Source organism: Loxodonta africana, chromosome X (genome assembly GCF_030014295.1).
Source record: "Loxodonta africana isolate mLoxAfr1 chromosome X, mLoxAfr1.hap2, whole genome shotgun sequence".
Classification (NCBI taxonomy): domain Eukaryota; kingdom Metazoa; phylum Chordata; class Mammalia; order Proboscidea; family Elephantidae; genus Loxodonta; species Loxodonta africana.
Genome location: NC_087369.1, coordinates 128,262,085 through 128,334,173, shown reverse-complemented (window position 1 = coordinate 128,334,173; position 72,089 = coordinate 128,262,085). Strand labels below are relative to the sequence as shown.

At 41.2% G+C, this 72,089-nt stretch overlaps 1 protein-coding gene across 1 annotated transcript; it reads right to left on the bottom strand.

Moving 5' to 3' along the window:
* Positions 1 to 35,445: 35,445 nt before the first annotated feature.
* PRPS1 (phosphoribosyl pyrophosphate synthetase 1) lies at positions 35,446 to 63,257 on the bottom strand. The gene is made up of 7 exons (XM_003414812.4): positions 62,986 to 63,257; positions 52,628 to 52,811; positions 51,415 to 51,513; positions 49,852 to 49,976; positions 41,547 to 41,720; positions 37,456 to 37,615; positions 35,446 to 36,551 (listed from the first exon to the last, which is right to left on the bottom strand). Exons 1-7 carry the CDS (start codon positions 63,105 to 63,107, stop codon positions 36,459 to 36,461), a joined length of 957 nt encoding a protein of 318 aa, XP_003414860.1. The 5' UTR covers positions 63,108 to 63,257; the 3' UTR covers positions 35,446 to 36,458.
* Between the last annotated feature and the right edge of the window lie 8,832 nt (positions 63,258 to 72,089).

Below are 72,089 nucleotides of genomic sequence, written 5' to 3'. Positions count from 1 at the left end.
TTGGGTGCTAAGGGCTTTCACTTGCATTATTTCATTTAATTCATACAATAATCTTATGAGAGAAACTTATCTCATAGAAAATTAACTGTTCCCTTGGAGAAGTCACAGATGCTAAACAGTTTATTTTCTTCCTACAATTGATTTTTAAACAGGTGAGCAATTGGGAAGAAAACAAGCAGCTATGAGGAATTAAACAATTGTCAAAGGGGGAGTTACCGATGGACTAGAACCCACTCAGCTGGCGCTCTTAAAAATTCCCCATCTCTGCCTAGGCTTGGGGTGGTGACCATTGGTATTCAGACTGATAATCCTGGGGTATGCAAGATCTCAGTCAAAAAATCAAGGCTCATCCAAAACTAGGGATGCCAGATAAAAACTAGGATTCCCAGTTAAATTTGAATCTCAGAAAAATGAATAACATATTAGTGTATGTCCCAAATGTTGCATGGGACAAACTTATACTAAAAAATTATTCACTGTTGTTGCATAACTTGAAAAATGTAATCAATGTCACTGAACTGTATATGTAGAAATAATTGGTGTATGTTCCGCTGTATATATTCTCAGCAAAAATAAAATAAATTATAAAACAAAGGGAAAAATTATTCGCAGTGTGATGGTTAAGGTTATGTGTCAATTTGGCTAGGCCATGATTCTCAGTGGTTTGGCAGACATTATGTAATCATTTTCCATTTTGTGATCTAATCTGAGCAGCCAATCAGTTGAAAGGGGAGTTTCCTTTCGGGTGTAGCCTGCATCCAATATATATAGGTGTTCTGGCAAAGCTCACCATCCCTGGATCCTGCATCCAACTCATCATCCTCTGACCCCTGGTTCTTGGGATGTGAACTAGCAACCTGCCGTCTGACCTTCCAACTTTGGATTCATCAGCCCCTGCAACCACGTGAGTCAGGAGAAGCCTCAAACCTGATGTCTTATCCACGGATTTGGGACTTGCCAGCCTCCACAACTGTGTGAGCTATTTCCTTGAAATAAATCTCTTTTCATATATGTGTTGTTGTAAGGTGCCGTCGAGTCAGTTCCGACTCAGAGTGACCCTATGCACAACGGAACGAAGCACTGCCCGGTCCTGCGCCATCCTTACAATCGTTGTTATGCTTGAACTCATTGTTGCAGCCACTGTGTCAATCCACCTTGTTGAGGGTCTTCCTCTTTTCTACTGACCTGTACTCTGCCAAGCATGATGTCCTTCTCCAGGGACTGATCACTCCTGACAACATGTCCAAAGTATGTAAGATGCAGTCTTGCCATCCTTGCCTCTAAGGAGCATTCTGGCCGCAGTTCTTCCAAGACAGTTTTGTTCGTTTTTTGGCAGTCCATGGTATATTCAATATTCTTCACCAACACCACAATTCAAAGGCGTCAACTCTTCTTCGGTCTTCCTTATTCATTGTCCAGCTTTCACATGCATATGGTGTGACTGAAAAAACCATTGCTTGGGTCAGGCGCACCCTAGCCTTCAGGGTGACATCTTTGCTCTTCAACACTTTGAAGAGGTCCTTTGCAGCAGATTTGCCCAAGGCAATGCGTCTTTTGATTTCTTGACTGCTGCTTCCATGGGTGTTGATTGTGGATCCAAGTAAAATGAAATCTTCGACAACTTCAATCTTTTCTCCGTTTATAATGATGTTGCGCATTGGTCGAGTTGTGAGGATTTTTGTTTTCTCTATGTTGAGGTGTAATCCATACTGAAGGCTGTGGTCTTCGATCTTCATTAGTAAGTGCTTCAAGTCCTCTTCACTTTCAGCAAGCAAGGTTGTGTCATCTGCATAACGCAGGTTGTTAATGAGTCTTCCTCCAGTCCTGCAGCCCCGTTGTTCTTTATGTAGTCCAGCTTCTTGGATTATTAGCTCAGCGTACAGATTGAATAGGACAGTGGAATGTTACAACCCTGATGCACACCTTTCCTGACTTTTTTTTAGCAGCTGCTGCAGTCTGAAATTGATCGAACATGCAATCAAGATGCATTGATAATTACTGGCAACTGGACTGCAAAAGTTGGAAACAAAGAAGAAGGATCAGTAGTTGGAAAACATGGCCTTGGTGATAGAAACAATGCCAGAGATCGAATGATACAATTTTGCAAGACCAATGAATTCTTCATTGCAAATACCTTCTTTCACCAATATAACGGCGACTATACACATTTTTTTTATACACATGGACCTCGCCAGATGGAACACACAGAAATCAAATTGACTACAAATGTGGAAAGAGACAATGGAAAAGCTCAATATCATCAGTCAGAACAAGGCCAGGGGCCGACTGTGGAACGGACCATCAATTGCTCATATGCAAGTACAAGCTGAAACTGAAGAAAATCAGAGCAAGTCCACGAGAGCCAAAATATGACCTTGAGTACATCCAACCTGAATTTAGAGACCATCTCAAGAATAGATTTGACGCATCGAACACTAATGCTTTCTTCGTGGATGTTGTCTTTGATGTCATTCCACAACTCGTCTGATCGAAGACCAGACGAGTTGTGGAATGACATCAAAGACAACATCCACGAAGAAAGCAAGAGGTCACTGAAAAGACAGGAAAGAAAAAAAAGACCAAGATGAATGTCAGAGGAGACTCTGAAACTTGCTTTTGAGCGTCGAGCAGCTAAAGGAAAAGGAAGAATTGATGAAGTAAAAGAACTGAACAGAAGATTTCAAAGGGCATCTCGAGAAGACAAAGTATTATAATGACATGTGCAAAGAGCTGCAGATGGAAAACCAAAAGGGAGGAACACGCTCGGTGTTTCTCAAGGTGAAAGAACTGAAGGAAAAATTCAAGGCTCAAGTTGCAATAGTGAAGGATTCCATGGGGAAAATATTAAAGGACGTGGGAAGCATCGAAAGAAGATGGAAGGAATACACAGAGTCATTATACCAAAAAGAATTAGTCGATATTCAACCATTTCAAGAGGTGGCATATGATCAGGAACCCATTGTACTGAAGGAAGAAGTCCAAGCTGCTCTGAAGGCACTGGCGAAAAACAAGGCTCCAGGAACTGATGGAATATCAATTGAGATGTTTCAACAAACAGACGCAGCGGTGGAGGTGCTCACTCGTCTATGCCAAGAAATGTGGAAGACAGCTTCCTGGCCAACTGACTGGAAAAGATCCATATTTATGCCTGTTCCCAAGAAAGGTGATCCAACCGAATGTGGAAACTATAGAACAATATCATTAATATCACCCGCAAGCAAAATTTTGCTGAAGATCATTCAAAACGGCTGTAGCAGTATAACGACAGGGAACTGCCAGAAATTCAGGCTGGTTTCAGAAGAGCACGTGGAACCAGGGATATCATTGCTGATGTCAAATGGATCCTGGCTGAAGGCAGAGAATATCAGAAGGATGTTTACCTGTGTTTTATTGACTATGCAAAGGCATTCAACTGTGTGGATCATAACAAACTATGGATAACACTGCGAAGAATTGGAATTCCAGAACACTTAATTGTACTCATGAGGAACCTTTACATAGATCAAGAGGCAGTTGTTCGGACAGAACAAGTGGATCAGTCCATATATATATATTTCACTGATTTTGCTCCTCTAGAGAACCCAGCCTAAGACATTTGGTATCAAGAGTGGTTCTGGAGGAACAAAGTCATAAGGATGAGTTTTCTGAATTAGTTCTTGAGCCTGGTTAGTCTTAAAGGGACTGATGACTCTGCCTCCAGTAGTAAAGAGGGTACTGATAATCGATGAGGTGGCAACAGAAATACCCAAAATATCTCTGCCAATGGATCAAATATTTGTGAGAAACAAAGCTCTGGGTGATTGCATATTTGATACTTTTCTGCAATTTTGTCAGAATGAGATTATAGGGAGACTGATTGGTTGGTCCTGCTTTTGCTAGACAAAGTGGTGAAAGAAAGATGAGTTTGGGGCTTCTGAGTCACAGCTGGAGTGTCACATTAAGACCTGGAAGTTTCCACTTGTGCCCTGAAAGAAAGCCTTATTTCTTGTAGTAACAGAGCTGATATTGCCAAAAACCAAGCCCAGAGTCTTATTGTAAGAGTAGCTGAATTACAATGCCAACTGAATTCCCAACCTCAAATGGTGTCTGAAGTTAAAGTGAGGGCATTGATTGGGAAGAAATGGGTTCCTGAAACGTGGGATGGGGACGTGTGGGCAGATAATCAAGAAGCTGGGGACATTGAGCCCCTAATGTTAAATCACTCTTGCCAATAGAACCAGCCTTCTTACTCCTATCTGAAGAGATTACTCCATCTTTGTCTACTAAGCCACCCTCCTCAGTAAAACCATATCCCTTCCACTCCCATCTGGTGAGATTAACCCAGCTGTTCCTGAAGAGTCTTTGAGCTATCACTTGGGACAGCACCTGAGGCAGATGCCTTACAAGACATTGTGAAATGCAACCAGGATCCATGCCCACCACTCACTTTTGCTTCTAGACCCATAACTATACTTAAGTTCCAGAGAGCCCCAAGAGGTGAAGTACAAATCATGACCCAGGAAGGGATACGCTACCCTCCAAAAGAACTAACTGCTTGATTTTTCTAATATATATAGACAGAAACCTGGGAAATACATGTGGGAGTGGCTATTAATGGTGTGAGATAATGGTGCAAGGAACATAAACTTGGATCAGTCTGAGTTGATCGATATGGGCCCACTAAGCACAGATGCTTCATTCAATGTTTCAGCTCGAGAGATTAGGAAAGAATCTAATAGTTTATTTGGTTAGTTCACTGAAGCATGGATTAAGCGGTGGCCTACACTAAACCAAGTTGAAATGACAGACCTGCTTTGGTATATTGTAGAAGGTATCCAAAGGCTTGGTAAATTTGGCATGTTAGAGTAGATTTATCAGGTTGGGCTGACAGACACACCCATGGAATGCCTAAAAGACACATCTTTTACTACAACGGTGAGGAACAAATTTGTGAAGGGAGACGCAGCATCCTTGAAGACCACTGTGATTGTTTTTTATGTAAATCTGGTTTGACAGTGGGAACTGCCCTAACTGAATTAAGACACCTAATTAGAATGGGTCTGATTGGACCCTGTGCTGGTAGAAGCCAAGTGGCGGCACTTAATTGACAAAGACTAGGTGGGCGTTCCATAATGGACAGCAGAGTCAAAGCAGTAATCGGAATAGTCTGACTGCTATGAAGACTTATGAAGTTGGTTACTTAGTCATGGTGTCCCTAGGAGTGAAATAGATGGGAAATCTGCTAAATATTTACTTGATCTATACAAGCGAAAGAATTCTAGGTCAAGTGAACAACAGTCTAATTTGATTCACGGGAATAAAGAGTCATGGTCCCTCAATCAATTCCCAGACTTAAGTGAGTTTAAAGACCACAACCCCTTGAATTAAGGGGAGGCTGGGTTCCCTTGAGGAAGGACCCCACTCAATGCCAAAAATTTATACTGTTAATCTTTCTTCCAGGCTTCCCAAAATGGATCCACAGCCTTTTATGAGAGTAACTGTTCATTGGGGAAAAGGAAATAATCAGACTTTTTGGGGATTACTGGACGTTGGCTCTGAACTGACACTAATTCCAAGAGATCAAAAACATCACTGTGGCCCACCATTCAGAGTAGTGGTGTATGGGGATCAGGTTATTAATGGAGTCTTAGCTCAGTCCACCTTACAGTAGGTCCAATGATTTCCCCAGTTCCAGAATGTATAGTTGAAATAGACGTACTCAGCACCCTGTAGTGATTTCCCCAGTTCCAGAATGCATAATTGGAATAGACATACTCAGCAACTGGCAGAGCCCCCACATTGGATCTCTGACAAGTGGAATAAGGGCTATTATGGTAGGAAAAGCCAAATGGAAGCCATTAGAACTGCCTCTACCTAGGAAAATAGTAAAACAAAAGCAATACCGCATTCCTGGAGGGATTGCAGAGATTAGTGTCACCATCGAGGACTTGAAGAATACAGGCGTGGTGATTCCCACCACATTCCCATTCAACTTGCCTATTTGGCTTGTGCAAAAAACAGATGGATGTTGAAGAATGACAGTGGATTACAGTAAACTTAAAGTGGTGGTAACACCAATTGCAGCTGCTGTTCTAGATGCTGGTTCATTGCTTGAGCAAATTAATATATCTTCTGGTACCTGGTATGCAGCTATTGATCTGGCCAATGCCTTTTTCTCAATTCTGGTTTTCAAGGAAAAACAGAAGCAGTTTTCCTTTAGCTGGCAAGGCCAGAAATACACATTTACTCTCCTACCTCAGAGCTATATCAACTCTCTAACCCTATGTAATAATTTAGCCAATAGGGACCTTGATTGCCTTTCCCTTCCACAAGACGTCACACTGGTCCATTTCACTTATGACATTATGATGATTGGACCTGGTAAGGAAGAAGTATAAATGACTCTAGACTTATTGGTAAGACATCTGTATGCTAGATGATGGGAAATTAATCTGACAAAAATTCAGGCGTCTTCCACCTCAGTGAAATTTCTAGGGTTCCAGTGGTGTGGGGCATATCAAGATATTCCTTCTAAAGTAAAGAAATAGTTGTTACGTTGGCCTCTCTGACAACTAAAAAGGAGGCACAATGCCTGGTTATCCTCTTTGGATTTTGGAGGCAACATAGCCCTCATTTGTGTGTACTACTCTGGCCTATTTATCAAGTGACTTGAAAAGCTGCTAGTTTTGAATGGGGTCCAGAACAAAAGAAGGCTCTGCAACAGGTTCAGGCTGCCGTGCAAGCCACTCTTCCACTTGGGCCATGTCTTAGTTATCTAGTGCTATGATAACAGAAATACCACAAGTGGATGACTCTAACAAAGAGAAATTTATTCTCTCACAGTTTAGGAGGCTAGAAGTGCAAATTTAGTCCAAATCCAGGGTGCCAGCTCCAGGGGAAGGCTTTCTCTCTGTGTTGGCTCTGGGGGAAGGTCCTTGTTATCAATCTTCCCTGGTTGAGGAGCTTCTCAGTGCAGGGACCCTGGGTCCGAAGGATGCGCTATTCTCCTGGCTCTTGTTTCTTGGTGGTATGAGGTCCCCCATGTCTCTCTGCTCACTTCTCTTTTCTGTATCTCAAAAGAGGTTGGCTTAAGACACAACCTGATCTTGTAGATTAAGTCCTGCCTTATTAACCCTAACGGAAACCCTGGTGGCATAGTGGTTAAGTGCTATAGCTGCTAACCAAAAGGTCAGCAGTTCAAATCCGCCAGGCACTCCTTGGAAATTCTATGAGGCAGTTCTACCCTGTCCTATAGGGTCACTATGAGTCGGAATTGACTCGATGGCAGTGGGGGTTTGGGTTTTTATTAACATAACCGCCTCTTATCCTGCCTCATTAACATCATGGATGTAAGATTTACAACACATAGGATAATCACATCAGATGACAAAATGGTGGACAGTCACACAATACTGGGAATCACAGCCTAGCCAAGTTGATACACATTTTTGGGGACACAATTCAGTCCATGACAGGCCATATGATCCGGCTGATCCAATGGTTCTTAAGTGTCCGTGACAGATCGAGATGCTGTTTACACTTTTTGGCAGGCCCCTTCTGGTGAATCACAGTGCAGACCCTTATGATTTTGGAGCAAAGCTTTGCCACCCTTTGCAGATAACTACTCTCCTTTTGAGAAACAGCTTTTGGCTTGCTACTGGGACTTAGTAGAGACTGAAAGCTTAACCATAGGCCACCAAGTCACCATGTGGCCTGAGTTGGCCATTATGAAATGGGTATTGTCTGATCCACAGAGTCATAAAGTCAGATGTGCAGAGCAGCACTCCATTATTAAACAAAAATGGTATATATAAGATTGGGCTCGAGCAGGACCTGAACGTACAGTAAGTTACATGCGGAAGTGGCCTAAATGCTCATGGTCCCCATTACTGTTACATTACTTTCCTTCTCCCAGTCTGCATCTATGGCCTCATGTGGCGTTCCTTACAATTAGTTGACTGAGGAAGGGAAAACTTGTGCCTGGTTTACAGATGGTTCTGCACAATATACAGGCACCACTCAGAAGTGGATAGCAACAGCACCACAGCCCCTTTCTAAGACCTCCCTGAGGGACGGTGGTGAAGGGTAATCCTCCCAGTGGGCAGAGCTTCAAGCAGTGCACCTGGTTGTTCATTTTTCTTGGAAGGAGAGATGGCCAGGTGTGTGACTGTATGTGGATTCATGGGCTGTGGCCAATGGTTTGGCTTGATGGTCAGGGACTTGGAAGTAACATGATTGGAAAATTGTTGACAAGGAGGCATGGGGAAGAGGCATGTGGATAGATATCTCTGAATGAGCCAAAGAAGTGAAAATACTTGTGTCTCATGTGAATGCTCACCAAACGGTGACTTTGGCAAAGGAGGATTTTAACAATCAAGTGGGAATACCTTGCAGGATTGGGGCAACGTTCTCCAGGAGGCTGTATATGCTGTAAACCAGCATCCAATATATGGCGCTCTTTCTCCCATAGCCAGGATTCATGGGTCCAGGAATCAATGGGTGGAAATGGAACTGGCAACACTCACTATTACCACTAGCAATTTTTGCTTCCTGTCCCTGCCACCCTATGCTCTGCAGGTCTAGAGGTCTTAGTTTCAAAGGGAGGGATACTCCCACCAGGAGACACAACAGTGATTCCACTGAACTGGCAGTTAAGAATGCCACCTGGTCACTTTGGGCTCCTCATGCATCTGGATCGACAAGCAAAGAAGGGAGTTACCATATTGGCTGTTGTGAATGATCCTGATTACCAAAGGGAAATTGGATTGATATTGGATAGTGGAGGTAAAGATGGGTATGTCTGGAATACAGGAGATCTCTTAGGATGTCTCTTAGTACTACGATGCTTCCTGATTAAAGTCAATGGAAAACTATAGCAACCCTATTCTGACATGACTACTAATGGCCCAGACCCTTCAGGAGTGAAGGTTTGGGTCACCCCTGCCCCACACCCCAGGAAAAGAACCACAGCCAGCAGAGGTGCTTCCTGAGGGTAAAGTGAATACGGAATGGGTGGTGGAAGAAGGTAGTTCTAAATACCAGTTACAACCACATGACAAGTTGCAGAAATGAAGACTATAATTGCTATGAGTATTTCTTCCCTGTTTTATTATACGTGTATGTGTGCATATGTATACATGTTGCTGTTGTTGTTGTTAGGTGCTGTCAAGTCAGTTCCAACTCATAGCAACCCTATGTACAACAGAACAAAACACTGCTGGGTCCTGTGCAATCCACACATTGTTATGCTCGAGCCCATTTTTGCAGCCACTGTGTCAATCCATCTCCTTGAGGGTCTTCCTCTTTTTCGTTGACCCTGTACTTTACCAAGCATGATGTCCTTCTCCAGGGACTGATCCCGCCTGATAACATGTCCAAAGCACGTGGGAAGTAATATCGCCATCCTTGCTTCTAAGGAGCATTCTGGTTGCTCTTCCAAGACAGATTTGTTCATTCCTTTGGCAGTCCATGGTATATTCAATATTTTTTGACAATACCATAATTCGAAGGCATCAATTCTTCTTCGGTCTTCCTTATTCATCATCCAACTTTCATGTGCATAATAAGGTGATTGAAAACACCATGGCTTGGGTCAGGCGCACCTTAGTCTTCAAGGTGACGTCTTTGCTTTTCAACACTTTAAAGAGGTCCTTTGCAGCAGATTTACCCAATGCAATGCGTTGTTTGATTTCTTGACTGCTGCTTCCATGGCTGTTGATTGCGGATCCAAGTAAAATGAAATCCTTGACAACTTCAATCTTTTCTCCGTTTATCATGATGTTGCTTACTGGTCCAGTTGTGAGGATTTTTGTTTTCTTTATGTTGAGGTACAATCCATACTGAAGGCTGTGGTCTCTGATCTTCATTAGTAAGTGCTTCAAGTCCTCTTCACTTTCAGCAAGCAAAGTTGTGTCATCTGCATAATGCAGGTTGTTAATGATTCTTCCTCCAATCCTAATGCCCTGTCCTTCTTCATATAGTCCAGCTTCTCGTATTATTTGCTCAGCATACAGATTGAATAGGTATGATGAAAGGATACAACCCCGATGCACACCTTTCCTGACTTTAAACCAATCAGTACCCCCTTGTTGTGTTTGAATGACTGCTTCTTGGTCTGTGTACAGATTCCTCATGAGCACAATTAAGCGCTCTGGAATTCCCCTTCTTTGCAATGTAATTCATAATCTGTTATGATACACACGGTTGAATGCCTTTACAGAGTCAATAAAACAGAGGTAAACATCTTTCTGGTATTCTCTGCTTTCATCCAGGATCCATCTGACATCAGCAATATCACTCATTCCACATCCTGTTCTGAATCTGGCTTGAATTTCTGGTAGTTCGCTGTCAATATACTGCTGCAGTGGCTTTTGATCTTCAGGAAAATTTTACTTTCGTGTGATATTAATGATACTGTTCAATAATTTCTGCATTCAGTTAGATCACCTTTCTTGGAAATAGGCATAAATATGAATCTCTTCCAGTCAGTTGGCCAGGTAGCTGTCTTCCAAATTTCTTGGCATAGACGAGTGAGCACTTCCAGTGCTGCATCCCTTTGTTGAAACATCTCAATTGATATTTCATCAATTGCTGGAACCTTGTTTTTCACCAATCCCTTCAGTGCGGCTTGGACTTCTTCCTTCAGTACCATCAGTTCCTGATCATATGCTACCTCCTGAAATGGTTGAACGTCGACCAGTTCTTTTTGGTATAGCAACTCCGTGTATTCCTTTCATCTCCTTTTGATGCTTCCTGTGTTGTTTAATATTTTCTCCGTGGAATCCTTCACTATTGCAACTGGAGTCTTGAATTTTTTCTTCAGCTCTTTCAGCTTGAGAAATGCCAAGTGTGTTCTTCCCTTTTAGTTTTCTATCTGTATGTCTTTGCACATGTCATTATGACACTTTACTTTGTCTTCTCGAAATCTTCTGCTCTTTTACATCATCATTTCTTCCTTTTGCTTTAGCTGACTTTCAAGAATAAGTTTCAGAGTCTCTTCTGACATCCATTTTGGTCTTTTCTTTCTTTTCTGTCTTTTTAATAACCTCTTGCTTTCTTCATGTATGATATCCTTGAGGTCATTCCACAACTAGTCTGGTCTTTGGTCATTAGTATTCACCGCTTCAAATCTATTCTTGAGACGGTCTCTAAATTCAGGTGGGATATACTCAAGGTCATACTTTGGCTCTCATGGACTTGTTCTAATTTTCTTCAGTTTCAATTTGAACTTGCACATGAGCAATTGGTGGTCTGTTCCACAGTCAGCCCCTGGCCTTCTTCTGACTGATGATATTGAGCTTTCCATCATCTCTTTCCACAGATGTAGTTGATTTGACTTTTACGTATTCCCTTTGGCAAGGTCGATGTGTATAGATGCCATTTAAGTTGTTGAAAAAGGTATTTGTAATGAAAAGGTTGTTGGTCTTGCAAAATTCTGTCATGTGATTTTCAGCATTGTTTCTATTGCTAAGGCCATATTTTCCAATTATTGATCCTTCTTCTTTGTTTCCAATTTTTGCATTCCAATCACTAGTAATTATCAATGCATCCTGGTTGCATGTTCAATCAATTTCAGACTGCAGAAATTGGAAAAAATCTTCAATTTCTTCATTTTTGGCCTTAGTGGTTGGTGCGTAAATTTGAGTAATAGTTCTATTAACTGGTCTTCCTTGTAAGAGTATGGATATTATCCTTTCATTGACAGTGTTGTACTTCAGGATAGATCTTGAAATGTTCTTTTTGATGATGCATGTGATGTCATTCTTCTTCAATTTGTCATTCCTGGCATCGTAGGCCATATGATTGATTCAAAATGGCCCATACCAGTCCATTTCAGCTCACTAATGCTTAGATTATGGATGTTTATTTGTTCCATTTCATTTTTGATGATTTCCAATTTTCCTAGATTCATACTTTGTACATCTCACATTCCGTTTATTATTGGATATTTGCAGCGGTTTCTTCTTATTTTGTGTCATGCCACATCAGCAAATGAAGGTCCTGAAAGCTTGACTCCATCCACATCATTAAGGTCGCCTCTACTTTGAGGAGGCAGCTCTTCCCCAGTCATATTTTGAGTGCCTTCCAACCTGAGGGGCTCATCTTCCGGCACTATATCAGACAATGTTCTCATACTATTCATAAGGTTTTCACTGGCTAATTCTTTTCAGAAATAGTCCACCAGGCCATTTTTCCTAGTCTATTTTAGTCTGGAAGGTCAGCTGAAGCCTATCCACCATGGATGACCCTGCTGGTATCTGAATACTGGTGGCATAGCTTCCAGCATCACAGCAACACGCAAGCTCCCATGGTATGACAAACTAACAGATGTGTGGGGATATGTGTATATATATACATTACATATTTAGCAAATGTTTTTGTTTTCTTCTCACCCTTATCCCATCACTTATAAAATTTAAGATATAAACGAGGCTAGGCATTTTTGGCTGTATGCGTGCTAGTTGTATCCTGTTAGGTGCAAATACAACCTTATAATTATCTTTTATTTTGAGATTATGTATGGTTTAAGGAGTTGTGTACAGGTGCCAAGTTGACAAGGGGTGGACTGTGTCAACTTGGCTAGGCTAAGATTCTCAGTATGTGTAATCATCCTCCATTTTTGTGATATTATGTAATTATCCTCCATTTAGGTGTTGTAAATCCTTACCTGTATATGTTAATGAGGCAGGATTAGTGTAGGGTCACATCTTTTCTAGAGGGTGTGTCACACCTTTTCTGGAGGGTGTCGCACCTTTTCTAGAGGGTGTCACACCTTTTCAAGAGGGTGTGAGTCAAGTCAGAGCTTGTGTCACACCTTTTCTAGAGGGTGTGAGTCAAGTCAGACTCTTACTCAAGTCACACCCTTACTCAGGTATCTGATGTAAGGGGAGTTTTCTTGAGGGTGTGTTCTGTATCCAATATATATGGATGCTCTGGCAAAGCTCTCTCTCTCATTCTGAATCCTGCATCTGGCTCATTATTATCTGTCCTCCAGTTCTTGGGACTTGAGCCAGCAGCCTGCCATCTGACCTGCCAATTCTGGGATTCGCCAGTTTCTGCAGCCCTCTGAGCCAGCAGCCTGCCGTCTCTCCTGCTAATTCTAGGATTTGCCAGATACTGCAGCCCCGTGGGCTGCAACAATGGGCTCAAACATAGCAACAATTGTAAGAATGGTGCAGGACTGGGCAGCATTTTGTTTTGTTGTACATAAGGTTGATATGAGTTGGAGCCAACTTAGTGGCACCTAATGACAACAACAATATGGATAAAATATTGACTGATGTAGGAAGCATCAAAAGAAAATGGAAGAAATACACAGAGTCACGGTACCAAAAAGAATTGGTTGACATTCAACCATTTCAGGAAGCAGCAGATGATCAAGAACTGATAGTACTGAAGGAGAAAGTCTAAGCTGCACTGAAGGCTTTGGCAAAAAAAACAAGGCTTCAGGAATTGACGGAATACCAAGTGAGATGTTTCTACAAACGAATGCAGCACTGGAGGTGGTGCTCACTTGTCTATGCCAAGAAATTTGGAAGACAGCTACCTGGCCAACTGACTGGAAGATATCCATACTTGTGCCCATTCCTAAGAGAGGAGTTTCATCGGAATGCAGAAATTATTGAACAATATCATTAATGTCACACACAAGTAAAATTTTCCTGAGGATAATTCAAAAATGGTTGCAGCAATACATTGACAAGGAACTGCCAGAAACTCAAGCCAGATTCAGAAGAGGACATGGAATGAGGGATATCATTGCTGATGTCAGGTGGATCTTGGCTGAAAGCAGGCAATACCAGAAAGATGTTTACCTGTGTTTTATTGACTATGCAAAGGCATTCAACCATGTGGATCATAATAAATTATGAATTACATTGCAAAGAATGGGAATTCCGGAACACTTATTTGTGCTCATGAGGAACCTGTACATAGATCAAGAGGCAGTCATTTGAGCAGAACAAGGGGATCTGGATGATTTAAAATCAGGAATGGTATGCGTCGGGGTTGTGCCTTTTCACCATACGTGTTCAATCTGTATGCTGAGCAAATAATCTGAGAAGCTGGACTATGTGAAGAACGAGGCATCAAGGATTAGAGGCATTAACAACCTGCGTCATGCAGTTGACACAACCTTGCCTGCTGAAAGTGAAGAGGACTTGAAACAGTTACTGATGAAGATCAAAGACCACAGCCTTCAGTGTGGACTACACCTCAACATAAAGAAAACAAAAATCCTCACAACTGGACCAATAAGCAACATTACGATAAACAGAGAAAAGATTGAAATTGTCAAGGATTTCATTTTATGTGGATCCACAATCAACAGCCATGGAAGCAGCAGTCAAGAAATCAAAAGACCCATTGCATTGAGCAAATCTGCTGCAAAAGACCTCTTTAAAGTGCAAAAAAAACAGCAAAAATGCCTCTTTGAGGACTAAGGTGTGCCTGACCCAAGCCACGGTGTTTTTGATTGCCTCATATGCATGCAAAAGCTGGACAATGAATAAGGAAGACCAAATAATAATTGACACATTTAAATTACGATGTTGGCAAAAAATATTGAACATACCATGGACTGCCAAAAGAATGAACAAATCTGTCATGGAAGAAATACAACCAGAATGCTCCTTAGAAGCAAGTAGTTTGGACATGTTATAAGGAGGGACTGGTCCCTGAAGAAGGACATTATACTTGGTAAAGTAGAGGGTCAGTGAAAAAGAGGAAGACCCTCAGTGGGGTGGGTTGGTGCCGTGGCTGTAACAATGGGCTCAAACATAGCAATAATTGTGAGCATGGTGCAGGACCGGGCACTGTTTTGTTCTGTCGTGCATAGGGTCGCTATGAGTCAGAACCTACTCAACAGCACCTAACAACAATAACAAGAATACATATATGCTTCCCTGGTTTTGCTCCTCTAGACAGAATCCACCCTAAGGTACACTGTTTATCTGAAATTCAATTTTAACTGGGCATCAGTATTTTTTGCTATTCACTATTCTAATCTAATTGTTTTAATTGATGCATTTAGACTACATACATTTAATGTAAATTACTGATACATTAGAGATTAAGACTATCATCTTATTTCTCTGTGCTCCTTTTCTGTTTTGTTTCTCAGTGTTCCTTTTTGTAACTTCCTGTGGGTTACTTATATCATGTTAAGAATTCTATTTTGATTATCTGTTGTGTTTGGGGTTTATCTCTTTGTATAGTTTTTTTAGTGATTGTGCTAGGTACTACATTGTGTATACATAATTTATCACAGTCAATTGGTGTCGACATTTTACCAGTTTGAGTGAAGTATAGAAATCCTTACCTCTCTTTATGCCCCTTTACCCTCTTCCATTTATAATATATATATTTTTTATATTTCCTTTACATAAATTAAGAACCACGTCAGGCAGTGTTAAAATTTTTTGCTTCAACCGTCAGTCCAAATTTAGAAAACTGAAGAGAAGGAAAACCTATTTATCCATGTTTTTACCTTTTTTAATTGTTTTTTTCTTCCTTTTTGAGGTTCCAAGTTTCCTTCTTTTATCATTTTCTTTCAGTTTAGAGAGCTTCCTTTAGCCATTCTTTTAGGGTAGGGCTGCTGGTGACAAATTCTCATAGTTTTCCTTCATATGAGGGATAATATGGCTGGATATAGAATTTTGGGTTGACAGTTCCTTTCTTTCAGAGCTTAAAAAATGTCACATCAGGTGTCTGGGGTCTAAAATGCTGGCAAGCAGCCATCTAAGATGCATCAATTGGTCTCAACCCACCTGGATCAAAGGAGAATGAAGATCACCAAGGACACAGGCAATTATGAGCCCAAGAGACAGAAAGGGCCACATGAACCAGAGACTACATCATCCTGAGACCAGAAGAACTAGATGGTGCCCGGCTACAACTCATGACTGCCCTGACAGGGAACACAACAGAGAACCCCTGAGGGAGCAGGAGAGCAGTGGGATGCAGACCCCAAATTCTCATAAGACCAGACTTAATGGTCTGACTGAGACTGGAAGGACCCCAGTGGTCATGGCCCCCAGAGCTTCTGTTGGCCCAGGACAGGAACCATTCCCGAAGCCAACTCTTCAGACATGGATTGGACTGGACAATGGGTTGGAGAGCTTCTTGGATCAGGTGGACACTTGAGACTATGTTGGCATCTCCTGCCTGGAAGGGAGATGAGAGGGTGGAGGGGGTTAGAAGCTGGTGAAATGGACATGAAAAGAGAGAGTGGAGGGAGAGAGCTGGCTGTCTCATTGGGGGGAGAGTAATTGGGAGTGTGTAGCAAGGTGTATATGGGTTTTTGTGTGAGAGACTGACTTGATTTGTAAACTTTCACTTAAAGCACAATAAAAATTATATTAAAAAAAAATGTCACATCACTTCCTTCTGGCCTTCATGGTTTCTTGTGAAAAATCCACTGTCATTTGGATTGTTTTCCGTTTATAGGTAAGGTGTCATTTCTTTCTTGCTCTTGTTCAGACTTTGTCTTTAGTTTTCAGAAGTTTGACTGTGATGCATCTCGGTGTGAGTTTTATTTGGTTTTATCCTGTTTGGGGTTTGGTCAGCTTCTTGAATCTATAGGTTTATATCTTTTGCCAGATTTGGGATTTTTCTGCTGTTAATTCTTGAAGTACTTTTTTAGGCCCATCCTCTTTCTCCTCTCCTTCTGGGATTCTGAAGACATGAATGTTAGATATTTTTGTTATAGTCTCACAGATCCCTGAAGCTCTGTTTTTTATTTTCTCAGTCTACTTTTTCTCTATTGTTCCGAATGGGTGATGTCTATTGTTCTGTCTTCTAGTTCATTGATTCTTTCCTCTGTCCTCACCATTCTGCTATTGAGCTCAATCACTTATTTTTTTTTTATTTAGGCTATTGTATTTTTCATTACTAACATCTCCATTTGGTTCTTCTTTATATCTTCTCTTTGTTTGCTTAGACTTTCTATTTTTTCCTTTCTTTTAAGAGCGTTCATATGTGCTCATTGAAGCACTTTTATCATGGCTGCTTTAAAATCTTTGTTAGGTAGTCCTAATATCTGTGTCTTCTTGATGTTGGCATCTGTGATTGTTCTTTCTCATTCAAGTTGAGATTGAACTGATTCTTGTAATGACAAGTGATGTTTTATTCAAATCTAGGCATTTTGGATATTATGTTATGAGACTCCGGATCATACTTAATTTTTTTTTAACAGGTCTTCTCTGACACTGCACTGGTGGGAAAAGGGGGATGCAGGCTTCTAGCTGCCAAGTAAGTTAGAAGACTAGGTTCCTCACTCAGCCTCTGTTGACACACAGAGGGACTAAAGTCCTAGCTCCCTACTTGGTCTTCTCTGAAACCATCCCAGTGGGAGATTTGGGATACCTCATTACAGCCTGGTGAAGGTGGAAGTCTTAGCTCTTCAGTCAAGTCTTTACTGGCGTGGGTGGAGACGAGACCATAGTTTTTTTCCTGTGGTGTTTGGCTATAGCAGAGTGGTTATTTTCTAAAAGTTTTCTGTCTTGCTAGGCTGCCCCTTCCCTGGTCCTTTGACTAGAGAGAGCAGGCTTTTGTTAGGGCTTTTTTCTCTGTGCCTATTGCCATTTCCTGGTCATTAGCTTCTCCGGCACCCAGTCTGTGATATATGAGGCAATAAGAAAATCCAGGGAACTCACTGCACTGTTGTTCCTCAGGTCCTGAGTCCCTAAGTGGTCTGCTTTCTCTCCATCTTTCAGATTCTTGTTCTTGTTGTTAATATATATAATGTCCAGGGTTGTTACTTATGTCCTGTATTTTAATTTGCTAAATGTGACAACTCTCCCCAACAGGGCAGCAAAGACTACTTGGGAATTTTGGATGAGTTTCCAACTACAAGGAGTGGAACAATAAGAAGGTTCTTGACCACCTCTGTTAACTCAGAAAAATCCAATGTTTTTTTGAGGGAGTTGAGCTGAACAGACAATTTTCTTGTGCATTTCTGTTAATGAAAGTTTTGCTGTGCTTCTAGAACCTTGGCAAACTTTCCTTCCCATATATTTGCTAGTGATATTGAGTTTGTGCTAATGAGGCCCTCTGCTGTCTGCAGAGAGAAGGGCAAGTCTATAAATCTAGAGGCTGTAGCAAATTTCTCTGCAGTGGAACAAGGTAGAGGAGTTCATAAATTACATTCAACTATTAGAGCAGCTGATCTCCAAACATTTGGGGAGCTTAGCTCTTTTAACTTCAAGATACTCTTTCCTTCTCTCCTCACAGAAATGTGTAGTGGTATAGGTTGAAAAAGAAGGTTATTTAAAACTGCATTTTGGATATTTAGTGACAAGCTCTAAAGGATCTTTGGTGGTGCAATGGCTAAGTGTTTGGCTGCTAATTGAAAAGTTGGCAGTTCAAACCCACCCAGTGGCTCCATGGGAGAAAAGACCTGGTGATCTTCTCCTGTAAAGATTACAGCCCAGAAAACTCTATGGGGCAGTTCTACTCTGTCACATAGTGTCACTATGGGTCAAAATCAACTTGGCAGCACCTAACAACAGTGACAAGGTCTACCTTTTACCCCCAAAGTGGGATGCTGGGAGCCTGAGGCAGGCCTGGGCATGGCAGCCAGTACTATTTGCAAGTGAGAGGAGAGGACTCAAAGGGGCCAAGCCAAGACATGGAGCTATGATAGCCTGGGACACTCCAGGGCCTTTACTCCACCATTCGGAGAAGGGAATAGAATAGTGTTAGAGCTAGGGGGTCAGGCAGACCTCACCCTATGAACAGGGGCTGGCTTTCCATCAGCATTGACTTCTTCTCAATCCAGACCTCCACGGATAGAGTCTTCAGTAGAGTGATAAAGGGTGGCAGTGAGAGCTGACCTTGTTCCTGAGTCCGTGGTCCTGAAAAGGGGAGGAGAACCTGTCAAAAGGAAGCACATTGCGTACTCCCAGGAAGCACCGAAGACACAGGGCAGCTACTATTCCCACTGAAGCTTCTTCCTCCCTCCTGCCAACACACAAGGCCAAAATTACAACTAGTACTGACTCCGTATTACTCCCAGGCAGGGGGAAAGGAAAGTAACAGACACTTGCTGAGTGCCAGGAATTGTATCAGGTGTTTTACATAAGTTGCATCATTTCATATTTACAAAAGTGAATGGGAATACTTACCATTGATTGAGGGTTGGCTTATGTGCCAAGCATTGTTCCAAGCACTTCACATGAGTTATTCAGTTTAACCCTCACAACAATGCCATGAGGTAGATACTATTATTACCATTTTATAGATCACATAGCCAAGAAGTGGTAGAGCTGGGATTTGAACTCAGGTTTGACTCCAAAGCCTATGCTCTTAATCACTACACTGTACTTTTGGTAAATAATGGAACTCAAAGTCAAACCCAAGTCTGTGAAGAACTCTGAAACCTAAGGTGCCTAGGCAGGGAGGTTGGATTGATAGATGTTGTGTGCAGGAACCCACACACCTCTGCACACATGCACATGCACATACACATGCACACACACACCTAGAATCTGGAGAGGTCTAAGCCAGTCATAGGGGAGGGTCTCAAGCTATAGATACTCTTCTCCTAAGTCAGCCGTAAAATCCACAGAGATAGTGGTTCCTCTTGTGTGGAAAGTAGTGACAGAAAGCGGACAAGAGTGGCACTGCTGGGGTGCTGTTTTTTTATCTGAGTGCTGAGGTGTTCAAGAACGCTGGTGGTACAGTGGTTAAGAGCTCAGTTGCTAACCAAAAGGTCAGCAGGTAAACTCTACTAGTCACTCCTTGGAAACCCGACGGGGCAGTGCTACTCTATCCTATAGGGTTGCTATGAGTTGGAACCAACTCGACAGCAATAGGCTTGATTTGGTTTTGCTTCTAAGGATTCAATTTGTGACAGTTCATTGAATTACGTACTTATGAATCGTACACTTTCCTATATGTTATACATCAATAAAAAGTGTTTTTTTTTTTTTAAGGCACAGGGAGTTCTGGTAAGATGGAGTAGACATACTTTTGCCTATTCCTTCTGCTAAGTACAACTAAAAACTCTGGACATCATACATAAAACAAACATAAGAAGACTCTGAATGGTGAAGAAGAAGGAAGACCAACTAGGAACCTCAGGACTTAAGGAACGATGTGGTAGTGACCTCCCTGTGTTTTTTTTTGTTTGTTTGTTTTTTGCCAAGTGTATCCCAGACTTGAAGCCAAAGAAGTTGGCCTAAAAAAGTCAATATCCTTTATGAATATAGATGCAAAAATCCTTTTAAAATATAAGCAAATAGAACTCAGCAATATATAAAAGGATTGTATATCACAACAACTGGGGTTTATTCCAGAGATGCAAGAATAGCTCAGTATTGAAAAATCAACTAATGCAGCCCATCTCATTAATATGTTAAAAAAAGAAAACCCACATGATCATCTCAATAAATGCAAAAAATAATTTGATTAAATTTAATACCTATTCATGATTTTAAAAAAAAACTCTAAAAAAAAAAAGGAATAGAGGGAACTTCCTAAATTTGATAATGAACATTTGCAAAAACTTACAACTAACATTATTCTTAATGGTGAATGACTGAAAGCTTTCCCCTAAGATAAGGAACAAGCTAAGGATGTCCACTGTAATCACTCTTATTCAAAACAGGCTGGAAGTTCTAGCCAGTGTAACAAGGCAAGAAAGGAAACAAAAGGTATAGAGATCAGAAAGGGAGAAATAAAACTGCCCCATTTGCAGATGATATGATTGTCTATGTAGAAAATCCCAAGTAATGCACAAAGCAAAGCAAAACAAAACAAAACAAAAAGCTCCTATAAGTATAAGTGAGTAAGGGCAAGGTCACGGGATACAAGATAAACATACAAATGTCAATTGTATGCTGGAAACTACAAAACACTGAGGAAAGAAATCAAAGATCTAAATAAATGAAGAGACTTATTGTGTACATGGATTGGAAGGCTCAACATAGTAAAGATGTCAGTTGTCCCCAAACTGATACACAGGTTTAACACAGTCCTTATCAAAATCCTAATAAGATTTTTTAGATATAAATAAGATAAACCTAAAATTTATATGGAAAGGCAAACTAGAATAGCTAAAAAATTTTTGAAAAAGAAGAATAAAGGGAGCAATCAGTTTGCTTTATTTCAAGACTTATTATTTTGCTACAGTATAGACACAGAAATCAATGGAGCAGAAGACAGAATACAGAATATGCCTAGCCAATTTTTGATGAAAGCACAAGTCGAATTCAATGGAGATAGATTTTTCCAAAATGGTGCTGGAGAAACTGGATATCCATTGGTAAAAAATGAACCTTGACCTAAACCTCACACCTCATACAAAAATTAACTCAGAATAAATCACAGACTTAAATGGAAAACCACAAAACCTTTGGAGAAAACCATAGAAGAAAATATTAAGGATTTACTACTAGGAGAAGAATTCTTAGACTTGATACCAAAAGTACACTACATAAAAAGAAAACTTGATAAATTGGACTTCATCAAAATTAGAGTACCAGAACCAGTTGCCATTGAGTCTATTCTGACGCATGGCTAACGCATGTGTTTCAGAGTAGAACTGTGCTCCATAGGGTTTTCAATAGCTGATTTTTCAGAAGTAGATCATCAGGCCTTTCTTCTGAGGTGCCTCTGGGTGGACATGAACCTACAACCTTTTTGTTAGCAGCTGGGTATGTTAACTATGCACCACCTATGGACTCCAATCAAAATTAAAAGCTCTGGAAAACACCCTGTTAGGATGAAATGAGTAGGAGACTGGGAGAAAATATTTGCAAACCCCATATCTGATGAAGGACTCATATCTAGAATATAAAAAGAACTCTTAAAACTCAACAGTTAACAACAAATAAACAAAAAAAAATCTGATTAGAAAATAGGTGAAAGACATGAACAGACATTTCATCAAAGAGGATGTGTACATGAAAAATGAACACATGAAAAGAATTTCAAAATCATTAGCCATTAGGGAAATACAAATTAAACCACGATGATAGGAAGGTACAAATGCATATAGATGTATATATAGACGTATGTATATACATGTTTATGTGTGCTGCATATATATTCATATATAAAATAAAACACATAGGGGGCACAATTATGGATACTTCCTACACATGACCAAACACCTTGTGCGATTGACTTACTGGGTTTGAGGGTTTAGGACCATAGTCTCATGGGGCAACTCAGTCAATTGCCACAACACAGTTCATGAAGATAATAGTCTGCATTTGAGTAAGGTGAGTAGCACATGGGGTCTTAAAAGCTTTCAAGCAGCCATCTAAGATACAACTTTTGGTCTCTAATCTTCCGGAACAAAAGAGAAAGAAGGAAACCAAAGACTCAAAGAAGAAACTAGTCTTCAGGACTAATAGTCTACATGAACCACAGCCTCACCTACCTTAAACCCAAAAGAACTAGATGGCGCCCAGCTACCACCACCAACCATTCTGACCAGGGACACGATAGATGGTCCCAGATAGAATGAGAGAAAAATGTAGAACAAAACTCAATTTGCTAAAAAAAAAAAAAAAAAAAAAGACAGTCTTACTGGACCAGTAGAGACTAGAGCAACCCCCAAAACTATTGCCCTGGGATACCCTTTAAACTTGGAACCCAAAACACTCCCAGAGGTCACCTTTCAGCCAAATGACAGATTGGCTCATAAAATAAATATCACCCATGAGTACTGTGCTCCCCTAAATAATCATTTATATGAAACCAAACAGTGAAAATATACCCTAGACCAAAGATGAGAAGGTAAGGTGGGTGGGGCAGTGAAGCTAGATAAATGGAAACTGATCAACCAGAACGGAAATAATGAGAATGCTGACACACTGTAAAAAATGTGAACGAATGTCACTGAACAATATGTATAAGAAATTGTTAAATGAGAACCTAATTTGCTGTGTAAACTTTCACCAAAAACACAATAAAATGTTTAAAAAAAAATACCATCAGAACTGGGCTAAACCAAAAACAAAGAATTTCCTGAATAAACCGAACGCTTTGAAGGCCAGCATAGCAGGGGTGGGGTTTGAGGATCATGGTTTCAGGGGACATTTAGGTCAATTGGCATAATAAAATATATTAAGAAAACATTCTGCATCCCACTTTGGAGAGTGGTGTCTGGGGTCTTAAATGCTAGCAAGTGGCCATCTAAGATGCATCAATGAGTCTCAACCCACCTGGATCAAAGGAGAATGAAGAACACCAAGGACACAAGGTGATTAAGAGCCCATGAGACAGAAAGGACCACAGGAACCAGCAAGTACATCAACCTGAGACCAGAAGAACTAGATGGTGCCCGGCTACAACTCATGACTGCCCTGACAGGGAACACAACAGAGAACCCCTGAGGGAGCAGGAGAGCAGTGGGATGCAGACCCCAAATTCTCATAAAACCAGACTTAATGGTCTGACTGAGACTAGAAGGACCCCGGTGGTCATGTCCCCCAGAGCTTCTGTTGGCCCAGGACAGGAACCATTCCTGAAGCCAACTCTTCAGACATGGATTGGACTGGACAGTGGGTTGGAGAGGGATGCTGGTGAGGAGTGAGCTTCTTGGATTAGATGGACACTTGTGACTATGTTGGCATCTCCTGCCTGGAGGGGAGATGAGAGGGTGGAGGGGGTTAGAAGCTGGCGAAATGGACACGAAAAGAGAGAGTGGAGGGAGAGAGTGGGCTGTCTCATTAGGGGGAGAGTAATTGGGAGTGTGTAGCAAGGTGTATATGGGTTTTTGTGTGAGAGACTGACTTGATTTGTAAACTTTCACTTAAAAACATAAAAAGCACAATACAAATTAAAAAGAAATACTGTCGAGCATGCTGAGAAACTGGATCATTCATACATTGCTGGTGGGAATGTAAAATGTATAAAACCAATAGCCACACTAAAAAACAGTTTGATGGTTTCTTACAAAACTTAAACATACAAGTATCATACAACTGAGCAGCTGTATTCCTGGGCATTTATCCTAGAGAAATGCAAACTTATGTTCACACAAAAACTTGTACACAAATTTCATAGCAGCTTTTTTCTTCATAGTAAAAACCTGGAAATGACCTAGATGTCTTTCAGTAGGTGAAAGGTTAGACAAACTGTGGAACATCCATACATGGAATTCTACTCAGCAGTAAAAAGGAACAAACTATTGACACAGAAAACAACCTGGATAAATCTTGAGAATATTAAGATGAGTGAAAAAAAAACAATCTCAAGAGGTTACATACTGTATGATTCAATTTATGACGATATTGATTAGCTGTTGCCAGGGGTTAAGGAAGTGGTAGGAGTGGGAGGGATCCTTGTGATGATGGAAATGTTCTTTATCTTGACTGTATCCGTGTCAATATTCTGGTTGTGATATAGTATCATAATTTTGCAACACGTTACCATTGGGAGAAACTCTGTATTTTTTACAACTGCATATGAACCTACGATTGTATCAAAATAAAAAGTTTAATTTAAAAAAGGTGAACCAAAGACCAAAACCAAACCTGTTGCTGTTGAGTCACTTCTGACTCATAGCAACCCCATGTGACAGAGTAGAACTGCTCCATAACGTTTTTTTCTCAGCTGTTATCTTTACAGAAGCAGATCTCCAGGCTTTTCTTCCACTGTGCTTCTGGGTGGGTTTGAACCGTCAATCTTTAGATTAGCTGCCTTTTTTTTTCCCGCATATTTCCTATAGATTTCTTTCTTCCTTCCTTCCTTTTTTTTTGTTTATCTTTATTATTGCTGTAAAAAAATATATATAACGTGACATTTGTGAAATCAACACTTGGGACTTACTTTCTTTTCAGCAAGGACACGGATCTGAGGCCCTTGTCTCCCTTGTTAATGAGTCCTTGTTTGCCATTCCCTATTTGGGTTTCTGATTGTAGTTTTCTAAGTCCAGTCTTTGACTCTGTGAAACTGTTATCTTAGATTTTCTTTAGTTAACCTTTTGATGATTCCCTTGCTTCAATCATGCATACAAATACACCCAAAAAATAATCATCATTGTGATGGGAAGGCATGTTATGGGCAAGGATTTTTACACGTTTTCCTAATTTTCTGTAATGCTGTTGTAAAATGTCCATAAATTTAAGAAGACCACATTTCTTTCCTTTAGAGGCTTCTTGGTTGGCTTCTGCTATTTATCTTTTGCCTTTTAATTATGCCATAACATAACCCAAATTTTTATCTTAGGCGCTTAAAACTCGTTTACCCTTTCTTCATTGTTTCCTTGATTTCCTCCCATTCCAGAACCTCCCCCACTTTTTCTCCTCCTTTTGGGACAAACAACTCTCTTGCCTCAAATCAGGATACTTAAGGCTGGCCTAGTTTACAGCCCTGTGGCTCCATGACCACCTGGAGAGGGCATTTGAGCAAAAATGTATAGACGACCATAGTCTCCCGAGAGCTGCAATGGCTATCTTGGAGTCCTCCTGGTGAAGTCCCTCTGGCACCCTAAACTTAACCCACCGAGAAAAAATCCCTAAACCAAACTAAGGAGACCCTGGGTAGTGCAAACAGTTAAAGCACTTAACTGGTAATGGTAAAAGTTGCAGGTTCAAGTCCACCCAGAAGCACTTTGGAAGAAAGGTCTGGTGATCTACTTCTGAAAGTCAGTCATTGAAAACCCTATGGAGCACAGTTCTACTCTGACACACGTGGGGTCCCCATGAGTTGAAATCGATTCCACAGTAACTGGAAAACAAAATGAAACAAAACTTCAGTGTTGTGTCCCCTACTCCACCGTACCAGCATCCACTTAGTCACTCTGGCAAGCAACCTGGAAATTGTCCTTTACGCCTCCATCTCCCTCAATCTCTGTATCAAAACAATCACTAAGTTCTGTTGATTTTTCCTTGAAATACATCCCAAATTGGTCTTCTATTTCCACCAGTACTTCTCATGTCTAGGCCTCCTTTATCTCACACTTGCACAGCCACACGTCTTCCTGACTGATCTCCCTTCTTCACTCTTGCCCCCACCCAATCCATTCTTCACATTGCTGCTAGTCTATTTTAAAAATGTGAATCGGACCAGGTCAGTACCCTGCTTAAAATCCTCAGTGACTCCTCTTTGCCCCCACAGTAAAGTTCAAACTCCTTAGTATGTCTTACAAGTAGAGTTACCATAAATTTATCATCCAAATGAGGACACTTTAGAGAGTGAGGAGCCCTGGTGGCACAGTGGTTAAGAGCTACAGCTACTAACCAAAAAAGCAGCAGTTCGAATCCACTAATCACTCCTTGGAAACCCTATGGGGAAGTTCTACTCTGTCCTATAAGATTGCTATGAGTTGGAATAGACTCCACAGCAATGGGTTTGGTTTTTAGTTTTTGAGAGTGAAAGGTGGTGCTATTAATAAATATGCTGGTTCTTTAAAAAATTATCTATATGAGACCAAATGGTGAAAAATTACTTTCTAAAGCAAAGATGAGAAGTTAAGGGAACAGGGAAAATAGAGTACTGGAAATGGTACAACCAGAACGGAATGAATGAGAATGATGACACATTGTGAAAAACATAACCAATATCACGGAATAATTTGTGTAGAAATTGTTAAATGGGAACCTAATTTGCTGTGTGAACTATCACCTTACACACAATAAAATACTATTTAAAAAAACAACAATTGAGGGGCATTCTACAAAACACTCAGCCAAAAACCAAGAAAGCCACACCCATTGTCGTCAAGTTGATTCCGACTCATAGTACCCCTTAAAACTCTCAAAGACATCACAAACAAAGTGTGGGAAAATGTCACAGTCCAGAGGAGTCTAAGGAGGCAGGATGACAAAACGTGATGTGGTGTCCTGGGTGGGACCCTGGAACAGAAAAAGGCCATTAAGTACAAAGTAAGGAAATCTGAATAAAATATGGACTTTAGTTAATAATAATGTGTCAATATTGCTTCATTAATGGTAAAAAATGTGCCACACTAATGCAAGATGTTAATAGTAGTGGAGACTCGGGCGAGGTGTATGAGAGGTCTCTATTATTTTCACAATTTTTCTATAAATCTAAAACTTTCAAAAGTAAAGTTTATTCAAAAAATAATTCAAGTAATAGTAAAAAAATAAAAATCAATGAGTATGCTGGGACAAGAGGCGTATCGTCACTCTACTCATGTTTCATGCTAGGGTTTGACCAGCCCCACCTCTCATCACAGTCCCCCATATTCTTTTGGGTGTCCAGGTGAGCATGTGCTATTCTTTCTGCCTGAAATACTCTACTCCCCACTCCCTCTTCTGCAAACTTCTATCAACGACTTCTTTAAGAGTAAAAACAATTTTCTCCAGGAACTTTCCCTGATTCCAACACTGGCTTGGATGCTCCCTCCTGTGGTCCCATACACAGGACCTGTTCTTCCTTCCTAGTAATACTTATCACACCAAATTGTAAATACCTGTTTCCTTGTAATTTCCCTTTCTACCCCTCTAGAGTGAGAGCATCTTCAGGTCAAGGTTCTATTTGTTTTCGTGTTCCTAGCATCAGTGAAAATTCATTGAACTACATACTCATGAAAGGAGTCTTGGTGGTGCAGTGTTTAAGCGCTCAGCTGCTAACCAAAAGGTCAGTGATTTGAACCTACCAGCTGCTCTGCAGGAGAAAAGATCTGGCACTCTCTTCCCATAAAGATTACAGACTAGGAAATCTTATGGGGCAGTTCTATTTTGTCCTAATAAAACAAACAAAAAAATGGGTATATATTCATGATTTGTGCACTTCCTGTTTGCTGAATGAGCATGAATTGGGTACTGTGTTGTTACCCTGGCTGCTGGGGACACAAACGGGAAAAAAGTACCTGGAGGACTGACAGGTGCTCAGGCTACAGCTCATTCTACTACTAGAGCCTGTCAGTCCAAGGTTCCCGAGCCATTTTCCCCAGGTATATTTTTATCCCTTCTAACTTCTGCTTGGTTCCCCCTAGTGGCAGCTGGACAGCAGTGACCAATCCTGTGTGCCAGGTGGTGGCTGCAGGAAAGGGATGGGAGGGGGACTGCCTTCAGTCAGGGGCAGCTCGGCAGCCAGTCCCAGGAATGAAGGGGCTTCAACTGCCAGCTCAGCCCTCTCCTCACTGTGCTCTCCGTTGCCTCCCTGCAGCCCCTCTCGTACCACAAAGTCCCTATGCATTGTGGGGGATGATTAAAATTGGGTGGTGCGGTTCTGGACTGACTTACACATTGCAGGTAGAAACCCTCTGTTCAGTGTACGGCCCAGGCGAACTGGTCAGGTCTGGCTCTGATATTTTGTTTTATAGTCAGATCTTGAAATAAAAATACAAGATGTGAGTTCATGACAACTATTGGGTGGAGCAACAACAAAAAAGTGGGGCTGAGGGGAATGGAAGTATGGCCTAATGTCACTTTGCAAGGCTTCTGTTATTTTTGCTTCAAAATGAGCTTCCTTCTCCCCCTATTTTTCATGTTCCAGTTGGTAGTTGAGCTATTGGTGGAATATATTGGAGAAAAGAGCTCCGGACAGAGAAAAGATGGAGACAAGGGTCTGACTCTGTTGCCTGGTGAAGATTCTCTGGTCTCCTGCAGGATATTGGGGGGGTGGGTGGGCAGTAGGCCATCATGGAGGGTTATACAATAGCCCATCTGAAAAGAGGACCTATTCAAGAGAAGCACACCAACAAGGACTATGTAGGAGCAGAGGAGCCAGCCAGGTTTCTGAGTCTCTGGTGCTCAGAGGTTACCAAGGGATGGGATGGAGAAAGCTACCCTGCCCCATTTACTGTCCTTCCTATTAACTCTGTAAGTAAAAAAATAAGGGAATCTTCTTAACAACCTGTATGCTCTCTGTCTGCATTGCACATGCAGTCAGGCTGTGCCTCAAACTTCCAGCCAGCCATAAGACCGATCGGAATGAGGCAGGTACACCCACTGGTGTCAACTATTGCATATGTGCTATGCTCCTCTGTGACTGAGCTGGACACATGAGACAGTGTTGGCAAACAGAATGCCATTATTATTCATAGAAAGCAAACAGTAAACAATTAACAGATTCCCAATGAGGAAACACACTTCCCCAAATTACCCATGTCCATTCTTATGTTGCTGGGCAGGCTCGCCGTGGTTCAGGGCAGATGCTGTGTTCACGCGCCTCCAGCTACCACAACGTTGCGGGGGTGGAGGGGGGGCTCTGCCACTGGGTCTCCCCGGCTTCTGGTTCCCTTACTCTGCTGCTGCTGGGCCCTTCTAAGGCCTCTGCTGCTAACTTCTGCCACGCTAGCCAGACCTGCAGGGCTCCCTTGCCACCACACTACCCAGGCCCTCACTGCCCAGGCGGGGGTTGGTGTGCAATTCATGCACATGGCATTCAGGCCTCTCTTGCCCTGAACAAGCAAGTGTTAACAACTCTTTAGCTCCACCGGCAGGCTTGCCCAAAGGCGCTCAGCTCTTGCTCCATGGGCCAGCAAACCCACTGCTGCTATCTCTCATCGTCCCACATTGTCTTCAGTCTCACAGCTCTTTCTTCTGGGTCTAGGAAGTTCTCAATGCAGGGACCCCGAGTCCTTCAACCAAAGGACATGCTCTGCTCCAGGCTCTTCTTGACGGTGGTAAGGTATCACCTGAACCTCTGTGGAATTGGCTCTTATATAAGCAAATTCCTTGTCAATTCCAAGGCATGACCCTCCCACCAGGACCATGAACTGACCAGTCCCCTCGGTGGACTGCAAGTCACTTAATTTGCAGAGTAAACTGATCAATCTCTTGCGAGACTGTGGCCCAGACAATCATTTTGGGAGGAGTTACAAGACCATGGCTAGAAAGGCCATGTAAAGGCAATTCACTGCACCATACTACTCAAGTGTCCATCAACAGATGAATGAATAAACAAAATGTATACCTGCATACAATGGAATATTCCTCAGCCATAAAGAGACATGAAGTCCTGCATGGTATAACATGAATGAACCTTGAAAATATTATGCTGAGTGAAATAAGTCAGACACAAAAGGACAAATATTGTATCATCCCACTCATATGTAATATTTAGAATAGGCAAATGCATAGAGAACAAAGTTTATTAGTGGTTAACAGGGGTGGGAGGGAGTGGGAAAGAGGGACTCATTGCTTAGGGACACCGAAGCTCTACTAAGGGTAATGAAAAACTTTTGGAAATGAACAGTGGTAATGATTGTGCAACAGGGTGAATGTAATGAACGCCACTAAACTGTACACATAAAAATGGTTAAAACAGCAGACTTTGTTATACATATTTTACCACAATAAAATTTAAAAAGGGCAAGGGAGCATCCTAAAAAAGAATGGAAAGCCCAAGAATCTTCTTAGGAACATCCAATGTTGAGGTTAAACAGGCCTGCTGACAGAGAGTGAGCCAGGTATTCATTCCACAGGAGTGTGGGGGTGGGGTGGGAGGATGGATGTAGTGAAGCGGTTCACAAGGCATTGATGGTGGCTAGGAGGGATTGTTGACCGTCTACTTTCTTCTGGACCCTCAGTTTTGAGAAAAGAAAGCAGACTCAGGAAGAGGGAGGCAGTAGGAACCTGTCCAGCCTCAAGCCCTTTGCAATCTGAGAGGACAGTCATTACCATATGAGTTTCTTCTTTCAGGACAAATTCAACTGTTGAGCTTTAGGGAAAAAGGCATCACTTCTTCATATTACCCTACATCCCTCATTGCCCATTTTGTATTCCTGCAGAAGAAACACTAAAAAGAAATGGTGGCCCCATCTTAAAAATTCTGCACTAAACATGACTGTAAGTTACTTTCCCTGTATCAGACTTATAGCAAAATCCCAGAAAACAGATTTTACAGTAGAATCTCCTTCAGATTTGACAATCGACTCTACCTGATAATAACGTCTAACCTTACATTCAATCCTACCCCTGAAATAACAGGTTTTACACAGGCTTTTCTTAACAGCATAAGGTTCTCTGAGGCAGCTAACATCATCTGCCCCAGCAGAAACAGCCCAGAAGCCCAACCTGAGAACCAGTAGCAGGGTTCGATCTTAACGCACACTACACGAAGCCTGGAAGACCCATATGCATTTAGTAAAGAGTGAGCTGAATATGCCTGTTAACATCATAGCTCCATTGCAGCTGTCGCACAAAGACGTACAAGATTCTGCAAAAGACGATTTTTAGGGAACGCTTGAACCAAGATTCTACAAAACATCAAATTTTATCTGTCATAATTTGCAGCAGAATTTGGTTTGTTCTTGAACAGAGTCTCAGACTGGCAAAAAAGATCGGCATAAAAAAACAGGCCTCAAAACATGGTGAATTGGGAGAAAGGGAGACACGATGCTTAGGGGACACTGAGCTTCTGTCAAGGGTGATGGAAAATTCAGGAACAGTTCATGGTGATGGTTGAACAACAAACACCTTCTGGGCAGGCTCACCGTGGTTCAGGTCAGATGCTGTGTTCATGTGTCTCATATTTAATGTCACTAAACCGTACATGTGAAGATTGCTGAAATGGCAACATTTTGTTACCTGTATTTTTACCAGAAACCCTGGTGGCGTAGTGGTTAAGAGCTACATAGGAATCAACTTGACGGCAACGGGTGTGTGGTGTTACGTATTTACCACAATAAACAATGTATTTAAAAAACAAAGCAACAAGATGAACCAGTAAAGCAGGAGAGGGAGGCTTTAGGTATGACAGCTTTTCTTTTAAATCACTACTGGCATGACAAAAGCCACTTGTTTAATGAGGCAAGCAGCAGTTTCCAGAATGAATGGTTACAAGAGGAAAGATGCCACTGAGTGAGTTTTGGATAATTCTTTGCAAAGTCTAAGCTTTTTAGAACTGTCTTACCAGAAAGTCAAGAGTTGGGAAAACACAGGAAATCACGAACAGACACATTATTGGTCAATCCCTGGCCTGGAAACTATGGGTGAATTAACTTTAGAGCGTGTGCCTGTTCCATGGTTATCAATTCTAACCCTTCCGTCTCCCATTTGCAGCTACAAGAGGACAGTGTAGATGATCCTGGTGACCCGTCACCATGTGTGTGGGGAGGGGAGGGACCTTGGTATCTGTTATGGACTGAACTGTGTCCCCCCCAAAAATATGTGTTGTAAATCCTAACCCCTCTACTTGTGGTTTAGAGCCTGGTGGCAGAGTGGTTAATAGCCATGGCTGCTAACCAAAAGGTAGGCAGTTCAAGTCCACCAGCCACTTCTTGGAAACCCTATGGGGCAGTTCTACTCTGTCCTAGAGTCGCTATAGGTCGGAACTGACTGGATGGTTTTTGTTTTGTTTTACTTATACCTGTGGCTATAGTTCCATTTGGGAATGGATTTTGCTATGTTAGGCAGTATTAGTATACAGTAGGGTGTGTCTTAAGCCAATCACTTTTTGAGATATAGAAAGAGCAGATCGGGCACAGAAGAAGCAAGCAGTAATGGGGGAAGACAGATGCCATACCACATGAAGAACGCCAAGGAACAGGAATAGAAGCCGAAAGACATAAGGGCCTTTCCCCAGAGCAGACAGAGTGCCTTCCCCTGGAGCTGGTGCTCTGAATTCAGATTTCTGGCCTCCTAAACTGTGAGAAAATAAATGTGTTTGTTAAAGCCACCCACTTGTATTTCTGTTATAGCATCACTAGATAACTAAGACAGCATCTCTACCAAAAAAAAAAAAAAACCCAGTTGCTGTCAATTCCACTCATGACAACTCCATGTGTATCAGAATAGAACTGTATTCCACATGGCTGATTTTTTAAGTAGATTGCCAGGCCTTTCTTCCAAGGCACCTCTGGGGAGATTCAAACAAAGCCAATTAACCATTTGCCACCCAGTGACTCCGGTATCCCTAAAGAGGACTCCAAAGACACATTGCCCTCCTATACCTGAACCTCTTTTGGTCATATTATGCAGTGGTCGCAAAAGGTCTTGTCATGGGCAACTAAAGCAAACTCCCTGCAAAGGCTGGAAAAGAAAAAACCCAGAGGCAGAGAGAGAAGCTGGGTCCAGGGTTCCAGGAAGCCCATCAGTGTAGGAAGAAGAGTTAGCAGTCTAGAGACTGTCAGTACAGACTAAAGGAAGGGTAGGAACCTGGCTCCATTTCAAGGCCCAGGGTAATTGCCACTTTCACAAATAAAACATTTACCATCTAAACAATGGCCTCTAGTCTGAGCACTGGGCCCTGGGGCGGTAGTGCAAAACTTTCTTAGGTCTCACTTTAAGAGTTCTTTGTGAAGGAAGTGCAGCTAATAACTAGATTCCCCTCTGGCTGGCCTCATCTCCCCCACCTCCAACCAAGAGCTAGTCGAACAATGAGATAGTAAGAAGATAGTTCAACAGGAGACAGTTTTCTGCTTTCTGGAATTTCTGGCTTTTTATGATTCCAATAATCCGCAGGTTGTTATGGGCTATTGCCATTAACAGACAAGTTTTATATTTTAGCAGGAAACACTTCTAGCCAAAATCTGGAAAGGACACTTGGACTACAAGACCATTTGAGATGACGCAAATCTTTTATAGCATTAGCTTTGAGAGTCGACAAGCTTAGCCTCTGTCTGGCTAAGCAGAGAATCTCCTTTTCTCTCTGGTTCTAAGGATGAGGGCCATCACCTACCAGTTTGTCCTACTTTGGTCGCTTGTGTATTGCTATGATCCTGGAGAGCTATGCCACTGGTATCTCAAATGCCAGCAAGGTCACCTAAGTGGACAGGTTTCAGCAGAGTTTCCAGACTAAGGCACACTAGGAAGAAAGGCCTGGCAATCTACTTCCAAAAATTAGCCAACAAAAACCCTATGGATCACAACGGAACATTGTCCCATATAGTGTTGGAAGATGAGCCACCTAGCGGCCCGCAACAATGGACTCGGGTATACCAGCAATCATGAAGACAAACTGGACTGGGCAATGTTTTGTCCTGTTGCACATGGGGTTGCAACAAGACTACAAAGCAACTAATGTAAAGGATGGAAGAGAGGGGAGGAAGTGTGAAACAGAACCTGCTGACACACTTTTGCTCAGAAATGATCACACAGCTAGTTCATACAGGTAGTTTCCTTTAACTTTGCTCTCACTGCAACTCCATTCATCTTTGGTGCTTTGTTGGTGGTTCAGTGGTAGAATTCTTGCCTTCTATTTTTTATGTGGGAGATCCAATTTCCATTCCCAGCCAATGCACCACATGCACAGCCACGACCTGCCCATCAGTGGAGGCTTGCATGTTGCTATGATGCTGAATAGGTTTTGGTGAAGTTTCCAACTAAGACAAACTAGGAAGAAAGGCCCGGAGGTCTACTTCCAAAAATCAGCCAACAAAAACCCTATGGATCACAATGGTCCAATCTGCAACTGACCATGGGGATGGCACAAGACCAGGCAGCAGTTTATTCCGTTGTGAGTTGGGATCGCCATGAGTTGGGGGCCGACTCCGTGGCCGCTAACATGCCCCGGTAGGTCTGTTTCTGCTACTGTTCCCAGCAGTTAAGAATCCCTTGCCGTCCAGGGTACTTGGGTCTCTCCCACCGAAGAAAAGACGAATGAGTCTGGAGGTGCTTATGGCCCTCGGTTGAGTGTCACAGGGAATTGAATATTGGCTTTCCCCTAGGTACAGGAATCAAAGTTGGGGACTAAGGCCCTCTCTTGAATGATCACAAAGTCTCATCCTAGTAAATGAATTAACCCAGCGTGACCCACAGTACGGCTTCTGTTAAAATATTCTGAAATGGCAAGCCCCAATCAACTGATCCAATACTTCAGGAAATACAACCAGCAAAGTTATGGCATTGGTGTTCCATGTCAGCTTCCCCCAGAGAAAGGACTTGAGTTGAAAGAGGGTCACAGGCACACACTTCAGTCCCTCTTGAATCACTGTTTTCAAGACAAATTGTAATGTAGATATCCCAATGTTCAGCAAAAGCAAAAAATAAAGCAAGCAAGTCCAGGCTCCAAAGATAAGGGGTGGACAAGCACTTTTCACAAAGATTCAGAAGCACATAGCTTCCCAAAGTGAAAGAGCACCTTGATTTGATGATGCACAAAGGAACTCACCTAAAATTTTGGACTGCATCACAATTCTTAAATTTTGCACATTTATCTTTCCAAAATCGCTTTTATTTAGAAGCACTGAAATTAAATGCCATTGAGGTGGGCTGGAATTAAATGCCAAACATATGTCATCTACTAACAAACAGAGGGGAAATGAGCACATTTGACAAAATTGGTTCAAAATGAATTAATTATAGAAACTATTCCCCTCCTATGAGAAAACACCCAATTCCTACCCTCAGAAACAAGAACTGGAGATCCAGCAGGATTATAAACCTTATAATGCAGGTACACTGTACAGAATTATACTGTATCTAGCTCTCAGTGAACTCGACATCTCAAAGTCTTACATTGAATAAAACTGCTGCTAATGTCTTCTCTTGGCCTAACAACGCGGCTAAATAGTTCGGAGACAAACTATTGGACAGCGAGACACCTAATCCAAACCTTCAGCAGAGATCAGTATATAGATATGATACAAACCCACCATCACACACATACACTTTATTAGCTTCCTTGACAAGAGACAATGACAATTGATAATATTTCTAACAGAAATTTCAGGTCATTTGAGAGGTCAAAACAGGTCCAAGGAAGGAAGATGGAAATTAAATATTTAAATTAATCAAAAGGCAACATGACATCATCTAAAATCTACTACCATGATGGTAGCAGCCAAGGAAAATTAAGCTACAGCAAAACCATGTAACGTAAATGTTAGCAATTACATAGCAGGGAGCAAGTTTGCTTTCTGTAAGACTATGGTACACTGATCATTTGGACCCAAGAGGATTATTTGGCCAGGAAAAGGTCAAGATGGTGGAAGGTAAAGCCAAATTGAAATGAACAGGTACAAAGGAGGATCCAAGATACATAGTCCCCGCGCAGATGGTGACGGATCAGTCTTCTTCCTCCCAAGAAGCATTTGCTGGCACTGTGCTGCCTCCCCTCATGACCCCACCCAATGGCTGTGAAAGCTGAAAGCCAGCTCCTGCCTTATAGGGGCTCAGCAACCAGGAGACTTAGGTTTGGGGTTGCCTGGGGCTCTTGCTGTAATTTAGCATAGACCTTGGAGAACTTGTGACACAGGGGCACAGGGTTGACACACCATGGAGGGGGGTATATATTGGGTTGGCTTTGTTGCTAGTTGTTCTGAATAAAGAAAACCCTGAAGGATTCACATGCAAAGCAGTCTCAGCTTCCCCCATCACCTTCAAACACCCCTACAGGACACCCTCAAAGTCTGAAATCTTGCAGCAACTGAGCTGTAGTTAAAGCTGCAAGGCTCCCCAGATCATCAACGAAGCCAGAATGAGACAACGCAGGTTGGAGATCCCAGCAATCTCAATCTGTCTCTCCCCATAGCTCTAATATACCTGAGGTGGGATGTAGAAAGCTACACTGGAGCAAGCTGGGTCTTCTGCGGAACGTTTCATCAAATACCAAGGGAAAATAAGGGGTGGGGTGAATTTCATTTTTAAAAAGCCTCAGAAGTTATTCTGTTACAAAGGGACATGGCTAAACAGGTAGGAAACTGATTCCCCATTGTGAGTTCTCCGGATGGCTTCTGCAAGGATCATGGAGATGTCGATCACCTAGAACGGCGAGAAAAGTGGCAGGTTAGTATCCTACAGACAGAAGATCCTTGGCAAATTTGCAGAGACTGATGAGAAGCCCAGTGAGTGTCCTTCCTCTTAAAACATGTGCTGTTTCCCCTCACCAGCCTGCATCCAGCAACTCTTCTAATATTTTTAATATTACCACTTAAGGAAGAATCAAAATGCCAATGGCAGAAAAATTCTGACTTGGACTCATCAAGGTGGTGGTGGGTGGGCATTTAAAAATCCTTAAGCATGAAAAAAGAGAAAAGAAAAATGAGACAAACAAAAAAACAATGTAGAATGACAACAACCCTCCAATTCTAAATAGTAAGTTCAGAAAGCTAATGAACTGCTGCACACATTATTAAGGCCTTCTTCTTTTAATGCAACAGTGCTCAGATGCCAGCGTCTAACATTTGCTAGGGGAATTACTTTAAAACACTGGCGCCAGGACCTTTGGTTTTGTAGGTCTGGGAGCGGGCAGAGGAATCTGCATTTTAACAAGAACTTCAGGTAACTAACATGGGTGCTTTCCAGTGCACACTTTGAGAAACGAAAGTTCTAAAGACTGTACAATCAGTTTAAAGGTTTCACACTGTCTACAGGGGCCAATAAGTAGAGACATGCACACGTACTTTAATGTTCATCAGAAACACTGGGAGAACCTGTTAGAGTGCAAAATGCTACGCCGCATCCTCCAGAGGTTCTAAGGTCTAGCAATTCCAATTTTTAAACCCATAATCTTTTCTTTTTTTGAGATCACAGATTATAATGACAGACTAAACCCTTACAACCAAAGAAGGAAACCTTCAGAACTCAGACAGACACCTATTAAGCATATGCAACCACCTCTTAAAAACTTGGTGAAGTCATGTTTTTACAAGAATCGTATCCTCACCTGTATTTTGGAGCAATGCTTCATCTTATCCTCTTGAGGTATGGTATTGGTGACTACTACTGCTTCAAAGCATGCATTGTTGATGCGAGAAATGGCTGGGCCAGAAAAGATTCCATGTGTCAAGATAGCATAAACTCTGGTGGCTCCAGCTGAGAGAAGTCTAGAAGGAAAAGCAGAGTTAATTTGGATTAATCTTGTTACTACAGAATCTGAACTATGGGCAGACATAATGTATACCACTTCTTGGCTGGGCTCATAAAAACCTTCTATGGATGATTCTCTGTCCCCTTTCCCTTTTCTGGCTAGCCAAAATGGAAATGTCTTCCAAGGTAATCTTGGAAGCTACACATTAAAGATGCAGAGTCACAAGATCTAAAGAGTCTGGGTCCCTGAACTACTGTTTAGAGAAAAAAACAAGTCCAACCAGGAATGCTATATTTTTATGGAAATAACATATGCCTTCAACATTTGTTTGCCGACCCTGCCCTCCCCCCAGAAGTATTTTCCTAAGTGCGCTATGCTAATTTTTTACAGAAACATGTAAAAATAATTGGCATAGCAGCACTTACATAAAACCTGGGGGTGTGGGAGAAGGGCGTGGATGACAAACAAATGGAGAAGGTGCTTGTTATTTTGTGTAAAAATGCTTTGGTTGGAGTATGGCATGAATAAGAAAGAAACTATATAATGTTCAGTCACTGACATTCACTTACAGCAATTAGCATTACCTGAATGCATACTCCAGGATCCAAAACAGGGACGATTCAGCACACAAATATGTTTTTTAGCATTTACCATGTGCCAGACACTGTTCAAGACACAGACTCAGAGGTTTATAAGAAATAATACTGTCCATAGTGGCTTGGATTGTAAGCAGTGGGGAGCCACTTAAGGTAGTGAAGGAGGTGTGAAGGGATCTGGCCTTGGTTTTATAAAGATTACCAAGTGGTGAGGTGTTAACAGGTTGAACTGTATCTGAAAAAAAGATATACTGAAGTCCTAACCCCTGGTACCTGTGAATGTGACCTTATTTGAAAATAACATCTTTGCAGATATAATTAGTTAAGTTCACATGAGATCAAACTTGAGTAGGGTGGGCCCTTATCCAATATGATGGTGTTCTTATAAAAAGAGAAAACTAAAAACACCCCAAACCCATTACTATTGAGTCAATTCCAACTCACAGTGATCCTATAGTTCAGGGTAGAACTGTCCCAAAGGGCTAGTAAGGCTGTAAATCTTACTGCCACATCTTTTTCCCACAGAGCACCTGGTGGGGTCAAACCGCTGATCTTTCAGTTAGTAGCCAAGTGCATTTAACCACTGTGCTACCAGGGCTCCTGATAAAAAGGGAAGAGACACAGAAAAAGATGCAGCAGGAAAACAGCCATATGAAGATGGAGGTAGGAACTAGAATGATGCTCCCACAAGCCAAGAAATGCCTTTGGCTACCAGAGGCTGAAATAGACAAGGAAGGATCTTTCCCTAGAGCCTTCTGAGACAGCGTGGGCTTGCCAACATCCTGAATTTGAGCTTATAGCCTCCAGAGCTATGAACATACATTTTTTAAAGCTACCCAGTTTGGAACATTTTAATCAAAGAGTCTTTAGACAAATCCTGATCAAAAGGGGAAAAATGTAGAACACAATTTCAAATTCTCATACAATCCAGTCTTTCTGAACCTTAAACCAAAAATATCCCCTGAAGTCTTCTTAAAACCAAACAACAGTTTAGCTTATCTAGAAACAAAGGTGGAGCCGTGGTGGCACAGTGGTTAAGAGCTATGGCTGTTAACTAAGAGGTACGCAGTTTGAATCCACCAGCCACTCCTTGGAAACCCTATGGGGCAGTTCTAGTCTGTCCTAGAGGGTCGCCATGAGTAGGATTCAGCTCCATGGCAACAGGTTTGGTTTTGTTTTGGCTTAGTAACAAAGGTTTGCCTTGAGCATTATGCTCTTTTAAGAACCTATCTACATGGGATCGAACTGATAACAGCAACTAGAAAGATTAGAAAGGAAACCTTAGGGGGCAGTGAGCTTATGTTAATGATGGAAGAACAACTCAGAAAAGAAGGGTGAGAATGGTTGCACAACTCAAAGAATGTACTCAATGTCACTAAATTGTACATGTAGAAACTGCTGAAGTGGTGCATGTTTTGTTGTGTATATTCTCAAGAACAACAAAAATAAATTTTTTAAAAAAGCCACCAAGTTTGTGGTGCTTTGTTATGGCAGCCCTAGGAAATGAACACAGGAAGCAATGTGAAAGATGGGCAGATGAGGTAAAAGACTGGTGACTGGCAACCAAGAGAACAGTGAGGAAGCCATCTAGAATAGTACAGGCAAGAGATGAGAAGTAATATGAACTAAGACATTAGCAGCTAAAATGGACAGTTAGGAGGTAAGACTAGGATCATCAGCTTAAGTAAAATAGGAATACGAGGATAAGTTTCTGTCCCTTCAGACCTATGAATGTCCACCTGAACTTGTTTTAAAAAAACATCTAAATGAGATTAAAGGGACACATTGGCCCAGGGGCAAGGACTAGAAGGTACGAGGGAACAGGAAAGCTGGTAATAGGGAACCCAAGGTGGAGAAGGGAGAGTGTTGACATGTCATGGGGTTGTTAAACAATGTCATAAAAACAATATCTGTACTATTTAATGAGAAACTAGTTTGTTCTGTAAACCTTCATCTCAAGTACAATAAAAATTAAATTAAATAAAAAAACATATCAAAAGTAGAGTGCTCTGGAGAAAAGAATACCTGACACATGCTAAAGTATGGATAGAGCTTGGAGACATTATGCTGAGCAAAATGAGACCATCACAAAAGAACAAACAGTGTACTGGTTCACTTATATAAAAAGACAAGAAAAGGCAAATATATAGAGAATAAAGTTTACTAGTGGTTACCAGTGGCGGGAAGAAGGGGAAAACGGGGGGTTAACAGTGATGAAAAAATCGTATTAAGGGTAAGGTTGCAGAGCTGATTATTTTAATTGCTGTCAAAAAGCTGTACTCCTGTAAAAAGTTGAATTGGCAAATGTTCTGTGGTATATTTATAACAATGACAAAAAAATGAGTAGCTGCTGAGGCTGCTTATGTACAACCAAACACCTCATGGGATTTGATTCTTTGGTTTGGAGGATTAGGGTCATGGTTTCACGGGACATTCCAGTTAATTGGCCTGATGATATATTTAGTGCCTTTCTTCTACCTCCTAGTTCGTTGTGTAGTGCCTGGGGTCTTAAAAGTTTGCAAGCAGCCATTCAAGGCACAACAATTGGTCTTTATTCACTTGGAGCCAACAGACAAGGAGAGTCAGGAATAGAGCATATGGAATGTGTGGTTAATTGCACCTATGAACAACTTCCCCCTTTGCCATGAGACCAGAAGAACTGGATGGTGCCTGGCTACTATTACTGAACATTTTCGTCAAAGATTCCATAGAGGAATCCTGACCAAAAAGGGAAAAATGCAGAACGGAACTTTAAATTATCACAGCCTCTAGACTTTCTGGAGCCATGGAGGGTAGATGAACACCTGAAACTATTGCCCCGAGATGATCTTTAAACCTTAAACCAAAAATATTGCCTGGACTCTTCTTAAAACCAAACAATAATTTAGCTTAACTAGTAAAAGAGTCTGCCTTGAGCATTATGCTCTTTTAAGAACTATCTATATGGGATCAAACTGACAACAGTAGCTTGAAAGATTACACAGAAACCATAGGGGCAGTGAGTTTGTTAATGAGGGAGGAAAAACTCCTAAAAGGAGGGTGAGAATGGTTGCTCAAGTTGAAGAATGTGATCAGTGTCACTGAATTGTACATGAAGAAGCTGCTGAATTGGTGTATGTTTTGCTGTGTATATTCTCAACAACAAATAAAATTTAGAAGGAAAAAAGAAAAAATTTTGAAAAAGTACTGAGCTCATTAATTTATATGTATTGTACTTCAAGTCTAAACCAATAAAAAGCTCCCTGAGCTACTTATCATCCCTTTGATCTAGTTCCAAAAACAATCAGCAGGCTTAAGCCAGTCCAGCGCACTATTCACTTCTAACCACTGGCCCCACAACTGCACACTCACTTGTCAGCTGCATGGCAGATTGTGCCACAAGTGTCGGCCATATCATCCACAAGGATAGCCACGCGATCCTTCACATCTCCTACAAGCACCATGCGGTCTACTTCATTGGCCTTCTTCCGTTCTTTGTGAATCAAGGCGAAGTCCACATTCAACCGGTCTGCAATAGAGGTCACTCTGCCAAACAGGGGATGCTCAGAGTTAAAACCTGTGTGTGTGGCTTCTATGACAAAAGAAACAGACTGAAGACTGGACTTGTTTTCTGGGGGAGAACACTCCCTGAAACCAAACATTCCCAGGGCTAGTTAGAAAGTAACCACTACTAACTTCTCAAAGGCAAACATCACAGGCTGGGTTTTATGGAAGAATGCCTCCATGTTCTGATGCTGTTATTAGGTAACTTCGAGTCAATTCCGACTCATGGTGACCCTATATGACAGAGTAGAACTGCCCCATAGGGTTTCCTAGGCTGTAATCTTTATGGGAGCAGATCGCCAGGTCTTTTCTCTTATAGAGCCCCTGGTGGGTTCAAACCACCAACCTTTCAGTTAGCAGCTGACTGTTTAACAATTGTGCCACCAGGGCTCCTTTATATCCTGATAGGTGATAAATGCATTACCCAAATTTAGATGACAATTCATGCTGCGTTAGAGTCACGGACAGAAAGATACCCTCTCATCAGTGCTGGGAAGCCATGTAATGCTAAGGCACATTTATTTAATGAATTGGCAGTGGAAGGGCAGAGGGAGATTTCATTCACTAATGTTAAGAGTGCACAGATAGTCCCAATTTACACAATAGAAGAGCCGGGAAAGGTGACTATAGTTAAGAAGTCAACCTGAGCATGACAGGAGAGTAGCAATACCCAGCCTGTTCCAATGCCCACGCCCTCATCACACTCCCCGCAGTGATGGCAGCAAAACATCTACCAACTGTCAGTGTGAACTGTACCTGGACACCAAGCTTGGAATTTCCTGCTAGAAAGAAAGTTATACTGGTTAAATGGGCAGACTAGGCGACTCACTATACAGCTCAAATTGTCACCAAGTCAAAACAGAATTCTTCTTTTTTTCTTATTACGAGATGATACAAACCAGATTAGAAAATGGGATAGAAGGCAAATCTGTCTAGTGACTATCATTTAAGTCACCCAAACATATTCACTCAGAGTAAATGACACTGTGCTAGCTCCAATGCTCCACTATACCACCCTCCTCACACGTGAAGAGGCATGTGCTTTCATTTTGGTTTTGTTTTTTAAGGTAGTGCTAGTCTAACTGCAGTGTCATGCCCCATTTTCCTTGTGGGTATGGTCACATATCTGAGTTTCTGCTGGACTGGGGAGAACACGTGACCAGGGACGGATTACCAATAAGCAAGGTAAGCACATGCTTAGGGCATCAACAAAACAGGGGCACCAGTTGTCCAAAGCAAAGATCCACAGATGCCAAGCACACAGGACACCAGGAAAAGTGACCACCACAGTGAAAGGGAACTGGCAGGACACTAAATGAAACTGATACGAGCTCCAGTGCGTGACAATGTGCCAGCAGGAAATAAAGTTCACACAGGGTCATGAGGGCACCCATGCACTTCCACACCTTCATTGACATCCGTCTCCTATGGTTCCCTCCTGTGTAACTGAAAGGATCTCAACAGGTCTCTTGGGAGTATACTATTAATTTCTAATAAACAGGTGGGGGTGGGCTGTCGAGTCTAAGTCTTGCTACATTCACCCAATATGCAGCTGGATCCAACATGAGTGGTTACTGGGCAAGGACGGATTATATTAATAGATAACAGGTCTCTGGTATATTTGGAGACAACCTTCTTGTACATCCACGTCTGCTGATCCTGCAATTCCAGCCAGGGAGGCCAGCTATGCTCTTTGTCATGATACAGGCACGTACAAGGGTATGCTCTTGTGCATGTCCTGGTAAACAACCAGTGGGAACTCCAGTCTCAAATGACATGCAAAAGTGAGGGAACTCAAGTAAGTTGACAACTGCAATGAATTCAGTCAAGTTACTTTTTAACTATATAGCATTTACGTATAGAGTTATGTCCTAAGTTTTGTAAATGATAAATATTTATAACTTTACCTTTAAAACGTTTGACATACACGCAGATACAATCTAGCATACATTTAATATAATACTAAGTTGGGTAATAATTTAATACTAATATAGCAAATGTCCAAAAAATACTGGAAATCTTAATATTTATCTAAAGGGAAAAGTTTTTGTGTGTCACGTGAGTTTTGTTTTTTATTGTCTGTTGCATGGGACATAATGCTTAATATTACTCTATACATGCTAATAAATTAGGTATTAGGCACATTAAGAGGACACAAAATTCAGTATTTATCAGGCAAAACATGTGTTTCTGTTTTGCAATAATTACTGTGTTTTTTAATTTGTTTTCCAAGAAAGCAACAAAGGACATTTATCATAACATTACATTTATATTTATCAGAATATTTATGTATATCCATGTAAGGAAATTAAAACAATTCCTTGAGGAAATTAATTAGATGAATATTCAGATAATGAAAATTATATAAATGTATTTTACTTTCCATTTCCCTTTTGATTTTCTTTTTAAGAAGTTGATATTGCCATGACTCGCCAAACAAACTTGCTCGTAGAGAAGTGCTACTATCGTTACATCAATTAAGTATGTATCTCCGAATATGCGAGCTGAACAACTCCACAAATAAAATGTAAATTTTATAAATTTTGTATACGATAGCAGTTATATTTCCCTTTTTATTTCAGACCTATCAGGTATAGCCACACACTTAGTTCTCTCTCGACCACATAAGAATACGCCATTGGCACTACAATCATGTGACTTGTGACATATCTGGTCCTGTCCTGTGCAAACTGAACCAAAATGCATCTTCAGATCGAGCATACCCTTGTATTTGTATCATGCTCCTTGTGACTGCTCTCGCCCCTGTCGGTATCAGCTGTAGTCCAAGGAACTGTGAAGATGCAGCATCAAAGGACGGAAAGTGAGTGCACAAGTTTTTAAGTATTATTTCAAGACAAAAACATTTGTGGAGATCTGCAAAAGGCTCGCCAACAAACATATTATGACAAATGAATGAAATTATTTCCAACTGCCTTGTAAGTACTATTTCTTTTGACTATCTCAGACCTGAAGAATGAAATTACATGTTCCAAATCAATTTTTTTTTACTAATTTTCAAATATAAATTTTTGTGTTAACATCCAAATTCAAATGTAAATTTTATAAATTTTATTTATTTTTAATTATTCAAATTTATTTGCTATGGTAGGACCAAATTTTTAAAAGTGACACAATTTTATAACAAGGTAAAATGAAACAGCAACAACTAAGTGGAGCATAAAAACGAAAGCTCACAGAAGATAAAAAGAAAAGGACTTGTGAATCCCTAAAGACAATTCCAAAATTAACTTCCTTTTTGTAACATAACAAATTGGAAGAGACTTCTTCCACTGAACATTCAAGTTTAATGGGTGCAAATCATTGTCCTAGTACTGCTAGGGCAGAAATTATTAATTAGCAACATAACAGAATTTGTTCCAAATTCTGCATCCATTCCTTGCTGTAGTAAAAAGATTAATAATGGTATAGAAAGTGAAACTATTTTAGAATCTGCAACTGTCGCATCTGAAGACCCTATAAGTAACAGAAATACAGATCTAGCTTTGTGGAATAATTTTTCTTCTCATGATGTAAATTATCGTATTCAAAGAGGACCAATTGATTGTCAATATCACAACAGACCATTTAAAAATTCATATGGAAAATTTCTAGATGGTAAACAAACAGGGTTCTGTAGCCAGAATATATTTCTAGGGTGCAAAGCAAATTGTAAAAATTATAAGAGGGAGTGGCTACTGTATTCTCCCCATCAGTTGGCTCTGTATATTGTTTTGCTTGCAAACTATTCAGTCCTAAATCATTAATCCTCAATTTGCAACAGATGGATTTAGTAACTAGCACAACTTGAATATGATTGATAAACATGAAAACAGTTCAATTCATAAAGACTGGATATTGTCATATTTAAACTGATGATATGGTTTTGGCTTAACTCATGAACTGAAAATACAAATTAATGAAGAATGTCAGTATTGGAAAGCCATTTTGCAAGGTGTTGTTGTCATTATTACAATTGCTGAACGTGGACTACCGTTTTGAGGAAGAAATGAAGCTTTTGGGTCCCCTCAAAATAGAAATTTTAGGGGTTTCCTTGAACTTGTTGCTTAGTTTGATCCATTTTTAGCAGGTTTTATTTCAAAATGTAGAAACACAGGAAAGGGCAACCCATCATATATGTCTAAAACAACATGTGAAGAATTAACTTCATAAGTGATAAAGTTCAATCAACTATTTTCAGTGAAATAAGTACAGCTCGATATTACAGTTTATCTGTAGACTCCACTCCTGATCTTTCTCACACAGATCAGCTAAGTATTGTTTTAAGATCCTTATCTCCAATAGATGAAAAACTTGTTGAGCGGTTTATCACATTTACTAGCTTAAAAAGTCCTATCAGTGAAGAAACTACAAATGAAGTACTTAACTACTTATGTGTACTTTGCAAAATTGATTTATCTAGGTGGAGAGGCCAGTCCTATGAAAATGCTGCCAATATGTTAGGGCATTACAAAGGCATGCACCAGAAAATTTTAGAATGGAATGAATATGCCATTTCCAAGCTATGTACTGCGCATTCACTTAATCTCATAGAACATAGCACAGTAGATTGTTGTCTGGAAGCAGTTGACTTTTTTTTCTATTGTTCAGTTCCTCTACACATTTTTTGCTGCCTCTACTCACTAATGGGCAGTTCTTAAAACACATTTAGGCAATGACTGAGAAACAAAATGTCTTTCTAACACATGCTGGGAAGCGCATGCTAAAGCAACAAGTGCAATCCTGGAATTGTACACTCGGGGTCTAGATGTCTTAGAAAATATTGCTGAAGACCAGACAAAAAAGGAGATGCCAAAAGAAAAGCTGAAAACATCACCAACAAAATGCATACGCTAGATTGTGTATTTATGTTGGTTATGTGCAATAATACATTGTAGCATTTTCATTGGACAAGTCGAGCTCTCCAAGATTCAGAAGTAAATTTAAAGACATGAACAGATCTCTTATCAGTTATTAACAGGGTATTTATATAATGTAAGAAAAGATTTTATATTTTTGAAAACACAACAAAACAAATACTGATTATCAAGCAGTCCACTGTTGCAGAAGCATTAGAAAGAAATAAATAAATGACAGAAGTGCTCCAGAAATACTGAGTGCCACATACTACCCCATTACGGACACACCTAAATCTTGCATGAAAAGAAGGGAGAAAGTTTATGAAGTTCTTTCAAATACATTTTCTTTCTTAACCAGTGTGGATGTACCTGATGGAAGAATGCATGAAGGCATCCAAGAAATTGGTGCAGGCTTATCCCAATAACTTAAATACAAACCTTTACAGAGAAGTGCAACAATTTCATTCTTACACGAGAACTAAGTTTACAGATTCAGGAAAGACAAATTTTACTCATGTACGTATGTATCAGTCCGTGATAGAAGATAAAATACGACGTGTATTTCCCAATGTTAAAAGTGCTTTACACATATTCTTAACTTTAACGATCACAACCTGCACAATAGAACCCTTATTTTTGTCCTTAAAAAAAAAAAAGACTCAAAACCCCTCAGCAGAGAACAACGATTCAAGAAAGACTTGATTCATTATCCTCACTATGTATGAAAGTAGTTATTGTTCGGCAGCTTAACTGTGACAAAAATCATTGAAGAATTTGTAAGAACAAAGAATAGAAAGAAATATTTTTAATTATAACATATTAGTGATGAAAGATCTATCTAAAAATAAAATATAGTAATTCATTGTAATATTGGAACCCTGGTGGTGCAGTGATTAAGAGTTTGGCTGCTAACCAAAAGGTCAGCAGTTCAAATCCACCAGCCGCTCCTTGGAAACACTATGGGGCAGTTCTACTCTGTCCTGTAGGGTTGCTGTGAGTCAGTATCGACTGAAGGCAAATGGTTTGGGTTTGGCTGTAATATCTGTTTTCCAATCATTAAATTTTCTTTTATGACATGTTTTCACTTGTTCATTTATAATTATAGCATTTATTACAAAACAAGCATCCAAATTGAAGTATGAGCAGTTTAAAGCAAAACTGGTGAAAGTCAATTTTCTTTGTGGGAGAGCAACAGATTTTTACACTGATTGCTGAAAACGTCTAAGTTCATGGATCCATTTTCTTTGTTGTAGAGTATGTGGAATGTTCTTTTTGTAGGAAATGGGGTACATAGTAAAAATCTTAGTACTCTGCACCCACTAAAAATTTTATAATCCAGTTCATCTCACTGCACTAAAATGGCATACGCCACTTTTGCATTCAATCACTAAAATTATAGTTGCATTTAAAAAGAAATTACATCATGGATAACTAAGACACACATATAAATATATATACATGTGTGTATATAGGAGCCCTGGTGGGGCAGTGGTTAAGAGTTTGGCTGCTAACCAAAAGGTCGGCAGTTTGAATCCACCAGCCACTCCTTACAAACTCTATGGGGCAGTTCTACTCTGTTCTATAAGGTCACTATGAGTTGAAATTGACTCGACAGCAACAGGTATATATATAACTCAGATATCCCGTTTGAATGCAGAGGAGGGAGCACCAAAGATTATCAATGCTCAGGGCCCTCACATGGCCCTGCTTGTGACCATATATAAATATACAAAGTTTGAACTATAACCTAGGAATCATTTGTACCTTGATCTAAATGAATGACACTCTGTGCTCTCCATTACTGCTGCCGGGTGATACACCGTACCTGGGCACATAACATCAACGGTAACCACTTTGCTTAGAATCACTGTTATCCAAGGCAAACACATGATCAAATTAGTTTCAGCATCGTAAACCTTCCAACCTCAGTAACCAACAAAGCACAAAGGCCTAGGAAACTAACTCCCTACACCCTTGAGTGAAGAACTACTGTGCAAATCACAATCACACAGGGATCTCTATCTACTCAAAAAACCTGCCAAGACCAAACTGACAGCCACTCACTTTGAAAATTCACCATCACTATAAGAAGATCATAATGAAAAAAAATAATCAAGTAGCAATAAGTCATCTATCGAAGGCAGTTTTTCTGTACCCAACTCTGGTGAGAAAATCTTGCCTGATCATTTCAAATGTGGCTGTTGTCTAAGTCCCCTGGCAAGATGTGAGAATAGTGCCTAACGAGTTAAGACAAGCAGCTGCAAACTACCCTACCATGGCGGAGGCGGGGGCGGGGGGGGAGGGCAGGGGGATGTGTTTTAGGCTCTGTCCCTAGTATTACAGATGCTAACTAGTGATTAAGTGAGATTCCCCAGGCCATACATCTGGCTGAATAACAGAACAAAGTTCTCAGCTTATCAGTTCAGTTGAAGTTACTGAAATAAAGGAGTTGTTGAGAAACAGTCATTGAAGATTTGAATGGCTTTAGAAAGTTCTGAATTAGCTTTTCCTAATCATCTGTGTTTTGCAGCTCTTCATTGTATTTCCACAAGAAGAAGAACATGTGTCATACTCGTGACTGCATTACTAACGAGTAATCCACTAAGGAAATCAAGAGCTTTTAGCCTGTGCTTTGTGAGCTTTATTATAAAGCACTGTAACTCAACCCCTGGCGATCAGCTTGCTTAAAATTTTAAGGTCTTGGCTTTAAGTAAAAATACCACACTTTATTTTCCTTCCTGCTTAATTTTTTTTTTTAATCAGGAAAGATTTAATGAAGCCTTAGCTACAGAACAATTTTTAAAGAAATCTTCCTGCTTAATATTTTAATCCCGAGGATCAACATGGTCTAGGCAACAGCATTATAATAGGTGTGTAAAAGCTTACTTGTCCACTAATATTCTGTGGCTTGATAGCAGCTGCCACTCCTTAGAAAACCAGATTTCCTACCCTTCCCGATAGGTTTACAGCCGTGTAAACTCTGCAGTGTCAACTTACTCATGTGTTGCAGTCAAGCCCATAATACCATGACTTTCTAGAGCCCTTTTCTCTCTTGTCTTCCAAGTAGTCACTCAGGCTGGTAAAAGAGGAGTAAAACTATATTTGACACATGTCTCAGCCACTGGTGCATCCATTCTAAAGTACTTAAAAAACTATCGCTTAAATGGAAAAACATCACTTTGTTTAGATAGAAAACCAACACAACTCTTTGAAAGATTTTCCCAGTAGAATGGGAATAATGCTAATTTCAACCATACCTCTTAGCTCCGCCAGCATCAGGCGAGACAATAGTACAGTTCCTCCACTCAGAGATATTCTCCCTTATCCACTTTAGGACAGCTGGCTCGGCATACAAATTGTCCACTGGGATATCAAAAAAGCCCTAGAGAAAGAAGCTGGATTAGTTCTATTTCATTTTCCTTCTCTTTCATGTACAAATGGCTAACACAAAGAAGGAACCCCAGTGGTGCAGTGGTTAAGCATCTGGCTGCTAACCAAAAGATCGGCAGTTTGAATCCACCAGCTGTTCCTTGGAAACCCTATGGGGCAGTTCTACTCTGTCCTATAGGGTCACTATGAGTTGGAATTGACTCGACGGCAATGGGTTTGGTTTTCAACACAAAGAAAGTAACCTGCCCAAAGAATACCTTACTGTGACATTCAAACTGACTAGAAGGCATGCCCAGTGTGGAAGACTGTAAAAACAGCATCCTTGAATCTGGGCTGTGTGAGAGCCCAGCCAAGATCAGCAAAGTCAGCCCTCAGCCAACCCACAACTGATCATAGGCACAAGAATGAGCCCTTGCCAAGAACAGCCAAATTCAGCCAAGACCAGAATTGCCCAGCCATACTGCAGACTCATGAGTTAATAAATACTTATTGCTCTATGCCAGTAAATGTTGGGCTGGTTTGTTAAGGAGCAAAAGCTAACTGGTAAATTAGGTGATCTGTGTTCCAATTCTAGTTGCTGCAAATTAGTTGTTTCATAACCAATTTGTTCTTCTATAAAATGGGTATGATAATCACCTGTCCTATGTACCTCATTAAAGGAACCCTGGTGGTACAGTAGTTGAAGCAATCAACTGCTACCTGAAAGGTCGGCAGTTCAAAACCACCAGCTGCTCCACAGGAGAAAGATGTGGCAGTCTGCTTCTGTAGAGATATACAGCCTTGGAAACCCTATGGGGTTGCTGTGAGTTGGAATCAACTCTACAGCAGTGGGTTTAGTTTGGGATGTAGCTCACTGAATTGCCATAAGACTCAAATGAAAGTCCTTTAAAAAGCGTAAAATATAAGATGGTATTCTACTCCCCTTACTCTGGGTTTATGCTAGAGAAGAGGATCCAATATCTGTGGCTCTAAATTGAAGATCCCGAATACTCAAGAATAATAGCGACCCTATGAATAATAGCAATAGTAATAGCAATGACAATTAACAGCTCCCATCTATTGAGTACCTGTTACGTGCTAGACATTACACTATGAATAAATTCCAATGTGTTCTAATTCAGGATAGATATCATCTAATACTTACAATAATGGAAGTGTACATTCAGAGACGTTAAATAACCTGCTCAAGGCTACAAAGCTAGAGTCAGAGCCAGTATTCAAACCTAGGTCTGATCCCAAAGCCTCCCTATCTAACCAGCCCCAAGTGACTAAGACTATGAACTATGCTTAGGGTGGATATGTTTAAAATGCAGGTGATACCTAGCATATTCGAGCTGCAACTTGGGCACAGTTTCTCTGCAGTCTTCAGTATTATCCGTTCTCTTCTCCCAACTTTCTAAACCCCACTATGTAGTAGCTTCCATTGATACCTGAATTTGAGAAGCATGGAGATCCATGGTGATGATATGATCTGCACCTGCTACGGACAGCATATTTGCTACAAGCTTGGCCGAGATTGGGGCCCGGCTCTAAATGGGGAGAAGAGGAAATGAAAAACAAAAATCAAAAAGCCAATTTGAGTACAAGTTCATTTGTTCAAGAAGCATTTATTTACTTATTGTATACCTACTAAGTTTAAGGCACTATGCAGCCAGGAAATTCAAAGAAGACATGACCATTGACTTTGAGTAGATCATAAGCTAGAAAAAATATTAAGTGGGACATCTCTTTTCCAACTCGGGATACATATTTCAGGAAAGAAAATGCCTTCTCAGCTTTCACTTCTTAACTTAATGCACATACATTGCTATTTTCCGCCTATTCAAGGGTTTCCAGTGGCCATTCATTTAAACTAGATGGACTTCTAATTTAAAATTAAAAAAAAATTATTAAAATATTTTTTAACACACACATACCCAAACCTGTGTAACATTTAACACATCAAAGTTTAAAGATGCATCACGGAATGGAAATTATAGTTTCTTTTATAAATTACACCACCACGTTACTCACCTGGAGGTCAACCATCCAGCAACCCCAATCCTCTTAGATCAAAGACAAATATACCTACTGTGCTGTAAAACAGCAAAGTCCACTCATGCCCTTTCCTCTATACTCTGTAGGAGAACTATGCTCACTCTGTTGGAGTAAAGTATCTGGCTTTCTCTCAGGCACTGTGTGTAAAAAATTGGACATTGACAGCAACAGATGTAAAGCTTTATGTGTACACCTCATCCTCTAATATACCAGATAAATAAGGTGGTGGGGTGTGTGTATGTGCATATGCACACATAGATAGATAGATATAGATATAAAACCATAGTTTAAAAATAATTCTACTCCACAGGAATTGATGCTTAGTCTTACTGATAAAATTTAAGACTATCAGTGAGCTAACAAAGTCACACATGCACGAATTTAGTAAACATATAGATTACAAACTTGTTGCTTTATAAAAACTACATGTCTATTGTTTTGTGGATAGGGTGATATCTAATGGAACGTGATTTAAAAATACTCTCTAAATATATATCTGATGATTAAGTAAGTTTCTGTGACTTTGGGCAAGTGTGCCTGTTTCCCCTGCTTTAAAAAAAAAAAAAGAGAGAGAGAGAGAGAGAGAGAAACAGCTTCTGCCCCTACCTTGTCCTTCTTATCTTGCCGGGCATAAGGGAAGCATGGGATGACTGCAGTAACCCGGCTGGCTGAAGCAATCTTGCAGGCATTAATCATGATCAAAAGCTCCATTAGATTGTCGTTGATTTCTCCACAGCCACTCTGAACAATGTAGACATCTTCTCCACGCACACTCTCGCCAATTTCCACGCTACACGGGGAAAAGGAAGGACAAAAAAAATAGATGTTTAAGAACTATACTATACTTCTACAGACAAACCCAAAACTGTTGCCATCGAGTCGATTCTGACTCATAGCAACCCTGCAGGACAGAGCAGAACTGCCCCATAGGCTTTCCAAGGAATGGCTGGTAGATTTGAACTGCTGACCTTTTGGTTAGCAGCCATAGCTCTTAATCACTGTGCCACCAGGGCTCCAGTTCTACAGACAGTTAAGATCTGAAAAGAATAGCTTCGCTACCAGTATGCTGTGTCTGGATTATGGCCGCATGTCAATGCTGAGACCCTCACACTTCAGGAGATCCCCCGAGCCAGAAGCAACTTCCTCAGTTTCAACCCATGTGCTACATAAATATTACCATTTTCTACATGTGACACGACCGGAAGACTGGCGATGGTTAGTCTAAAGTACTTACAAGTGATTGGACCATGATTTCAGTAGGTGGCCCTTATCTTGTTTCAAACAGATACATGAATATGATATGAATGCAAATTTGATACATCACCTGTGACTGCTTTACGATCCATACTTCACAAAAGAAGTAGAAGTATTATATAAGGAATGGATCACTATTATTCTATAATGACGTTCTATTATGTGATAGTACCATCTCTACCATATTGGCAATTCACTCAACAAACTTTAAATGTCTCTAGGCCAATCACTGCTAGCACTAGGGCCACAATAGTGAATAAAACAGATGTAGTCCTTGACCTCATCCTATACTAACTTGTTGTATGCAGTTGAGTTGATTTTCAACTCACAGCAACCTCATGTGACAGAGCAGAACTGCCCCATAGGGTTTCCTAGGCTGGAAACCCTGGTGGCGTAGTGGTTAAGTGCTACGGCTGCTGACCAAGCGGTCAGTAGTTTGAATCCGCCAGGCGCTCCTTGGAAACTCTATGGGGCAGTTCTACTCTGTTTTACAGGGTCACTGTGAGTCGGAATCGACTCGACGGCAGTGGGTTTGGTTTGGTTTGGTAATCTTTTCAGAAGCAGATCACCAGGTCTTTCTCTCATGGAACCACTAGGTGGGATTGAACCACCAACCTTTCGGTTGGCAGTCTAGTGCTTAACCATCGCACCAAGGCTCCTATACTAACTGTAATCTGGACCAACAAGTAGGCCTTGTTTAAAAAAAATTCCTACTCTAAAAAATTGTTGCTGTTAGGGATCATCGAGTTGATTTGACTTATAGTGACCCCATGTGACAGCAGAACTGCCCGCATAGGGTTTTCTTAGCCGTAATCTTTACAGAAGCAGATTTGCAGTGAAGCCACTGGGTGGGTTTGAACTACCAACCTTTTGGTTAGCAGCCAAGAGCTTAGCCATGACATCACCGGGGCTCACTGCTCTAAAAAATAAGGTTTATTAAATTTAAAAAAATTCTACAGGAAGTTACTCAAAATTATTATTATTATTTTTTCAAGTAAGGGTTATTTTTTACTGTGAAATGAAAGTCTTAATGCCTACCACACTTGGGTCTCTACCAAGAATAACTGAGTGAGGCCTCAAAGCTGCACTATTTTCTCTGTCAATCCTATGGGTGGGGTGTACGTGTGTGTGTGTGTGTGTGTGTCTGTGTATGTGTGTAGACAAAGAAGAGATCAGAGTGACTGATAACCCCTGTTGAACAACAGAAAAACTTCTTCGCTTTATATCAAAATGCAATACAGTTATTAAATAAAAGATCATACTTTCACCTCACTCTAATCACGATCTTCTGCAGGGCTTTAGGCACTACCCATTGTCCTACGCCTAACAGGATCACTTTTACCCAACCCCTCTCTCCCCCCAGACAAAACTTCATGGAGCATTCTGAAAGGGACTTATATAGAAATCAGCAGGAAGTAATTCCATTGCCAGAAGAAGCTAATATAGGAGGATATTATTCCTTTTCAATCCAAGTAACTCTTGAAAGGATCCTACTTTTTGAAAGAATGGGGTTAGTTTGTATTGCAATGCAAGAAAAATGAACACAAAAGGCAAAAATCAAACCGGAAACAAATTAGAACAGGGAAGTTGAGATTTCTGGTAGCCAGGAAAAAAAAAAACCCACATTAGTTTGGGTTATCTGGAAATGAACTATCTTCAGGCACTGAATTCAAGTATGGATCCTTACATCAAAAATGCATTATTTGCTCAAATCAGTAATCTAAGTTCCTACCTCAAGAAATTAGAAAAAGGGCAGAAATCAACGAAATTGAAAACAGGAAAACAAAACCCTGGTTCTTGGAGGGGGTGGAATCAATAAAACTGATAAACCTCTAGGAAGACTGATAAAAATAAAAAGACATAAATCATCAATATTAGCAATGAAACAGAGAATATCATTACATATCCTGTAGTCATTAAAAGGATAACAAGGGAATACTATGAACAACTTTGTGACCAAATTTGACAACTAAGAAGAAATGGACTAATTCCCTGAAAACCACAAGCTAACAAAACTCACCCAGGATGAAAGAGACAATCTGAACAGTCCTACAACCATTAAAGAAACTGAATTCATGATTAAAAAGAGCTTGTCCAAAAGGCTTCACTGGAGAATTCTACCAAATAAAGAACTAACACCAGTTTTGCATAATCTTCCAGAAAACAGAAGAAAAAGGAGCACTTCCCAACTCATTCTACAAGGCCAGTATTTCCCAGAACCAGATGGACAAAGGCAAGAAAAAAAAAGAAAACTACACAGGGAGGAAGGACAAAAGTGGGTGTGGTTATAAAAAGCAACGTGAAGAATCCTTAAGGTAGTAGAACTGTTCAGTATCTTGCCAGTATCAATACCCTCGTTGTATATTATACATATTTTTTGCAAGATACTACCATGGGGAAAACTGGGTAATGGGTACATTGTATCTCTCTATATGTATTTCTTGCAACTGCATGTGAATCAATAATTACATGAAAAATCTATGGCTCGATTTTAACAAAAAGTACACTATTCAGGCAAATGTATAAAGACTAAAGTTTATTAGTGGTTACCAGGGGTGGGAGGGAGGGGGAAGGGGGGGTCATTGCTTAGGATACACTGAGTTTCGGATAATGATGGCAGAATACTCTGTAAAAGGACAGTGGTGATGGCTGCACAACATGATGAATGTAATCAACGTCACTGAATTGTACATGTAAAAACTGGCACACTTTGTTATATATATTTTTACCATGATAAAAAAAAAATTAAAGTGCACTCTTCATACCTTTAAGGAGCCCCGGTGTTGCAGTGGCTAAAGCGCTTGGCTGCTAACTGAAAGGTCAGTAGTGAGAAACCACCAGCCGCCCCATGAGAGAAAGCTGTGGCTGTCTGCTCCTGTAAAGATCACAGTCTTGGGAACCCTACGGGGCCGTTCTACTCCGTCCTACAGGGTTACTGTGAGTCAGAACTGACTGGATGGCAATGTTTTTTTTTAATTCATACTTTGCGTATACTAAACAGTTGCTGTAGCACTCCAAGAAAGCTGAGGTCATAAAGAACAACTAAAAACAAAGGCACTTAAGAGATACTATGTGACACTAGGTAACATTGTGAGGGAACTTGAAGAACTCCGATTTTAACTCAAGAAATAGCTCAGTCAACTGCACTGTATGAACCTTATTTGCATACCTATTCCAACAAACTGTAAAAAACACATTTATGAGGAGAAATTTGAACACTGACAGGCTATTTGATATTAAAGGATTATTGTTAATTTTTCAAGGCATAATAATTGTGGTTACTGAAATATATAATATATAGATGACAATGTCTGGGTTTGCTTCAAAATAATTCAATTGTGTAGTATGTGTGGAATAAGATGAAGCATGATTAGCCATGCATTGGTAAGTGCTGCAGCTGGGTAATAGGGACACTGGGGCGGGGGGTGGGGGGAGGACCACCATATTATTTTCTCTACTTCTGTATATGTTTGAAACATTCCATAATAAAAAGTTAAATAAATAAAGTGACCCTCCCTAGTTAGTATCTCATCACCCTGGTGATTCACTTTATGAAGGCAGGAACTAGACCTGTTATGCTTGTCTGTATCCCCAGCCAGCGCCAAGATGATGTGAATGAATGAATGAATACCGGCCAGGATTAGGGTGTCTCTTGCATTCATTCACGCTAGCCAGAATATGAACTGGCTGCAGGCCTGCTACTGCGAAAATTTAGAAGACTGACTTTTATCATCACTCACAACATAACTCACTTCTGATTCTACCCACGAAAACAAACGCGACCTCATTGGGTTTCCAAAGCTGTAAATCTTTACAGAGGCAGACTATCACAGCTTTCTCCCACAGAGCTGCTGGTGGGTTCGAACCACTGGCCTTTTGGTTGGCAGTCAAGTGCTTTAACCACTGTGCCACCAGGGCTCCTTTCTGATTCTACACTAGGGTCAAATAGAAACATGTTTTTTAAAAAAGGTTTTGACAAATCTATTCACATCCTTTTACAGATACTCAGCTAATATCTAATTTTGGGTAGAACTACAACCTGATGGGCCCATCAGAATGCGCTAGCTACAAAGAATTTTATAGTGGGATTCTTAGTGATACTGGGTAACATAATAAACAATAAATCAATTGCGTGCACCCTCAAGTAGCTGAGTTGACATAGTGCTGTCTATTCCCCCCCCCCCTTTTTTTTACTTATGGATACTTGATCCAGCTTTTATATGAATTTTTCCTGACCTTCAGTTATAACAAGTAGAAGGATAAGTATCCTATATGCTAAGGATACTTTATTAATCACCAGATCAGCCCTAAGAAACAACTGAATCTGCTGGAAATGCCAACTATGCCAAAGCCAAAAATGCTGTGAAGACATTCTTTAAAAATCAAATGGACAGGCAAGACAGACTCAGGGAGGGCTTTTTGGAAGAACAACTTCCATGTTTTCCAACCACTCTGTCCAGTGTGGTAGCCACTGGCCACATGTGGTTAATGAGCACTTGAAATGTGGTTGAGTGTGACTGGGAAGCTGAATTGAGATGTGCAGTACATGTAAAAAATGCACACTTTATTTTGTGGTAGGCCCAATAAGGCAGTAGTAGTTTAAAGAGATTTCTCAGCTCTCCTTTACTACCAATACTGCCCTGTGAGAGGTTTCAGGCTAAAACAGTCCCTTCTACGTTTTATGGTGCAAAACTCTGGGGTCTTGACCAGGCACTTCAAATATTTGAGCAACCTCAGAACTGAGAAATTTTTAATCCCACCCAGTCATCCCCATACTTCAACTCCATGACCAAGATCTCCATTTCCCTGGGGAGATTGGAAATCAGGCACATTGATTTCCAGTAAAAAGTCAACTTTGCCCTTTGGCTCTTGTTTCAGTCAGGAACACAGAATGTCACCTGTGTTTCAGGCATTCGCTTACCAGAGAGTCAAGTTGTTTGATTAGGAGCAAGAGAACAAACAAAATTTGACAACCGCTCTAAGACAGAATAAGGGGCATGCTAATTACCTACTCCTCTGGGTTTTTAAAGTTTTATCATCAAGTAAGACAGAAGGCATCATACTTAGACCATGGTGGCTTATCTCCCTTTCCAAATGTTTCAACTATCAGAGTCAATATAAAAATATATCCACAAAACTACTATATTATTCAGTATGCTACTCAATATCACTATTTCAGGATCCCACCCATAAAATTCTTAGAATTCCGTGCCTGAAAGTTTCTAAAGAGTTTTATGAAAATTAAAACTACATAATCCACTGCATATGCCTTTATCCCCTTGGCTGCTAGGAAGCCAAGGGATACAATTAGATGTAATACTAAACTTCAGTAACCATTTCACATCAAATTCTTGGCACAATTACTGAAGCCCTTTGTTCTGATGTATGTATCTTCTTCTTAGCTAACTTTTTGTATCTTTTCTTGAAAGCAGGTAAAACAAGAATTATAAAACTAAATTACCACTGCCCATTTAAACATTAGAGAACATCTGCTGAATATATACATTTAGTATAGATAATTCTTTTAGAAATTATAGATTCTAACATTGTATAAGGTTTTGAAAAGTAATTTAAAAAAAAAAATCACTTACTAGCTCACCAGCCAACACAATTGCTAGTACCATTTTTGTGTCATTACTTGATAATAATTAACCAGCAGTTTAGCTATTTCCCGAAGCCAAACTTGAGACTAAAATTTACCCTCGACATAGAAAGATGTTTGTTATGACAAAAAAGCATATTATCTAATAACTTGAAAAAGTTATTAACTATGTTAAAAATAAGGCAGTGCGAGTAAACTAGGACACTGCCTGGTTTTAGTATGCATACATCTAATTTCACTAATCAAGACCAAATTCTTCCCTCCAGTAGTACTACTGTAAGGCATAGATTTTCATAAAGCCTAACAAAGCCCATGAACTACACTCAGATTATACAGCTTGATCAAAAACAGTTCAATGAATCCTCTAAAAAATCTTAACATTATTCTTACGGTTTTCTCTAAAAGATAAGCTATAGCAGTGATTGATGGTAGAACCAAAACCAAACCTTTTGCCGTTGAGTTGATTCCGGCTCATAGTGACCCTATAGGACAGAGTAGAACTGCCCTGGAGGGTTTCCATGGGGCAGCTGGTAGATGCAAACTGCCTGCCGAACTTCTGGTTAGCAACTGTAGCTCTTAACCACTACACCACCAGGGTTTCCGAAGAAAGCAAAAGTATTACCTAGTGTCACATAGTTTCTCTTAAGTGCCTTTGTTTTTAGTTGTTCTTTTATGACCTCAGCTTTCTTGGAGTGCTACAGTAACTGTTTAGTATACACAAAGTATGAATTAAAAAAACCATTGCCATCCAGTCAGTTCTGACTTACAGTAGCCTTGTAGGATAGAGTGGAACGGCCCCATAGGGTTTCCAAGACTGTAATCTTCACAGGAGCAGACAGCCACAGCTTTCTGAGCCCTCACCAGAATTGTCTTTGATGTCCATACTTCCACCAACAGTCTCTTCAGGGCAATTTAGGCTTTTACTATTGTTGTTAGATGCTATTGAGTCTGTTCCAACTCATAGTTACCCTTCAGGGCAGAGTAGAACTGCCCCATAGGGTTTCCAAGGGGCAGCTGGTGGATTCAAACTGCCAGCTATAGTTCTTAACCATTGTGCCACCAGGGTTCCAGTTATGCCTAAAACCTGTTTGCTCCTGCAAAAGCTGGAACCTGTGTAAGGTGGAAGCCTGTCAGAGAAGGAAAACACAAATATTTTCCACTAAAACAAGCAACAGAAAAGTGGTAAGGCTGCATCCTGTCAAAGGCAGAAAACTTTCGAAACCCATAAAACCAAGGCAGTCCCATCGAGTTCCGGCTCTCACAGGTTTCACTGTAATATATTAGGCAGGAAGACCTGGTTCAGCAATTTAGAGGGCGACACATTCCCCTTGTTCTCTTTCACTAGTTAACGGGGTGTTCTCCAAATGGCTTTGAGCCAATCATTCTCCCAGTGGTTTTGGAGCAGCCAGAAGACTGGCTATGTCTAGCTTCTCCTTTACCCTTCCCTTAGCATGGAGTGGAAGTGCATACGGCTAGCACTGACTGTCAAGAAACACGAAAAGGAAATAAAGTAAATTTAAAAGCCAGGTGGTATTCTGAAGAAAATCTCAAGGCTTTAGACTACTGGGATGTTGGCATGTACAAAATACATGGGATTAATGACCTGAAGGATCAGGTTATGAGGAAAATCCTAGGAAACCAAAGTTAAAAGTCTTTCTTCCTCCTCTCAACCAATCCAAAATAACCAAATAAACCAAAATTATTTACCAATATTGAAGAGAACTGAGTTAAAATTTTAGTATACCCAAAAGTTTTAAAAGCCAGGCGAGATATATCAGCAGAAATTCAAAAGACGGATGACATTCAGTGGTGGACAAATTACTTAACCTCTGAATCCTAGTTCCCTCATCTATTGACTATGGATAAAAGATAAACTCCACATAGCAGCATTGAGAGGATTAAATATCGTGTGTAGAATGATCCTGATTTCAGAAACAAAGCCAGTATCAGCCCCTGAGATTGTGCTCGCACCTATGCTAAGCAAAACTGTCTCATTTGATGGGCTCTGCCATTCCCCATGTGATGACCCATAGCTCCCACTAAACTGCCCTATCCATGACCTATAGACCCCAAGAGTCATACAGAACAGTAGTTAACCATTTCTGCAGTATAGGAAAGCCAATGTGTGCATATGGGGGGCCCATAAACATAGTCAATTTTGCCCAATGAAAATTTCAGAATATCTAAGGAACCAAGAAGCTAATGATTAAGCCAGAAACAAGGACACCTAACCAGTCAGCATTTGTCCATTTTGGGCTTAATTTTATCCCAAGTTTCCAAGCTGTCCATGTTGCTGTCCAGTTGTTTAATAATGAAACCATTTCAGAGAAGAGGTAGATTCGGATTACTGATGAATTCAGAAAAAAAAAATCAGTGGCAAACTAGGTTGTTCTCTCCCTCCCCTCTCCCAATAACAAAATAGTCAAAGTTAACTTTTCAATTTACTGTATGCAGCCTGGTGTGTTGTATTATGCAGAGGGCAGAAGGGTTACCACAAGGAGAAAATAAAGCCTTCGTATTTCTCCTAGAAGCACAGGGTGTTTGGCTTAGGAAAAGGATTTAATAACCACAGTTCTTTAAGGGGACCAAAAACATCTCTAAAGGAAAACCATTCTTGTTCCCTAGGCTATACTGCCACTCATGAAGTCTGATCCTGTTTTGTGTTCTTTATTATGGTCCACAAGCTACAGAGGTGTGGTCAGAGCTAGACAGCAGCTTGGGTAGCTTCTTTTGATTACGGTATTGCCTGGTTACAGATGGCACCAGTGTTTGCACAGTCATGTACATCACAATCAGCAGCACAATTAATCGGGCATGCAGAATGAAGATGTCCATTACACATAAATACTTTTATCGGCAAGATTTAAAAACGATAAAGGGAGTTACACTTTGGAAATCAATTTAAAGAAAAAAGGAAAGCGAAATCATTTAGGAAAAAGTGCTCAGCATCATCTTCATTAATTTAAGAGGACTGCACCTGTAAGATTGAGTGCTGTGCAGATTTGATCAACAGGGCAACACCACATATCTATGAGAACCAGAAGATTCTACATTTAGGTAGAAGGGGAATTGAAAGGATCGAGGATTCACATTCTCTCTAAGATGGCCCGATGGTGGAGGCTGAGGGTGGAAGTGGGGGCAGGAGGCAAGTTTTACGGGCAAGGCAATGAAAAAAAAAAGTCAATGTTCAATGTACTGTGCCATCCCAGTATTCCACTCCATTACCTTTCCTCTACATTTAGGTATAAAACTGTTTCCTAAATTCCCCCACGCAGCTCTAACAGACCTGAACAAGTCCAGGGTAGATGGTTTCTGAAAAATATACTTTTGCACTATCTTTATCACTAGCTACATGGAGGGAGGCCAAAGATTCCAGAATTAAGGTTCCTTAAGACTTTCTGGGTGACTCAAGCTAAGATGAACATCAAGGATATAGAGCGAATGCATCACTTTATCCAATCAACTAGATTTAACGTTTAAGTATGGCTTCATTCTATAGATTCTAAAGATGTGAAAAGCTAACGCTTGCCAAACTAATCAAAGTCCTCGGTAATAATCTTGGCGCCGTCAGTACATGTCAGTTTCACTAAGCACCAAACCCGACCGATACCATTTTGAATTGAAAAGCTGCTCCTAAGATTCAAGGAGAAAGACGAGGAGAGCTCAGAACGCAGTCGGCTCTCCAATGCAAGCTGGTCCAAGAGCTGAAGCGAACCCAGTCCAGCCTGGGTGGCTTAACAGCAAAGCGACAAAGCCACGTGTCCCCACGGCCAGGGCTAAGCGACTGTCCCCTCCCCTCGCACTTGGTGGCCACTGTCCCCACGTTGGGTCTTCCAGTGCCTGCCTTCAAACCCAGCCAAAGCAGCTTCGCCCCGCGCTCCATCTTGACTCCACCCCACCGCACGGTGAGAATAAACGTGACCTTTCCACCAGAGGTAAAATAACGGAAACAGCCCGCGAGAGACGCTCGCCACCAAGCTGTCCCCTCCCGCGCCCCCGCCCCTAGGAACTGAGGCGACGGCCCCATCCCCCCGCCCTCGGCAGCTCCCGCGGAGCCCCCGCGGCCCGGGCAGGTGAGCCCCGCTGGGAGTTCCAACTTGGCCCTTACCAGGTCTCCTGGTTGCTGAATTTCTTAGTCACCACCTTGCCCAGCTCCAGGCCCAGGCGATCAGCAATTTTCTGGGATAAATCCTGGTGGGAGCTGCCGCTGAAGATTTTGATATTCGGCATCCTGGCCGACTACCCTGGGCACTCTGCGCTCAGCGATCACTGCTGCTGCCGAGGCTGGAATCGAAGTCGTACTGCAGACTCGGTACTAACCGCTGCGCTTTGCTACTCCGCCATCTTACGTTCCCGCCGGGCGCGCGGCTCTAAATTGCCCAGCGCTGGGAGGCGGGGACCGCACGAAAGTCCACGCCCCGCCGTCACTGATTAGCTGAGCGCGTAGCGAGGGGCCGTGTTCTCGCTGTAACTCCGCCTCTCCCGGTTTTGTAAGCTATTGGCTGGAGGGCATGAAGGGGGCGAAGTTAAGACATAGCCCCGCCCCCGGTAGCTAAGGCTGTCGCGGAGAGGTGGCTAGACAACGGGTAGGCATTGGCAGTGGGGTGGAGGGATGCTGATGACGCGAGGGCGAGATCCTTCCGCAAGCGGGAAATCAGCCACGTTTTTTTTTTTTCTTTTCTTTCCCCAGTCTGGTTCTGGTTTACAGTTTCTTTTAAGAATATCTTTTACCAGGATAGCAGCCACTGTTCGTCAGAATGAAGGGGAACTTTCTGAACATGAGTTTTCAAGTTTCTGAACACAGTTTTTTTTTTTTTTTATCTTTTTAGAAGAATGGGGCCGAATCAAAGCACTTTTACATCATAGACAGGCACCTGCCCATAGCACAGGCACAAGCAAAGGGCTCCTTTGCCCTTCTCAATTGCCTGGAAGACAAGTCCCAAGGGGAAAGTGACTCAGAGCATGCCGCCTGAATCATCCAAAGACATTGCAAGTGAAAGCTGTGTTTCGTTTCTAACACTGGGACCTAGTATGTTCAAACAGTGAAGGAGTGTGGATTTTCCAAAATATCTGTATAATAAAGGTCTGATTTATTTAACCCTTGGAAAGGAAAGAAGATATAGTATACTGTGGGACTTAGGATAGAGTCCCCAAAGAGTCAGAAAACCTGGTTCTGAGTCCTTCTATCAACCTCATTTTTGAGTCTCCATGTCATCCGCATGTTGTGAACCTGGCTTTTAAAACTATGTTATACTATTTTTTTTGAGCCATGGTGGTCAAGTGGTTAAGAGCTACCTACCACTGCTAACCAAGAGGTTGGAATCCACCAGCTGATCCTTGGAAACCCTATGGGACAGTTTACTCTGTCCTATAGGGTCGCTGTGAGTTGGAAGTGACTCAATGGCAATGAGCTTGGTTTTATTATTTTTATAATGATGCTTGCCAATTGGACCAAAGAGAGCTTTTATTCTCATACCACATTTTCATTATGCATATTCCAACCATGTTAGGAGAAGTAAAAGAACACAAGCTGTAAAAACAAAAGAAGGGACTTCAGAGATCATCTAGTCTACTAGCTTCACTTTACATATGGGGAAACTGAGACCCAGAGAGGGGAAGGGATTTGTCCAAGTGGCAAAGGCAGGAAATATTCGAAGGAGCATCCCACCTTTCTCTTTCTGCCGTTCTCAGCAATATCCATGGAGGACCTCACTTTCTGACTTTTTGTCAGACTTTTCTGAGTCCAGACATTTATAGGAATGTGTATAGGAATGCTTCAAGAAGGAACTAAACTGCAAGGCAGAACATTAGTAGTCTTCCATCAATTCATTCATCAAATATTTACTGAGTGCCTTATTGCACACAAGGCAGTGTTCTGGGCATTGAGAGGACTACAGAGTATTCAAAGATCCCTAGTGGTGCAGTGCTTAAGTACTTGGCTGCTAACTGAAAGGTCAGTGATTCGAACCCACCAGCTGCTCACAGGAGGAAGATATGGCACTCTGCTCTAGTAAAGATTACAGCCTTGGAAACCATATGGGGCACTTCTACTCTGTCCTATAGGGTCACTATGAGTCGAAATAGACTCAACGGTACACAACAACACAGAGGATTTACCCACAAGGAATTTGTTAATTCAATAAATATTTAGCAAACACTTTTTATGTGCCAGGCCCAATTCTGGGCACTGAGAATACAGCGTGAAACAATAAATCCCTACTCTTGTGGAACTTACCTTCTAAAACAATAAACAAGGAAATAAAGAAAATATATACAATGTCAAATGATGCTAAGTGCTCTTGAGAAAAATCAGGCAAAGGAAGTGGGATAAGTGTGCCAGAGTGGTGTTGGGGAGGAATACCATAAAACATAACCAAACCAGTTGCTGTGGAGTAGATTCCAACTCATGGCAACCCCACGAGTTGCAGTGTAGAACTGTGCTCCATAGGATTTTCAACGCTGTGACTTTTCAGAAAAGAACCCTGGTGGCTCACTGGTTAAAGCACTCAGCTGCTAACCGAAGGTCGGCAGCCCGAACTAACCAGTGGCTCCTCAGGAGAAAGATGTGACAGTCTACTTCCCTAAAGATTTACAGGCTTGGAAACCCTATGGGGGCAGTTCTACTCTGTCCTATAGGGTCTCTGTCTTAGGCTGGGTTCTCTAGAGGAGCAAAACCAGTGAAGCAGGTATATATATATATATATATATATATATATATATATATATATATATATATATATATATATATATAAATATATATATATATATATATATATATATATATGGGCTCACACATTTACGAAATCTGGCAAATCCCAAATCTGTGGGTCAGGCATCAGGCCGGAGGCTTCTCCTGACTCACGTGGTTGCAGGGGCTGACGAACCGATAATCGGCAGCTCAGATGGCAGGCTGCTGGCTCATGTCCCAAGAACGGGAGATCAGAGGATGATGAATCAGATACAAGATAGAGAGATGGAGAGCTTTGCCAGAACATTAATATATATTGGATGTAGGCCACGCCCCCAAGGAAACTCCCCTTTCAACTCATTGGCTGCTCACATCAGATCCCGAAATGGAGGATGATTACGTAATATCTGCCGAACCACTGAGAATCATGGCCAGCCAACCTGACACATAACCTTTACCACCATAGTTGCTGTGAGTCAGATTCGACTCGATGGCTGTCAGTTTGGTTTTGTTTTGCCTTTTTGGAAGTAGATCACCAGGCCTTTCTTCTGAGGTGCCACTGGGTGGGTTCAAGCCACCAACCTTTGGGTTAATAGTCAGGCGCTTAACTGCTTGCACTATCTAGGGACTCCTTGGGGAGTATCATTTTGAATAGCATGATCAGAGAAGATCTCCCTGGGAAGGTAACACTTGAGCAAAGGTCTGAAGGAGATAAAGGATATGCCATGTCTATATCTGGGGCAAGCAGAGGGAACAGCAAGTGAAAAGATCCTGAATTGAGAGTGTGTCTAGCTTCTTTGAGGAACAGTAAGGAAGTCAGTGTGGCCAGTGCAGAGTGAGGATTGTGGGGCAGTGGGGCTTGAAAGTACTGTAGGAGAAATAAGGGAAATAAGGTCAATGAGATAATAGCAGTTGGGTGGAGGGTCCAGATGTACAGCACTTTGTAGGCCATTTTAAGGATCTGGGCTTTTATTGAGTAAAACTTTTTAGCAAAAGTATCACCCCAGCTGCTGAGACTAGAGTGTAGGAGGCAAGGTAGGAATCAGGGAGACAAATTAGGAGTTGGCTTTCTAACAGAGGCCATGAGACATTTGTGCAAATAATCATAAGGCACACCACCACCACCCACTGCTGTTGAGTTGATTCTGACTCATAGTGACCCTGTAGGACAGAGTAGAACTGTCCCATAGAGTTTCCAAGGGGCGCCTGGTGAATTCAAACTGTCGACCTTTTGGTTAGCAGCCATAGCTCTTAACCACTATGCCACCAGGGTTTCCAATTATAAGGCACAGTACAATTTAATACACTACCACAGGGAAGCCTGTGTTTGGGTAAAGGTTAAGCTGCTATAACAAAGGAATTCTGAAATACAGTGGCTCAAATAAGACAGATCCTTTTTCTTTTGCATAACAGGCTGATTGGTCTAGGTCAGTTCCATGCTCCATGCTAGGTCACGGGCACATCCCATTCCAGCTCATGGGACAGGGGAAAGAGAAGAGGTACAGGCAAGGCATTTCCTTTTAAACAAAGCAAAAAACCAAACCCATTGCCGTCGAGTCAATTCTGATTCAAAGCAACCCCATATGACGGAGTAGAACTGCTCCATAGAATTTCCAAGGAGTGCCAGGTGGATTTGGACTGCCAACCTTTGGGTTCATGCCAGTAATGCCTGGGTGAGATGGTATCTCATTGTGGTTTTGATTTGCATTTCTCTGATAGCTACAGGGAAACCCTGGTGGCGTAGTAGTTAAGAGCTACAGCTGCTAACCAAAAGCTCGGCAGTTCGAATCCACCAGGCTCTCCTTGGGAACTCTATGGGGCAGTTCTGCTCTGTCCTATAGGGTCACCATGAGTCAGAATCAACTACTACGTCACCAGGGTTTCCAAAGTGAGGTGGAATTTTATCCATCTCACTTTCGCTCCCATCCCTTTAGCAAGAGCTTAGTTACATGACCACACCTAACTACAAGACAGGATAGGACCTTAGGTGACCCTGTGCCCAGGAAGGAGAGGAGAATGAACCTTGGAGGAACAACTAGAAGTCTCCTACAAGGCCCAAACAAAGCGATATGCAGGTTTAGAGGCAAAAAACTTGACCTCTGCTGGGGATATCCTGTGAGGTTACTTTGGAGGTGGAAGCACATGAGCCAGGCCTTGAAGGATGGGTAGAGTTTGACAGGCAAAGATTGGGAGGAAAGCAGCCCTAGTAGTATAGTGGTTAAGCACTTGGTTGCTAACTGAAAGATTGGCAGTTCAAACCCACCAGATGCTCCATGGGGGAAAGATGTGGCAGCTCTGCTTCTGTAAAGATTACAGCCTTGGAAACCCTGTGGAGCAATTCTCCTCTGTCCTATAGGGTCACTACGAGTCAGAATTGACTCCATAGCAATGGGTTTGTTTTGTTTTTGGGTTTGATTAGGCGGAAGTGCATCTTTGCAGGCAGAAAGCAAAGGTGATGAAGCAGGGAGAGGCTTTGAGGAAAAGAAGGTTGTCTGGTTTGGCCAGACTATCAAGTACCATGTAGAGACTTTACAGTGGCATCACTAAGGAGCTGCTGGGGGTGCAGACCATGACACGTGACACCAAAATGACTATCAATTTTTTTGTGCAGTGTTTGAGCATAAATTTATCGTTTTTTTATAAAAATATCCCTGTAGTTAGTTATAACACCAAAAATGTTTTCTTTTTTATTATTATTTATTTATGGGATTTTTATTTTTCATTGAAATTTAAGGTTTACAGAACAGACTAATTTCTTATCAAACAATACACACATTATTGTATGACATTGGTTAACAGCCCCACGACATGTCAACACTCTCCCTTCTCAACCCTGGGTTTCCTATTACCAGCTTTCCTGTCCCCTCCTACCTTCCAGTCCCTGCCCCAGGGCTGGTGTGCCCCTTTAGTCTTGTTTTGTTCCACGGGCCTGTTCAGTCTTTGGCTGAAGGATGAATCTCAGGAGTGGCCTCATTACTGAGCTGAAAGGGTGTCCGGGGGCCACATTCTCAGCGTTTCTCCAGTCTCTGTCTGGCCAGCAAGTCTGGTCTTTCTTTTTGAGTTAGAATTTTGTTCTGCATTTTTTTTCTAGCTCTGTCCGGGACCCTCTATTGTGATCCCTGTCAGAGCAGTCAATGGTGGTAGCTGGGTACCATCTAGTTGTATTGGACTCGGTCTAGTGGAGACCATGGTAGATGTGGTCCATTAGTCCTCTGGGCTAATCTTTCCTTTGTGTCTTTAGTTTTCTTCATTCTCCCTTGTTCCTGAAGGGGTGAGATCAGTGGAGTATCCTAGATGGCCACTCACAGGCTTTTAAGACCCCAGATGCTACTCACCAAAGTAGAATGTAGAACATTTTCTTTATAAACTATGTTATGCCAATTGAGCTAGATGTTCCCTGAGACCATGGTCCCCACAGCCCTCAGCCTAGCAATTTGGTCCCTCAGGGAGCTTGGATGTGTTTATGGAGCTACCAGGGCCTTGCCTTGTACAGGCTGTGCTGGCTTCCCCAGGATTGTGTACTGTCTTACCCTTCACCAAAGTTACTGCTTATCTATTCTCTATTAAGTGTTTTTCCATTCCCATCCCTCCCCTCCCTTGTAACCATCAAAGATTATTTCTTTTTGTGTATAAACCTTTTCATGAGTTTTTACAGCAGTGGTCTCATACAATATTTGTCCTTTTGTGGTTGACTTATTTCATTCAGCATAAAGTCCTCCAGATTCATCCGTGTTACAAGATGCTTCACAGATTTATCATTGTTCTTTATTGGGGCATAATACTCCATTGTGTATATGTACCACAGTTTGTTTATCCATTCATCTGTTGATGGGCATCTAGGTTGTTTCTGTCGTTTTGCTATTGTGAACAATGCTGCAATGAGCATGGGAGTACATATATCTACTCGTGTGATGACTCATTTCTCTAGGAATGGGATTGCTGGATCATATGGTATTTCTATTTCTAGATTTCTAAGGAAGTGCCATATCATTCTCCAAAATGTTGGTATCATTTTGCATTCCCACCAGCAGTGTGTAAGAGTACTGATCTCCCTGCAGCTTTTCCAACATTTGTTGTTTTCTGTTTTATTGATTCGTGCCAGTAATGCCTGGTTGAGATGGTATCTCATTGTGGCTTTGATTTGCATTTCTCTGATAGCTAGAGGGAAACCCTGGTGGCATAGTGGTTAAGAGCTACAGCTGCTAACCAAAAGCTTGGCAGTTCAAATCCACCAGGCTCTCCTTGGGAACTCTATGGGGTCAGTTCTACTCTGTCCTATAGGGTCACCATGAGTTGGAATCGACTTAACGGTAACGGGGTTTTTTTTGGGTGGCTAGAGATCGCGAGCATTTCCTCATGTGTCTGTTGGCCACTTGAATGTCTCCTTTGGTGAAGTGTCTGTTCATTTCCTTTGCCCACTTTTTAATTGGATTATTTGTCTTTTTGTTGTAGAGGTGTTGGGTTTTCTTGTAGATTTTAGAGATTAGGCCTTTCCAAAAAATTTTTTTTCATAAGCCCAGTTTGCGTGTATCAATATACCCACAAGGCTAAAACTCTATGCTAATTTACTTTTTGAACCTCTAATGTGCTCTGGTCATAACTGCCATCATTATTCAATTACAGTGACGCTTCCTATCATGTGATTTCATCTGCATGTGCTACAAGCACTCGCTGGTGTTTTCGTTTCTGTCGATGTTTTTATAGTTGCTGATTTTGTGAAATTTTCTGGTGTTTTAGCTATAATATTATGGTAGTTAGCACAGGGGGGTGACACCATGCATTACCACACTGAGTGACACCAACCCTAGTGGTGCCACTGGGTCAACAGCTGTAGGGGTTGAGAAGAGGGATGCGAGAAACATTGTTTATGAATATCAACCTTTTGGAGATCATGGATTCCCTTGAGAATTTTATGAAAACTGTGGCTCTTCTCTCCAGAGAAATGCTCGTAGAACCCTAGACTCATTACACTAAAACTAAACATCCTATTGGGACAAAAACTAATCTGATCAGCTAATTCCAAAATGTAAAATTTGTGTAGAAAGAATATTGCTATCTTTGTTATTTATTTCTCTTTCTAAAGGTAAACGAAGTCAAGGTATGTGGGAGGGGGTTACTCTTGGGGGGCAGGTGGGCTTTCTTAGTCAATATCTACAGTAAGACAGTCCTGAGACTTAAACAAAGGAAACTTAAATTAAAATAACTGGGGAAAAAAACTGTTCCCCATGCCTTTTGGGATGGATGTGCGGACAAATTAGACGATCAGAATAGGGGCAACGTGTGCGAGGTGGGCATAAGGATCATAAGAGGTGAGGTGTTTGAAAAGAGTGTGACTAAGTTGTATGTAAATGGTGGGTTCTGTAAGTTTTATATAATTTAAAAGAAATGTGCTGAGCTTCTTTGATATGCCGGGGCCTCTGCAGGGTAGACATCTAGAGAATGAACAATACACAGTTCTTGCCCTCTAGCAGACAAGACATACCTTACAGAAATAAGGTTAATTATGGGGGTAGGGGGGTATTGGTGGTTCATTGGTAGAATTCTTGCCTTCCATGCCAAATTGTTGTTGTTGTTAGGTGCTGCCAAGTCGGTTCCAACTCAGAGTGACTCTATGTACCACAGAATGAAACATTGCCCGGTCCTTCACCATGCTCATAATCATTGTTATGCTTAAGCCCACTGTTGCAGACACTGTGTCAGTCCATCTTGTTGAGGGTCTTCCTCTTTTACGCTGACCTTGTACTCTACCAATCATGATGTCCTTCTCCAGGGACTGATCCCTCCTGATAATATGTCCAAAGTACGTAAGATGCAGTCTCGCTATCTTCGCTTCTAAGGAGCATTCTGGTTGTACTTCTTCCAAGACAGATTTGTTCATTCTTTTGGCAGTCCATGGCATATTTAATATTCTTCACCAACACCACAATTCAAAGGTGTCATTTCTTTCTCAGTCTTCCTTATTCATTGTCCAGCTTTCACATGCATAAGATGCGATTGAAAATACCATGAGTTGGGTCAGGTGCACCTTAGTCTTCAAGGTGACATCTTTGCTTTTCAACACTTTAAAGAGGTCTTTTGCAGCTGATTTACCCAATGCAATGCGTCGTTTGATTTCTTGACTGCTGCTTCCATGGCTGTTGATTGTGGATCCAAGTAAAATGAAATCCTTGGCAACTTCAATCTTTTCTCCTTTTATCATGATGATGCTTTTTGGTCCACTTGTGAGAATTTTTGTTTTCTTTATGTTGAAGTGTAATCCATTCTGAAGGCTGTGGTCTTTAATCTTCATTAGTAAGTGCTTCAAGTCCTCTTCACTTTCACCAAGCAAGATTGTGTCATCTGCATAACCCAGGTTGTTACTGAGTCTTCCTCCGATCCTGATGCCCTGTTCTTCGTATAGTCCAGCTTCTCGGATTACCTACTCAGCATACAGATTGAACAGGTATGGCAGAAGGATACAACCTTGATGCACACCTTTCCTGACTTTAAACCACGCAGTATCACCTTTTTCTGTTCGAACAACT

Coding starts and splice junctions, on each gene's coding strand:
- PRPS1 (XM_003414812.4), bottom strand. CDS start 63,107: ATGCCGAATATCAAAATCTTCAGCGGCAGCTCCCACCAGGATTTATCC. Junction 52,812..62,985: donor TTCAGCAACCAGGAGACCTG/GTAAGGGCCAAG, acceptor TTCCCCGTGTAG/CGTGGAAATTGGCGAGAGTG. Junction 37,616..41,546: donor ATCTGCCATGCAGCTGACAA/GTGAGTGTGCAG, acceptor TTTTCCTTCTAG/ACTTCTCTCAGCTGGAGCCA.